Below are 72,089 nucleotides of genomic sequence, written 5' to 3' on the forward strand. Positions count from 1 at the left end.
GTTTGCATTGGCCTTGCCGCAACGAGGGGGAGCTGGCAGTGGTCGACTGGACGATGATGCGCGGCTGGCACCCGCCACTGCTGGGGCCATCTCCCCCCCCCCCCTGCCAGCTGACCGAACAGTGGACACCTGGAACAGTGAGTAATGCCCTTGTGACACTGGTGGTAAGCAGGGTGGGCAATGGCGGGGTGGTCTTTCAACGCACACCTGAACCTGGCCGTCTCCATGTGCGAGCCAGGGCGAGAAGGGGCTCCTCCTGATGGGGGCGCACAGCCCACACCATGGGACACTCTCCCCCTCACCCGCAGACACTCACGCAAGCGAGGCCACACACAGGATGGGTTGCTCGGAGCGTTGGACCGTGGTCGGTGGCCACCAGCACCCTGCATCGAGTGGCTCAGGGAAGTGACCCGCTTCCCCTAACTGACTATATATCCTTTTTGCCGAACTTGTGCTTAGCACACGCTGCCCCTTAGACAAGTAAGAATGTTCCTCTCACTTGAGAGCATGGACGGTGGCCCGTTCCGCCACTGCCCTTTTGGTATTTTAGTGGGGATAGCCCGCTGTTGGTTGTTGTTATTCATTGTTTTTCCCTGCCCTAATGTCTTCCTGAACTTTGCTGAGTGCACTACGGGGGGTGGAAACGGGAGAGCTGGGAGAACCACTGCTAGAGCCTTTGGCGGAGCCGCTGCTGATGGGAATGTGGGGGAGGACTGTGTATTGCCAAAATGTCTGCCATAAAAATATGTACATGGAACATTAGAGGTATGCACACACCCGCGCGCAGGTACCAAATTTACTCCTACTTGAAAAAGCAAAATGTGCAGGTCACGCTACTGCAGGAAACACATCTGTGTGGGGCGGAGGTGACAGCGCTGAGGCGAAGATGGAGGGGACAATTGTATGCCACTGGATACTCCTCATATGCCCGCGGGGCGCTGTTGTGGGTAAAGCCGGGAACTCCTTTTGTAATGTCAGAAGTTCACACAGACACGGAGGGGAGGTATGTCCTAGTAAAGGGTCGCATGGACGGGCAACCAATGGTCCTGGCGTCCGTTTACGCTCCAAACACGGACCAGGGCACCTTCCTGGCGCGCATATCAGAGAAATTGGCGCCCTGGCATGGCGTCCCATGGATACTGGGAGGCGACTACAACACGGTACTAGACCCAGTGATGGACCGCTCGGTCCCGCCAAGGCCAGAGGCAACATCCCAGGGGGCCACGAGGGCACTCACACAGTGGGCGGCACAATGGGACCTGAAAGATGCATGGCGTGCGCACAATCCTGATGCTAGGGTGTACTCTTATTTCTCGGGGGCACATGCGTTGCACGTCCGCCTTGACAGGTACATGGTATCAACGGAAATGTTGCCACATATCACTGACTCCCAATACCTGGGCCGGACACACTCGGACCACAACCCCCACACCCTACACATGGCTTGGGAACGCCCGCACCCACCAATCCCCACATGGCGACTGCAACCTGCCCTACTGCTAGACAGCCCCTTCAGAGACTCCCTGCAGGCCTGCGTAGCACAATACTTTACTGACAACTCAGACACAGCGTCCTCCCCGAGAGTAGAATGGGACGCATTCAAGGTGGTGGTAAGGGGACACTGCATGAGCACTCAGGGGAGCATACAGAGGAAGTTGGAGGCGGACTTACGCAGGGTGGAAGCGGACTTACTCTGCAGGGAACAGGAGGCGGTGGGAGGCGCAGGAGACCGGCTGCAGGCGGCCCGTACAGAGCATGAAACACTACTGGAACGGCTGCGACACGTCAACTTCGCGGCCCACTCGGCGCGGGTGCACCAATACAGTGACAAGCCCGGTAGGCTATTGGCCTGGTTAGTCAGGCAGGAGAACCGCACGGAGCCAGTATCCGTCATCCGCACGGCTGAGGGAGAGCTAGTGTACACCCAAAGCAAGATACATCAAGCGTTTGTGGGGCACTATCAGGCCCTATACAAATCACAACTGAGAGTCTCCGCGGCCTACATAGCAGAGTACCTGGCGGACATCCCGTTGCCTTCCCTCACAGGCTCGCAGCAGGACGCCCTGGGGGCACCATTCTCCCCGGAAGAAATGCGCGAAGCCATTTTCGCATTGTCCAACGGCAAATCACCTGGCCCGGATAGACTACCCGCCGAATTCTTTAAGGCATGTTCGGACACGTTGGTTCCGGAGCTGCTCAAATTGTACCATACTGCGATGGAGGAATCAGCACTCCCAGACTCGCTCAATGAGGCAAACCTAGTCTCACTATTGAAACCGGGCAGGGATGGCGCACTCATGGGATCCTATAGACCGTTGGCCATGCTGAATAGCGATTATAAAATCTTCACCTCCCTCCTGGCCTAGCCCTAGAGGTCCCAACTCTGGTACATGCAGATCAAAACGGCTTTATGCCGGCGCGGAGCACATCTCGTAACCTGCGCCGCCTCTTCCGGATTCAGGAAGCGGCCTTGACACATTGGCCTAGATCGGGGTGTCTGGTCCTGGACCTGGAGAAGGCCTTCGATTCGGTGGAATGGCCATACCTGTGGGCAGTGTTAGACAGATTCGAGGTGGGAGATGCCTTTGCTGACATGGTCGGACTACTCTACCAGAGACCCAGTGTCCGAGTGAGGACGGGTGGGCTGTTGTCAGAGAGGGTCAGGGTGCGCAGAGGCACCAGACAGGGCTGCCCCCTGTCGCCCCTCCTCTTCTCTTTAGCCATTGAGCCCCTGGCGGCCCTGCTGCGGGACAGAGGAGCGGAATGGGGGATCCCACTGGCTGATGGAACGCACACCGTCTCACTCTATGCAGATGACCTGCTGCTTTATGTGCGAGACCTCACTGCGGTACCAGCCGAGCTGTCGGACATCTTCCAGACCTTCGCGGAGGTCTCGGGCCTCAGGGTCAACTGGGCCAAGTCCGGAATATACTCGTTCAGCCGAGACCAGGAGGAGTGTGAGGTGCACCTTGGAGGGGCCCGGCTCGCCTGGTACCCGACCACGTTTAAATACCTTGGGCTGCACATCTACAGAGACCCACAGGACATACTGGAGGGCAACCTGGTACGCGCCATTTCCTCCCTGCGAGCCCAGATGTCCTTCTGGAAAACTCTGCCGCTGAACGTGCCCAGCCGAATAGCTCTTTCCAAAAAGATAGCGCTCCCTAGGCTACTCTATCACTTCGCAAATATCCCTACGTATGTCCCTACACGGATATTCCGCGACCTGGAATCAATGCTTCGCGGCTTGATCTGGAACGCGGGGCGACCACGAGTAGCGCTGGCTAAGCTGTACTCCCCGACTGCGGAGGGAGGATTGGCTGTCCCCAACATGGAGCTGTACTACCTGGCCGCACAGCTCCAATGGGTGACGTACTGGCTCAGCGATACGCATCTAGACGATACGGCCACTGCGGACTACCAATGGACCCACCCCCAGGTTTGCGCCCTGTTTCACCCGTTGACCAAGGGACCCCGTCCTCTACCCTTGCATATGGCCGTGGCCCGCAAATGCTTTCTCCGTAGCCTGAAACTGACACAAAATGTCAGACCGTATGCTCCTGCCCTCCCACCGTTAGGCACCCCCAGGAGGAGCGGGATGGTAATGCCGCGTAATCTGGAACACTGGATCACAGCCGGAGTAGAGACCATGGGCGACCTGTATGCTGACGGGGCCCTGCTCCCGTTTGCGGAACTATCGGAAAACACGGGACTGCCGGCTGGGCAATTCCTACTCCACGCGTCAGTTCTACGGGCATACACCGACTCCTGGGGAGACATCCAGGATGAACCACCGATGCACCACCTGATCCAATATCTACACGTGATGGGCAGAGGCTCGCACATCACGCATTGGTTAGCGCAGGCGCTTCTCATCCACACGCAAAAACCCACACAGCAGATCAGGGCTAAATGGGCAGCGCACCGAGGGAGGGATTGGACAGATAAGGAGTGGAACCTAGTCCTAGCCAGTCCTGTGAACGTCCCCCGCAATTCCCGTTTCCGTGTCATCCAGCTGTACATATTGCACCAGGCATACCTAACGCCGGATAGAATAAATAGATACTTCGCGATCGACACTGCCGTTTGTCCCAGATGTGACCTGCTGGGTGCAGATATCCTGCACATGCTTTGGCACTGCCCAACCCTGGCCACGTATTGTAGGGAGGTGATATCACTCCTAACTCACAGCACGGGCCCGGGTCTGCCTGACACGTGGGAGGCGTGCATTCTCGGACTATATAAAAGAACCAAACTAAACAAAACGCTGGCACGGTTCTGGGATCTGGGCCTCATCACGGCCAAACGGCTGCTCACTAGGCATTGGAAACGGCGGGAACCGCCTACCCCGACACACTGGTTCACATCCTTCACAAACTGGGCCAGGGCAGAAGGCACGGCACTCCACCGGGAAGAAATAGCGGGTCTGAGGCAGTTCCCGATCGCACAGCTCTGGGATGGCATCCTGGGGTCCCTGCAGGGGGAGGGCGCTGTCAGGGGGCTCACATAGAGTAAGCGACACTGGGAATGGGCCACAGAGACTACAGCTCTATTGAAGGAACCACCGCACACCGCGCCGCCCCCCCCCCAACCCAGACATGGATCACCCAGCGCGCAGACCTCAGACGCGGCTCACCACCCACACGGGCGCTCACCAGCGGTCATCGCACAGCAACACGCCCCCAGCACAGAGTCGTAGACACCACCCCCGCAAGTGCACTCCACCCCCTTCCCCATATATGTTCACATGTTTGTAGTATTGGACCCCTGCTCACCGGCGGTGGCCTCTCCAACCCCCCCGACATGGTGGATAGACGCCGCCAACGGCGCCCCAGGCGGCGGACACAGGCATAGACGCCGCCTGATACACCAACAGCTAGGCTACTCCACCTGACTGTTACATGCACCGCTAACCAGGCCGGCAACTGGCGAAGTACCACGGCCCAAAAGAGCTGTCCCACTATAAGTCTGAGAACACTTGCACACGCACACCACTGACCCCCTGATGTACCGTAGCATCATCGGCATACACCACACTGACCAGAGGTGTCCCCTACCAACACCGTGCAAATGGGACAGACTTGATGTGGCGAAGCCACGAAAGGAACATTGGGACATACCGATACGAACTGTTCTGTTTAGTTTGCTGAATTCATGGCTTAGTTCTAGAAAAACTGAAAAATAAGACGTCATTTATGGAACTATTCTTTTACTGATTTAAGGTAATGTGACCATACTGTCTGTGACCTAACATGCCAGAGGCATAAGGGGCGCACCGATACGCCCTCCTGTACAGACTTGCACCCTCACGATTTACCGTTCCTTTGCAGCCGGCCCGCAGGGTTGTAGGCTTCGCTATATGTACTGCACTTTTGAACATTAATAAACGTCTTAAAAAAAAAAAAAAAAAATAGCCACACAATCGCATTTTGATTTTGGGACTGAGAATATTGAAAGACTTGTTGAAAAGTATAAAAATGTCTTGGCCCTGGGTGATTATGAAACACCAGAAGATGTTGTTCGACAGTACAGAGACTATAAATATGTGGTGGCAGAACATGTTATGGGTGGGTTATTTACCACCTTTCAAGACATGGAGACTTTCACTGTACGCAATGCTGCTCATTATGGTGTGGTGTCTCAGATTGTTGATGTCTGCGCAACATTTCAAGCATCTAGTGCAGACTGTGAATGAGGATTCAGCCTCATGAATACTATCAAGAGCAAATTGAGGAATAGACTAGAGCAGAAGCATTTGGACATGCTGATGAGGACAAAGGCCTACCTCCTGAATGGGAGAGTTGACCTAGACCGAGTTTATCAGCACTGGAAAAATGGCAAGGATCGCCGTGAGAAGCAACCCTGTCACCCATCTAGTAACGCCACTTGACGTGTCTGAACGGCCCTCTCCCTTCTTGTGTATATGTGATATTGTATAGGATCGCAACATTTCCCCACCCAATGAACTGTGCTCCAGTTAAGAACATTTATTAAAATCTTATGATGGTACCACCATTGAAGTCTTGTGCCTTTCTAAACTTGAAGTGTACTTGCCAGTGTAACCAATTCATGTCATGGCGTGCTTATCCAATTTGCAAACTGCCCTTAAGACCCTTATTGTGGCGCTGTATGTGTGAAAATGCACTATCTTTTCACTTTTTAAAGTAAACTTTTTGAGTGCCATTTGGCGCCAGAGACACCCGCGGTTTGGTTCCTGGCGCACATAGCCATTGTTGCAGCGCACAGAGACCCTCCACTGCTGCACACAGAGGAAAAAAATTAGAGGGAACATTGGTGGTGTGGGCATGGATCTGACGGAGATCCGGAGTGGATGGTGTTCATGATTTTGATGATGTCATCGTCATTGATGTTGGTCCAGTAGAGCAGGCGGTTGGTGTGGATGGTGGTCGTGGCGGCGGAGGTCTCAGTGGTTGTCGGGGCGGTCGTGGGGTTGAAACTGTCGTGAATGTCTGTGATCTTGCGGTGGAAGAAGGTGGCCAGTGAGTCGCACAGGTCTTGCGAGGGTGGAACATTGTTGGTGTTGGAGCTGGGGTTGCAGAGTTCCTTCACAATGTTGAAGAGCTCTTTGCTGTTGTGCTCGTTGTTGTCTAGGCGGTCTTTGAAGGAGGCCCTTTTGGCGGATCTGATGAGGTGATGGTGTCTGCAGGTGGCATTCTTGTGGGCGGCGTGGCTGTCCGGTGTTTGTTCATGGAGCCAGATCTTCTCCATCTTTCAGTAGGTTTTCTTGGAGGCCCGGAGGTCTTCAGTGATCCAGCTGGCTTTCTCGTTGGTATGATTGTTGGAGGGTTTCTTGATCGGGGCGTGGGTGTTGGCACAGTGGTTGAGCCACTGTCTGAGGTTGTGGGCGGCGGTGTCGGTATGGTCGGCCGGTGGGCTCTGGGCGAGGGTGTTGGTTAGCTGGTCCTCGTGACTTTGCTCCAGCAGCGGTGAGGCATCTGTTGGGTGCAGTGGTGTGTGGTGGGTTTCTTGAAGGTGAAGTGGATGCAGCGGTGGTCGGTCCAGTGAAGTTTGGTGGTATGGTTGAAGGAGACGTGGGGGCTTGCGGAGAAGATGGGGTCAAGCGTGTGACCGGCAGAGTGGGTGTGTTTTGTGACGAGTTGTCTGAGTCCAAGGTTGCTAGGTTGTCGATCAGGGTGGTCAAGTTGGTGTCGTCATTGTTCTCGAGGTGGAAGTTCAGGTCCCCGAGGAGGATGTAGTCCGTGGAGGCGAGGGTGTGTGTGCTGACGAAGTCGGCGATGGAGTCGCTGAACTGTGGTCAGGTCCTGGCGGACTGTAGATGAGTGTTCCTCTTAGGGTGGTGTTGGGGTCAGTGTGGATCTGGAAGTGCAGGTGTTCGGCGGTGCTGAGGTTGCCGTCGGTGTTGGTCGAGACTCTGAGAGTGTTCCTGTGGACAATGGTGATTCCTCCTCCCGCTCTGTTGGTGCAGTCCTTGCGGGTGATCTTGTAGCCTTCCGGGGCGGCTATGGCTATGTCGGGTGCTGAGGCGGGGTTCAGCCAGGTCTCCGTCAGGAAGGTGACATCTGGGGAGGCTGAGTCGAGTAGGTCCCAGAGTTCAACAGTATGTTTTCGGGCGGAGCGGGTGTTGAGAAGGATGCATCTGAGGTGGTTGGGTTCTTTCCTGGTTGGAAGCATGGTGGAGCGGATACTTGTGAAGCTGCAGTTCCGGCAGATGAAAGCTCCTTGGGTGCGCTTAGGGGCAGCCAGGAAGCAGGTGTGTGATCGTCCGGTGTTGAGTGCGTGGAGGGTTCTGGCATCGTAGCGGTGTCAGGCGTTGTGGCGTTCGTGGTGTCCAGGGGTCCTGGCGCTGGGCGCGGTCCAGGCACTGACAGGCACAAACGGGCCTGCCTTAGGTGCTCCAGTGGCGCGCCAGTGGCGTGCCCGCTGATCGGGGCTGCTGCGCGGCCGCATAGCGGCTTCCATATGAAGAGATGTGGGAGGGAAGAGCAGCTAGGAGGTGGGAGCGGGCGGCGAATGGGATTGCAGGTGGGCGGACCTAGACTGTACCAAAATAGATAGAAAAATAATATGGTAGTTACCCGCCACTATATAAACTATAAAGCAAACTAGCACACTCATTGGATGGCACCATCAGTGATGTCATCAATGATGTCATTTGAGATGCAATCAGTGATGTCATATATGAGGTCATAAGCAGTGCATGACTGGGGTGCAAGCAATAGTGAATTTCAGTTTTTTTTGTTCAAAACTTTAATGTTGTCAATGATAAATGTACCTAACTATAACCTATGATTTTTTCAATGAATTTCAAAGGTTTATTCTTTTAAATATAATCCCAAATCTTTCTATCACACCTAACCATAATGTTACTTTAATCAGTGGGCTTTTCCCACAAATTTCTACTTTTTTAACGCGTAAAATAATACTCGATTACTATAAGTAAATGCAACGCCTGCCACGTGCAACACCCCCATACAACCAATCCCATGCTGTGCACAACCTTCCAATTTGCACAGATGGGAATATTGACCATAAGGCCTGGCCCCGGTGTCCCACCCCCCATTGCATTTTAATTTTAATTCCTCTACAAGAGAACAATAAAGATTACGACTAGAATGTGCATCAGGAATAGCAGATGTTCTATAAAATAAGATGAAGAAAGTGTACATCTTATGTTACACACTTAACCTGGAAATTATGTAAATGTGTTAAATTAACCAATAGGTTGGTATTGCAAAGTAGTTGCACATGCAAATGCTTAGTAATACGAGTATGTGTTGGAGTGACACACCACAATAGTGATTATTCCTTTACTATATCAATATGTCTGTGTTAACATCAAAGGATATGCCCTCAAGATTTGAAAATCCACAATACATCGATAATTAATGGTGAGCGTATCACTGCAATCATGTACTTCCTCAGTTCTGAGCTTGGGTGACAGGGCTGAAATTAATGTGGTACGGCTTGCTGAACAAAGTATTTAACCTTGAACTTCTTACTTCAAATGTCAAAATGATGGATACGCATCGTGATTATCCTCTTCTTTCTGCATTGCCTAAACTGAAGCAGAACATTAGACTTTTCCAGAACACAGTGATATGAAGTGAACAATAATCAGGAGAAGTCCGTCCACCAAGAATTGCAATTCCAACAGCCTGTTCTAGACTTGTAAAAATACGTATAATTTTCAAGCGTGTCCTAAAAGGTAAGTGGAAACCGGGGTGAAGCACAGGAGAAAGAAGGCTGGATACAGCAATCTCCAGGCGTGTCCTGAAAGGTAGGCATAAACTTGTGTGGAGCACAGGAGAATGGTTCAGTAGGCGGCCCTAAGGAAAGGTGCATCACACATGGAGATGACTAAATTCTGATCTTTCTCACTTTCACATAGCATGGGAAAAAAACTGCTTCTATGCTGCACCCAGTAATAGCGGCGTACAAAGTAGTACACACATGCTGTGTGAAGAGACGGTAGGTTCATTGTCAACTGTATGCCTCACTTTGCTAGCATGGCTTTGCAATAGTGTGATGATGCTCCCACTTGAACAGGGCAGAGTAACAGTGAGGGTTGAAGACAGGTGCTTCCCGCTCCTTTCTTTGAGCTCGCCTCAGAAGAATAACCGCTTCAGAGAATCCAACATTCTAAACTGCCAATTGGACAGTACCATTTAAAACAATGGATGGACAAGAATGAACCACAAGGAGGGAGAACATAAAGACATGTGGTATGCTAATAACAAACTAAATGATAGCATCATTATAACAGTCCTCTTCAGGTGTTTTATGTTCCTGTGGCCACCAAGATGATCAACCTATGATACTTGAAGATCTTTCTATCCTTATATTTCAAGTGGAAGGGGCTCCAACCTCCCTATGGCCTTCTCATAGGCCCAGATGGCACATTTAGAAGGTTCAGCCCACCTGGTATCCTTTCACAAGTCCAGCAGTGTTCTATGGAAGACAGAGTGAAGGTCCAGCTTTGTAAGATTCGCCAGCCTGTGTTTCGGAAGCAGCCTAAGTCCCTCCTAATACCTTTCTGATCAATGAGTAAAGGCTCTCAAGCCCTGACCTACCTACTTTAGCAGTAGTTCCTGTTTTTTTACTGCAAGAAGAGTCAAAATGCAAAGTATCAGGCAAATCCAAGATTGCAAATGGCTTCAGCCACACTAAACATGGGCTCAGGAGCTGGGGGTGAGTGGACTAAGGTAATCCTGGTGTCCTACCACACCTAACACTAAAATGAAGTTTGAAGCAGGCCTGTACTGACAAAGAACCCAAAGACAGACTTCTGATAGGACAAAATCAGGGTCATTCAGCAACTATACAGGGAATACGCAATAAATGTCCTGGTATCCTGTTTGCTCCCTTTGAAGGGTGCAGAACTTTTACATGTGCTTTAAATAGGCCTGTAATGCCAGGTATGATACTGTGGTGTCAACCAGAGAGAGGCACAGCCCCCACCTTACATATTCTGTTGAGCTCAGAGGCATCATTTTTGCCAATTCAGGTCAGCCTATTGTGTGCCCCTGGGAGAAATTTCAAACCTCTTCCCAGGCAAAACACATGCTGGTAGTGAACAGAGGTTAATGCAAATTAGCCTTCTCACACTTCAGACAGGTAAAGGATAACATTCTAAAAGTCACTTTTCCTGAATATTTATTGATTTTACCTTTGAGTTGGATTTTTTATAACTGTTAAACATTGTGGTTTGATTATTTGTAAAGCTGGTTCCATTCCTGAGAATCTGTATGTTTTTTTAATATTTTTTACAGACAGTTAGACCTGCCACATCGAAAATAGATTTTAGGGCCTTGTAACTGTAGAGACATGTTAACAATAACTTTCTACATGTGCCAATTTTAACTACTATGCTCCATACATTGTGGGCTAGAAGGCTTACAAAGGGATGACTGATTAATATTTAAAAATAAGGTTTTTAACCTGTTAAAAATGGTTAGTTTAATAGGTTGCACTGCAGGTTTTCACACTGCAGCAGTCAGGCTACAGAGGGAGGCCTGAAGCCATATTTTCCTTTGTAACAGTACCTATTGAAAAGGAGGTACTGAAGTCCACAGGTGGTATTTGACCTTTCTAGGTGTATTTTCTGCACAATATAACATGCTTATATAATTAAGTTTAATAAGCCAATCATGTATTAACCTGTGTATTCGTGTTTTAGGAGTCAAAACAAATACACTGCTCACTAGGCAGCAATTTCCCAGTGTATAGATTCTAAAAAACAGAAAAGAAAATTCAGTAAAAAAATGGGGGTGACTATGCAATAAGGGATTTTCTCGTACACACAGGAGAAAGGTTAATATGTTACTGCATATTGTAGAAACAATTTCATCAGTCTTAGCCTTTTTACTGACATTTATTCTTCAGGATCAGGAAAATGTAATCAAATGTAATTGAAATTTCTTTCATCTATGAAGGGAAATTTTCAAGGCTTTTATTGTGTGTGTGTGTATATATATATTTTTTTTTTCCGCAAAATTGAAACGCTGCACTCAGGAATTGTAAGTAATGAATGTGTGGGAAATGCACGTAACTGTAAACACTGACGAAGGACTTTAGGTCTGAAACGCGTCTGTTTTGTCCGTAGCTGATTAAAGTCTATCGCTGCATAACCCCCGTGAGTGCGTTATCATTCTTTTGGAATAAGAAACGATCAGAGCTGCCATAGTAAACGCGTGAGTACCGACCCGCAACGGCACCCGTCCGGGAGTGCTTAGGGATTGTGGCACATCGAGGAGCTTGTGTCTATTGTGTACCGGGGCACCGCGACGCGCAGTCAGAAGGGTGTTATTAAAGAGACGGAAGCAGCAACAACGGTCGAGATAACAACGACCTGCAAAATCGTAAGTCTCTTTTCACTCCTACAAAAGCATCTGTGAACTGACTGAGAGCCAAGCAGGACGAGGGGGTTATGCGAGTGACATGCGGTGAGGTTTCCCGCATCAGCATTAACTAGACGGACATTATGTGTGACGAAACGGACCGCCGGGAGGCGGCACTGGACATTTTCAAAAAAAGAGCGCCTACTGTACCAGCTACACCCGAGTCAGGGGGTGGGGGCACAAAATCTCACAGCACCCTCATGACGCTATTCAACAAACTGGAGAGGTGTAGTGAAAGGGAGATCAGGAAGTGGTGGGAGGCCACCTCGCTCCAGAACTACATGGATGTTGACAGAGTCCCTAGAGGACTAAGGATATATACGGTTCCAGCCTATGAGAGCCCAGATCCCATGTTACTAGAGCAATGGGCAGAATTAACAGCAGCATCGTGTAAAGCAATGCTGGACCATCTGGTAAAGTTTGCCTGGAGCGATCGGACAAAAGCCCTAGAGGAGATTGCCTCCTTGGAAAAGGAACTTCTAAAGGAAGCAGATTCTAACAAAGTACAACAACTGAGAGAAGACATGAAAAAGAGGTTGATGAAATACGAGCAAAAAATCCGATTAAGAAAACAGGAGAAGTTCAAGCGCGACGAGCGCGACTATGCTATGGGAAGGATACTGACATTTTCTAAGAAATTCGATGGCCCAAGAGCAGCCCTGAAAAAGAAACAAGTCGTAGTGCCAGTAGTTGAACCAGCAACATCAGAATCCAGCGTCACGGATGAGGAGCGATCTGGGGACGAGGGACTGGCAAGTACGAGTGAAATTCGAAAGACCCCTTTTCACTCCGAATTCGACCTGATTCGAACAACCTGGCTCAGAGGGGGAAAAACCAAACCCCAGAAGACGACGAAAAACCCAGAGGGGGGGCTGGCAGAGGACGAGGAAGAGGCAAAGTGACAAATTACAACACCCGGAAGAAGGGCAATCGGTGGTAGATCCTAGTTAGAATTTGACTATCATCAACCTAACGGATCAAACTCTAACCGAGGTTGAAGAAAAAACCTTACAGTTAGGTCTTACCTTCTGCCCAAAGGATAAACTGGAATTCACACAAACAGAATTGACCTCTTCAAATTAACTAGGAAAATGAAATTACATAAATTCCATAAGATGAAGCCTAATACCTTGGACCCTCGAAAATCAAGGAAAAGAACAACTGTGCAACCAACTGATGCATTAACGGTGAAAGATTTAAAAGCTGTTCAGGTACTACAAGAACTTAGAGCTGAACAAACACAAACATTGGGGAATTCGGACAATATTGAACAACAGTCACCCCCAACGAATTAAAGGGCACCTTCACAATTCAACCCTCAGATGCCCTATGATGCGATTGACACCTTCTCTGATGCTGTCACACAGGATTTAATCAAATTCAGAGCAAGTAACAACGGAAGTAAGAACTGGAAGAGCAATAACAACTTGACCAAAGAACAAGCAGTGGCTCTATCAAATATCCAGAAAAATGAGAAGATCATTGTGAAACCCACCGACAAAGGGGGGAACATTGTTCTGCTAACCAGAGACCAGTACTGCCGAGAATCGCTCAGACAGTTGGAAGATCAGGACAATTATATTGTCACTAATAAACAAGAGTATGAGCACAGCAGAAAAATGTACCATGAACTTTTGACAAAATGGCGAAATAGGTCAATGCTGGATACGGATGAGTTCCTGTTCTTACGTAACCCTGAACCCATCATTCCAACCTTTTATCAACTCCCAAAAGTTCACAAGGACCTGGTAAATCCCCCAGGGAGACCTATCGTCTCATCCAAAGGTGGACTAACAGAGAATCTATCAATTTACATTGACTCATTTTTGGCTGAGTTTGTCGTGGACCTCAGATCATATGTGAGAGATACGAAACATTTCATTGAACAGATTCAACACATCGCATGGGATTCATCTTTTTTGCTCATTACCCTAGACATCAGCAGTCTATATACATGCATACAGCACGACAAGGGGGTGGAGGCTGTTAAATACTTTTTGGACAAGAGATCTGCCAAGTATCAAGAGCATGGTATAATGTTGATTGAGATGTTGGAGTTTTGTTTACAGAATAATATTTTTCTATTTCAGAATGTATTTTTTAAGCAAACCTCGGGTACGGCGATGGGAACCTGCTTCGCCCCCAGCTACGCGAACCTTTTCATGGGCTGGTGGGAGGAGCAGGTGGCCCTGGCCGGAGAAAACTCAAAGTGGGCAAACCACAATGTGGGGTGGCGTCGTTATATAGACGACTTGTTTCTGGTGTGGAGGGGCTCCTCCATAGAAGCAAATGAGTTTATTGTTGATCTTAACAGAAACAATTTACATCTGAGATTCACGGCAGACATCAGTTCTGAGCAAGTGCACTATCTAGACCAGAGGGTGTTCGTCAGTGAGGGGAAATTGCAGACTTCCCTTTATAGGAAACCGACGGCAGGGAATAGCATACTTCATGCCAAGAGCAGTCATCCCTCCAGCCTTGTACGAAGTATACCGTACGGTGAATTACTCAGGCTAAAAAGGAATTGCTCCCGAGATACTGACTTTATGTCAGCTGCCAAGGAGAGCATACAGAGATTCTGTACGAGAGGATATAACTTGGACATGCTCAATAGAACTTTGGAGAAAGTTATCAGGATTCCAAGGCAAAAATTACTTGAATGTGATCAGAAAACAAAAAATGATGCTGATATAAAGAACAAATTCAGGATGATCACAACATACACAGATGGGGCCAACTCTTTAAGAGGTATGCTCTCAAGAAGTTGGCACATCCTTCGTACTGATCCTCTCATTACTTTCCGCAAGTCTAGGTCCATTAAGGATATGGTAGTGCACAGCCATCTAGCACCCATAAAAATTCCAATGAAGGGTACCCTCAAGGACATGGCAGGCTTTTTCCCATGTGGAAGATGCCGGGCATGTGAAAATAGTAAGAGAGTTCTCTCTTATCAAATTCCAGGCCTTTCACACCCCAAAAAAAATCAAAGAATTCATCACCTGTACCACACCCTATGTGGTATATTGTCTTGTATGTCCTTGTGGCCTCAAATATGTAGGCAGTACAATCAATAATGTGAAGATGAGAGTGCTTGAACATCAGCGAGCCATAATGAATAAGGATGTATCTTATCCTGTGGCCCGGCATTTCGCCCAGGAACATCAAAGTAACCGCGAGTTACTTCAATATTTTGGTTTGGATCATGTACCTGCTAACCCCGGAGGGGGAGACAGGTTATTATGCTTACGTAGACTTGAGTCACGATACATAATAGATATGCAGACTAAACAGCCGGGTGGGTTGAACATCGGGGAGGAACTCACAGTGCATTTGGGAAGGTGATTAGAGAGACTGATATGGTACCCTATGTGCACAATTAAGCCAAAATGAACTGATATGTGGCCGTTGTTGCTTAAAACTGTGATTAGTTAAATCTGCTTTCTTTTCTTTTCTTAGCTCAAATTGTTTTAGACTATTTTCATCTATAGTCTCTGGTCTTTGTTTTCCTACCCCTCCAGTTTGATAAGTTATTATTTTGTGACCTTTATGAAGAACTAGGTTTATCAACCAATTCGCCCAGATGAAATTGATGGTGAATATAAGGTCTAATGTGATTGTATCATCCAATTTTTAATTAAATGGTGAGATACACATATGATTGGTCTAACGTCAAAAGTTAGGTTATAAATGGGTGTTTTTTGTTAAGACAGTGCGGCTGTCCAGTCATTATATATGTCTGTGACGCGCCGATCCACGGCGAGATCACAACCTTTTCACCGACAGGGGACTAGATATCCCATCGATGGGTTTAGGCAAATCGTGCCTCTGGTACATTGCATAAGAGCCCCGTATGATTGACGGGCAGCTACACTGTCTTAAATTGGTAAAGTTTAGGTGTTAACACAATCAAATGATGCATAGATTGCTATATTGCGAATAGTGGAATTTGCCGGTGAAACGCTGATACACAGCAAGATAGACTCTTAGTAGACCGGCACTATAATTATGCTAATATGCTAACACATTACAAGTTAATGCATTATAATTGAAATGAGTGTTTTTTGTATGTAAAGAAACCACTACAAAATGGCCACCGTTTGCAATGCATTCAAATGTCCATCATCTCTGTCACTCACAGGAAATAAGGTGTACTTAAATGTGTGGGAAATACACGTAACTGTAAACACTGACGAAGGACTTTAGGTCTGAAACGCGTCTGTTTTGTCCGTAGCTGATTAAAATCTATCGCTGCATAACCCCCGTGAGTGCGTTATCGTTCTTTTGGAATAAGAAACGATCAGAGCTGCCATAAAAAAAACGCGTGAGTACCGACGCACAACGGCACCCGTCCGGGAGTGCTTCGGGATTGTGGTACATCGAGGGGCTTGTATATGTATATATATATATATATATTCAACACAATTTGTCCTGTCGCAGAGGGAGCGCTTAGCTGGTTGGTGCTGGAGTCGAAGCCAGGACAGGGCTTCGTGTTAGTATTTCACACGAAAAAATTATTTCCAGCACTCCGTTAGTTTTGAATTTTAGGGTTTATTGCAGTGCTCAAGTACAAGCCAGGCTTGTACTTGAGCACTGCAATAAACCCTAAAATTCAAAACTAACGGAGTGCTGGAAATAATTTTTTCGTGTGAAATATATATATATATATATATATATATATATATATATATATATATATATATATCCACAATAGTCAATGGTGGACCCCGAGCCACTTTCAGCTGCGGGGGCATGGCGGGGTAGCCAGCCCCTATTAATCCAGACTTTCTGGTGACAATTCTCATGCAGGGGAAAGAACACCAGTTTTGGTCTAAACCTTACCCGTGAGAAAGGAGTGAGTTTAACTCCAAAATGCGTCAGGTGTGTGTATTGCCTGAAATAAAATTGCTTTAAGCAAAACTGTGGCCGCAGCACTGGTGTTCTTTCTGCTGCATGAGAATTGTCACCATAAAGTGTGGAATATATATATAGAGAGTACATGCTTATGACTCTAGACATCACCTCCCTTTACACGAGCATTAGACTTGTTGATGGACTCGTAGCTGTTGATCATTTCCTCAAAAATAGGTGCATTTCTATGTATAGGCATAATACCATGCTATTAAGTATGATACGATGGTGTTTGTTTAATAATCTGTTCATGCTCGATGGCAAAGTATTCATGCAACAACAGGGCGTGGCCATGGGCGCATGCTTCTCCCCCAGGTATGCATTCTTGCACGTAGGCTGGTGAGAGAAGCATGTCCTTATGGAGGAACACAATGCACTGGAGGACAGACATCTAGTCCAATATGTAAATTCGGCATGAACGTGAAAACCTACATAACTGCTTTCTCTGATGCCCCTTTCAATTTGAAAGGACACTATACGTGTCGGACTGACCATGTGGTATATATCTTGCAATGTGTTTGCGGATTACGCTACGTTGGCAGGACAAAGCTGCCAGCATATCAGCGGATCTTACAACACCTTTGTGCAACCGTAAATTCTGATCCCACCTATCCAGTAGCCCGGCACGTAAAAATGGAGCATGCAAATAACCTTAATGTGCTCAAGTACTTTGTTATCGACAGCGTTCCCCTCCGTAAGAGAGGGGGTAACCGAGAAAAGCAGCTCAGACAGCTAGAGACAAAGTACATAATTGAGCTTGACACCAAGGCCCTGAAAGGGTTAAATATTTGCGAAGATCTACACCATTATCTTAGACTACCCCTACTTGCAACATCAGGGCAATACCAGATGCACTCAGTTATGTTTTCAACTGTTGTTTTCAACTGCTGTCTCCTTCCATGTTTGATGGTCAGTCTTCTCTGTCATTGAATATGATCCCTTTTTAATCTTTTTGAAGCTAGGGACTCAGACATATGGATATTAACCTCTAAATTAGGTCCCCCCTCCCACATATTACCATCAAGGCGGAGGGTATAGAGCAAATCTGAAAACTCGGTTACAGTTTTTGACTTTACCTTTTCTCTTGAATTGTATTCAGTACATCTTATAATTGTACATATTTTAGTCTTAGCACAAGTCACTTCACTTGCACTTTTTCTGTTTTTACATCATGTTGAACATGTTATTTAAGTACCTATGTTCAAATGGAAATTAAGGTTTTCAGTGGCTACACTGCTTTATATGCATGGTGCTTTTCTTTTCATTTAGATCAAAAGTGAGAATTAACGGCTTTAGCCTTAGCTGACAGGAAGTTATGTTAAGAGGACTATAACACGTAACATGTTATTATGAATTCCGTTACAATGGTTCCAACAATAGTGAGAGCATTCAAGTTAGAAATTATTCTTTGGATCGTTATTTTGACATAAGCATTTAAACGTCTTATGCATGTCCACAGGTTTTCTATTTTCATGTGGTGTGTTTGCATTTGTGCAGTTATTCAATTAAGAATTTACTGAATTGAGATATCCAGTAGACCACGCTGAATATAGTCTAACTTGTGGGCTCACACTTTGTAGATAGTTTTGTAGATAGCGACCCCTGCCCTCACCACATCTTCAACAAGGCCGACGCGGTCATCGCACCCCACCTGCGGGACATCATCAACACCTCCTTTGACACCGCCACCTTCCCCTGAGAGCTGGAAGCACGCCGAACTCAGCGCCCTACTAAAGAAACCTACAGCGGACCCCACCGAATTCAAGAATTACCGCCCCATCTCGCTCCTCCCGTTCCCAGCCAAGGTCATCGAGAAGACCGTCAACAAGCAGCTGGCCGCCTTCCTCGAGACGAATGGATCCCTCGACCCCTCACAGTCTGGCTTCAGAGCCAAACACAGCACTGAGACCGCCCTCATCGCTGCCACCGATGACATCCGAGCCCTGATGGACAACGGAGAAACAGCGGCCCTCATCCTCCTAGACCTCTCCGCGGCTTTCGACACTGTCTGCCACCGCACCCTAGTGCAGCGTCTCAGCAACGTCGGAATCCAGGAGAAGGCACTGGAATGGATCATCTCCTTCCTCGACAGAAGAACACAGAGAGTCCGCCTACCACCGTACAAGTCAGAGGCCACCGAAGTCATCTGCGGCGTCCCTCAAGGATCCTCGCTGAGCCCCACCCTCTTCATTATACATGAGCCCCCTCGCAGCCATCGCACGCCAACACAACCTCAACATCATCTCCTACGCTGACGACACCCAGCTGATCCTCTCCCTGACCAACGACCCCGCCGCCGCCAGAGCCAACCTTCACGAAGGGATGAAAGACGTAGCCGAGTGGATGACGACCAGCCGCCTGAAACTGAACTCAGACAAGACGGAAGTCCTCATCCTGGGTTCCTCGCCCTCCGCCTGGGACGACTCCTGGTGGCCCCCCACCCTGGGCAGCGCACCCAAACCGACAGACCACGCACGCAACCTGGGCTTCATCTTGGACTCCTCCCTCACCATGACCAGACAAGTCAACGCCGTCTCCTCGTCATGCTTCAACATCCTGCGCATGCTACGGAAGATCTTCCGGTGGATCCCCACCGAGACAAGGAAGACGGTCACCCAGGCCCTCGTCACCAGCCGACTGGACTACGGCAACACCCTCTACGCCGGAACCACCGCCAAGCTCCAGAAGAGACTCCAGCGGATCCAGAACGCCTCAGCCAGACTCATCTTCGACATCCCACGACACAGCCACATCTCCGGACATCTGAGAGACCAGCATTGGCTCCCCATCAGCAAAAGAATCACCTTCCGCCTCCTCACCCACGCACACAAAGCCCTACACGATCAAGGACCTAGCTACCTCAACAACCGCATCAACTTCCACGTTCCCAAACGACACCTCCGATCAGCCAGCCACGCCCTCGCCACCGTCCCCCGCATCCGGAGAACGACAACAGGAGGAAGGTCCTTCTCCTACCTGGCCGCCAAGACCTGGAACTCCCTACCGACCGACCTGCGCCTGACCCAAGACCATCTCTCCTTCAGGAAGAAGCTCAAGACCTGGCTATTCGAGCAGTAGCAGCACTCCCCCCCCCCCCCTAGCGCCTTGAGACCCTCCGGGTAAGTAGTGCGCTATATAAATGTCTGTGATTGATTGATTGATTAGATACTGTAAATATTGTAAATATTGTAAAATTCTGTGAATATTGTCCTCAATCAAGTGAGCATGAATCCAAGACACACGGCTCCGTTTATCCATGTCTATGTTTTCCCTGCAGCTCTGTTGATGATAATTGATGATCCTCAGATAAACAATATCAGTTCATATGTCATCTAATTACACCATAGCCATGCATAGTTCAATTAATTTTTCTGTTCTGAACTATTTCATTTGGCAACAAACATCATGCATCTGAATGTAAGTTCGACTTTTGTAGTCTTTACCTGTAACAAGTATTTTTTCACTGTTCATCGTGATGGTAGTTCTTTTAATCACGTGAACTTGTCACTTGTGTATTTAAATTCACTTTTCAAGCAACACAGGTATGTGAGCAAGGCCACCCTGCTGGCCGTAACGCGTCATTTTGTCCGCATGAATTGCGTTTATATGGATTAATAGAAGTCACTGTTGCCAGCAGTGAACGAAGCAATTGAAGAGTCCGTTTTTCTCTTTTTGTGGGTTCAAGCCACCGGAGCGATATATATATATATATATATATATATATACACATACATACATACAAACATACATACATACATATACATATACATACAAACATACATACATACATATACATATACATATACATATACATATACAGGCTTGCTGAAATAAAACACGAAGGTTTAAGCACTGAAATCTGGGTCCGTTCTTTCGTCAGCGTTGAATGTTGGGCTGAGGCAGCTGCCTTGGCTGGTGACGAATTTTCGTACATACATATACATATACATAGACACACATAGTTTGGAAAGCACTTGAGCAACTGCGTAAGGCTCAACCTGTTCTTTGAATCACTGGTACGGGCAGCATCCGCCTGCAAGCAAAAATAAATGCAAATCACTTTTTTGCCTGACGCGTTTTGTTTATTCACTTCTTCAAAGGCAATACCATGATGAACACTCCCCCATCGCTTTTAACGTCTATTTAACATCTGCCACGCCCAGATGGGGTGTCCGAATGGAACTGTGGTGATTTCTGGGAAATGGAGTGTCCAAAATTAATCCTCAGATGGAAGCCCATTTCTTGTAAGCCCTGGGCGAGCCCCCACAAGCGTCACTGTCCTCAATCCAGCGCAGTTGCCCCATGATCAGGTAGGTAAATACCAAGCCTCATGGCCCCCAATGTTCGCAGGTTAGTACCCTTCCAAAGGCCGTGCAGCTGCCAAAACATCAAGCTCCTGGTTGACACACACAGTTTGGAAAGCATTCGAGCAGCTGCTTAAGGCTCAACCTGTTCCTTGAATCACTGGTACAGTCAGCTTCCGCCTACAAGCAAGAAATAAATGCAAGTCACTTTTTTGCCTGACGCCTTTCATCTATTTACTTCTTCAAAGGCGATACCATGATGAACACTCCCCCATCGCTTTTAAAGTCTATTTAACATCTGCCACGCAGAAGTCCGAGGTTAGAGCTGCTGTTGATGTGGAAGGCCTGCGATCTGGAGGGGGAAGAGCTGGGACTATTTGTTGACAGAGGCGTGGGAAGCACATCCCCTAGAAGCCTGGGTGCACCTTGATGCTGACGCTGGGCATAATCCGCACCACCACAACAGGCAAGGAGAACTGACTGCTGCTGTGGGGACTGATACCATAAGGAGAGCGCAGGGATGGAGAGTTTGCAGCCGTCCGCTGGGACTCTCTGATGTTGACCTGGCGGATGTTACTCAAGCATTCCATCCACCACTTTGTTTTTCATGTGGTGTGTGATGGGTATGCCCAAGCGTGGGTCCTGTGCTCAATTTGCCACTGCAACCAATCAATACCAGGCTGATAATTTTTAATATTGGCGAAACTGGTTCTTGGTTGCCTATTTACCAGTTCGGGGAAGACCTGACCTGACAGTTCATGCTCGACTGTTCCCATTGGTGCAGGCTAAAGACTGATTTGCATATGGCTGGGTCCAAACTGAGGTTGCTAGGTGGGCAAAAAACAACAAGTTGGGATGTGGCCAGTGAGCAATTGCTAGTTGCTGAGAATAAATCAAGTATTCCATCCACCACTTTGTTTTTGATGCCTTTTGTGTGACGGGTATGCCCAGAAGTGAGTCCTGTGGCACTGTGGCACTTGAACCAATATACCTGGCCGGGGATTTTTGATTAAAACAAAACCAACCCTAGGCTGCTTTTTTTGCGGTTATGGGAAGATCTGGCCTGGGAGTTCATGCTCGAATTTTCCTATTGGAGCAGGACCAAGTCTGATTTACATATGGCTGCCTGCAAACCGAGCTGGCATGGTGGGCGAATAATTATAGATTGGGTTACAGCCCGAGTGGCTGAGATAAATTCAAGTATTCCATCCACCAGTCAGTCACACAGCTGTATTCGATCTTTTTCGAACGGATCACAAAAGAACAAGTTATCTAAAAATTCCATCCACCAATTTGTTTTTGATGTTTATAACTGCACAACAGCTGTGTGGCATTGAATGTGATTTGCGTTGTTTAGCTTAGTTCTGCCCATCCAGTTACCCCATTGATACTCCTTCAAGACAGAATGGAGGACTGAGGCAACCATGAGGTCTAGTTTGTGGCAACTAGTGATGCACAGGAGGTCAGGAACAAGGGGGGCTCACTACAGTAACTTGTAGGCAGTGATCCTTCTGAGAGCAAAGCGTTTGGAAGGACATGATGCTGCAAATGGCCATGTCCCATATAATTGTGTATTTTCTCCAACTGTCACATATTCTACAATGTACTGCATAATTTACCCATTTCAACAAAAATGTTTCTAGAACAAACGGATCGACAGGTTTATAAACATGCAACATTTGGTACTGTCCAGTTGTAGACCTTTTTGCATTGCTTAGCTAGTCACCTTTCTGGTGATTGCCGTTTTCAGATATCAGACTCATAATATCGAAGTGAAACATTTAGCCAGGCAGTAATAATATGTGTTACATCGACGAAATTGGGAAATAAGATTGCCACAGAAGTTGCTGCATGATACCACATAATTTGCCTTTTGTTCCTGCATACCTTAGTAAGACCTGCCACGTTATTTGGTCCTCCATTGCCACATGATTCCATGCCTAATCTCTATTCATTAATAGTCGCTGATGGATGGAACTTCTAATCCTTTTCAGCCCAAAGTAATCCTCGGCTCCAGGAACAATACAATTATGCACCCCCGCACCCCCTGGCCCCCACCCCGTCCCCCGAAAGGCCCTGAAAGATCTTAGGTAATGACTCTATGCAGGTCTCTCCGTTTCTCCTCTGCTGGGGCAGACTCCAGCACCTCCTTTTCCACATAAATGAGGCTTTCCTTGCCTCGAGGCAGCCAGGCAGCTGTCTCACAGGAGTCTGGACCCAGCCTGGCAGCAGAGCTACCAATCATAAATTCTAGCCAAAGAGCACAGCAGTCTTCCCAGCCACACTGGTGTACGGTACACCATCGGTTGATGAAAACGCCTGGCACTTTCTCAGAGCAGCGTTTATTCCCAGAGCTGCCCAGTCAGCTCTGGTGCACATAGTTCAATCTTTGAGACTCCTCCGATCAATCCATGCATGCCTCCTGCGTGTTTAATGCACGATTGTGGCATGCCAGGGAGAGGTCAACAAGAGCCACTTTCTGTGCTGGTATGCCCAGTTCAGCTACTTTTGTTTATTTGACCTGGACAGGCCAGGCAGATTCATTGTGCAGCAAATATAGGGTACATTCCCTAGCAGGGCAACACACGACATATTACAAAGAAGAGGCTGTGATACCCCTCAACCCATATGTGTATATATGTGTGTGTGTGTGTGTGTGTGTGTGTGTGTGTATAGATAGATAGATAGATAGATAGATAGATAGATAGATAGATAGATAGATAGATAGATAGATAGATAGATAGATAGATAGATAGATAGATAGATAGATATTATATACACACACACACACCTAGGGAGAGGAATGTTCCAGCGCAGGCCCTCATGGGTTATTCTGCTCCCAGCACCCTGCAGCCATCCCCCACACAGATGAAGTGAAAGCCTTGTTATAGGAGGCTGGAAAAACATTTCAAACAGAAGATGCCAGTAGGTATCTGCCCACTGTAGAAGACAGGGAAAAAGGCCTGTCCCTTCCACTTTGAATCCACGCTGCCACCGCTGCCAGTACCACAAAGCCTGGTGAAAGGTTAGCGGGCGCTGTGTCTCCAAGTGGGGGCCCCTCGTGACTTCAAGGCCACACTGTGGTGTCTCAGTTCTCAGTCCATATAAATCGGGGGGTGGGGGGGGGGGGGGGGTTTCAGTGAACAATTGTGGTTGTCATGTTTATTAAGGTAAAAAACACAAACAGACACTGCAAGAAAGTGGCATAGGACAACGAAGCAAGCTCTCCAGATCCCTACACGGGCATTTCTGTCCAAGCACTGGCATTGTCCAGTTAGAGAAATCTGAATTGTATCACAAGAGAAAGAGGTGGATGGGTGTGCGGATGAATGGATGGATTTGTATGAGTGAGTGGGTGAATTTATGGGTGGATGGGTGGGTGGATGGATAGTGGATGGGTGGGTGGTGGATGTGTAGCCCTGCTGTATTACATTTTTATATTTAATGCTCAACATTACTCGGCAAAATGTCCATATTACGTTCTCCGGTAAGTTCTATATGTCTGAACAGCACAACAATGTAACGTTGTTAACTTTAACACATGTTGACGCTCCAATGAGCCATGGACTGTAAAACCTTATCTTTAAAATGTATAACTTTCATTTCCTCTACTCTGGCTAATAAACTTATGCATTCGTTAACTTACCTCTCTATCGAAGTGTTTTCATTCCTTGATAGCTAACTTAACCTCTCTATCGAGGTGTTTAAATCCCTAGATAATTCACACTTTATCGGTTGCCAGGTGAAACATTACTAAATAATATTGTGAACATTTGGCGCCTTAAATAAATGTGAATGAAAGGTCGTGCAAAAATACAGAATGAAAGTGCATCATTTTCATTTATTGAGCCGATAATCCTTGTTCTTCACACCCCCGTCTGTTGCTGATGTTGATGTGAAACCCATAAGCTCACAGTACAAATTGCTGCCAATGTCCGTAGTAGTTAAATGGTTATACAAAGGAAGCGTTTCGGATAATTACAACGAATTTTGCCTAAAGTTCATTAATTCACATTGGATACTTTTGAAGTACATCAATCGCTAATTTTGCTTAGAATCGGTCAGCGTGACACCGGCATGTTTTAATTCTAAACTGAGATATTATAAAGTGATAAGCATTTTTAAAACACCCACTTGCGCTGACGAGCCGCGTATTACATGATCGGGGGTATAATGGACGCTGCCATATTAATTTCGGGACCAAAAACAGTCCATGGGAAACGAAGGTATAGCTACGAAATATATAACAGTTCAAGAAAAAGAGGAAACGTGCCTGACTCGGAAGTAAAACTGCAGGGTGAAAGGAGTGTTCGTTCTACTTCAGTGAGCCTTTCATCCTGAGTGGGTCGTCAGCAGAACCTCATATTCGTATCGTATATTAGGTTTCCAGACCCGGGAGCTCTCTTCGATGTCTCATCCCAGGAAGTTAAAAACTGGGCCTTTTCTAGCGCAGCGAGGCCCTTACGCAGCACTTTTGTATGTGGCGCTGACATCGACAATGCATAAGCGTGCTGCAACCTGAACGGATCACCTCAAAAGGAAAAAAGTATCAACGGGATAGTTAGACAGGTGCACTGGTACGATGAGATAATGTATCGCCCGACGGGTCATTGGGGTGAAATGTCGAGGGCAACCTGTCAATCACGGATTATGGCCTCGATGGGCCTGCACAGCCTATCAGCATTCCGATGTCGATGAAATTAGTTACACTCACAATATGGGCGCGCTTAGTGACTGGTGCGTACTGCATAAGTGGTCAGTTAGTATTATCAATACGCGTCTCTCATTTCACAATAGGTGAACGGTTGAGCGTTTGTGTGGCACGAAGTATACATAGAAACTTTGTGTGTAAGGGTGGTCACTGGGAGCTCCTACCCTCGGTGTTCTAAAGTCAACACCAAAATAAAATGTTTTTTTGCCATTTATATAGCGTGAACTCAGCCCGAAGGTATTGGGGCGCTTTACAAGATCACAAGTTGCAATTACATCCGGTCACAATCATCTTTTATGCACCGGGAGGATGAGTGGTGTGCATAGAATCACAGGGTGTGCCGAGACTGGAACCTTGATCTGCCGATTTTTACATTTTCATCTGGTGTGTGTGTGTCACACACATTCGTAGGTGCGTGTTGAGAGCGTATTTCAGTTTATGTGAGCAATTTTTTAAATAGGATGCTCCTTATAACTTAAGCAGTTTTTGGACGCAGTAAATCAAATTTCTAATAGCATTCTGCAAATGATACGTCTGTGCCAGAAGTTTGGCGAAAATTGATCAAGATTTAAAATAGGTTTTATAACTTATTTTGTTTGCATATTTAATATGCTTTATCAACGAATATATAAAAAATGTGATATTTGTCACGCGCCTAGAAAAAAATTGAGCTTTGCGGAACTTTAAAAATTATGCAAAATAATTCACTTGGATGAAGAAGAAAGAAAGTGTGACGACCATATCCACAGTTACAAAGTCGCACCTCCGAACAGATAACGGACGCAATAGTCGCAAACCTACTCCCTCTGTGTATCCAGATGTTATGTCGAAATAATGGCACGTGCGGCGGTATCGCGAATGCACAGATCTGCACCCAAAGGAACGTACATTCACTCTCACAAATGTGTATTCGGACACATACATGTTTATTAATGCTTTATTTATGATTAACGTGCCATTATGTCGACATAACATATGCATTTGAGGGTGTAAAATGTAATCACTTTTGCTTAGAGTACCTTCGGCGAACGAATGCACCCTTAAAATGCCACCAGTCTATAAAACACATCAAATAATTCCATTTATTGAAGATAACGTTGTTTATATTAACGCTACCAGCTTGTAGCTCGCTGTATTCGATCCTAACTGTGTTGAATGCAGACACCTGTGGAAGCAACAACACCCACATACAACCGTCCGATACGACACAGATGGCGCGTGTGGGCCGTGTATGTATGTGTGTGTGGAAGAGCGTTTTTTTGTATAGTGTATTCCACCAATGTACGTGTGGCTGTGTTAGTATGAGTGTTTATTTGTGTATGCCAACAATGTACGTGTGGCTGTGTTAGTATGAGTGTTTATTTGTGTATGCCAACAATGTACGTGTGGATGTGTTAGTATGAGTGTTTATTTGTGCATGGCGTGTCCCATGTTAACGTGGCTGCGTCAGTGTGTGTGTGTGTCTTGGAATGGAGGTGTGTCCATGTGTGCGTTTGTGTATATTACTCTGTGAATCCATGCATTTCTTCGTGCTTGTGGTGTGCGCCCGGTGGTCGTCCATGTTTGTTTATTGTTATGTGCCTGTGTCAGTACATGCGGGTGCTCACTTGTCTATGTGAGTGCGATGTACTTCCGCTTAAAGCTTGGTGTTTATGGGCGTGCGTGCTTGTGTATTTGTATATGTGTGTTTGACGGTGTGCATGTCTCAGCGTGTGTACGTCTTTGTGTATTATGTATGCTTCCATTATTGTTCGTCGAAGTATGTCCCTGCATGTCTCTTGTTCTAGTCGACGCATTGTTGTGTTGCAGGAAGACACAAGTCCCTGGTTCCTGTCACAACGCACACTGCTGGAAAAGCTGCATAAACACGTCAATATGTAAGGGTGGGTGGGGGTTGCCTTTACAATTAATCTCAGCGCTTCTTCACACTGCCCTACGAGAGGAAGCGTGGCCCAGTCTGAGCTTTGAAAACATCTGCCTCTTGTCTCCGAGTCTCCCCTGACTCGTTTTATGGGACTGTCAGGAACGTGTAACCCGGCGCGCTGCCCCTGCTTGAAAGAGAACATGCCTTAGAGGCGAGTGTGTGAGGGCAGGAGCTGCGTGCTGGGGTGCAGGGGACACGGGTCCGTGTATGAAGGGTAGCGTCCTCGCGCAGAGGCCTGGCTGGATGGGGATGGTGCGCGAAGGCCCATCTTGCGGAGGGAGTGGAAGCACGAGCCCTCCTTGCTGAGGGCCCAGTGGTCAGGGGCCCTCCTCCTTCTGGGGGACGGTAAGGGGGCAGAAGGGATGGGGAGGGGGTGGGGGGCTGGATGAGGCAGAAGCACTCCTTTTGGAAGAGGATGTGCATGACTTCAAGCGGGATGAAACAAACTTGGGGTCTCCCATAGGAGCGTGGCCAATGTAATTAAGGGCGTGGCTTAAAACGCTAACGGTAAAAATCTGTGCTGAGCACAGTGTGCCGCCCAACTGGTATTTTGCTGCTTTTGTCCATTCGTCCAGATGTATATATAATACAACAAGTAACATTACACCTACAAATTAGCAATATCGTTGACTTCGTTGCATATACTTTTAATAAATGGCTCAGTTCTTGTAGGCGAGATTGTGGCTTAAAGGCTAGAGCTGCCGGCTTTTAAGCCTAAGAAAACAGGTTCGAGCCTAACATCCAGTGATTCAAATAATAAACACCTCCTTATAACTGGTGCTCATGTTTGTGATGTATAAAACTGAATAACTAGTGACTTTGAAGTTACATTAAAAGCAGTGACGGGTGCTACTATTGCAGAGTAAACTCTTTTTCCACAACCCCCAAGGGTTAAAATGGAGAGTCCTATAGGGACCTGCTTCGTCATCTGCTTTTAAGAACTTCCGGTGCTGAGCACCGACAAGACCCGGCCCATTTAAAGCCCTGCATGGACCAGCTTGTCAGCTGCAAACGGCCCTCGTGCCTTCTACCTCATCCTGCCGCTCGCTGTCTCGTGCCCCCGCCTGCTGCTGGCGGCATTGCCTGGCACTCCTGACTTGTGCATTACAGGCCAGAAAGTATGTTCCTTATTACATCGGCTGGCACCACCGGCACCCATGCCCAAAGACACTATGCGGTCCACACCTCGCCTAACACGTTGCGTGTCACCCCGGGGGTGGGGCTCACACCCCTCTCATTTCATCTGCTCACTCTTGCCTATCTGCGGCTGTGTATTCTACAGAAATGTATGCAAAGTAAAGCCGTTTATGAATGCATCATAACGCCGCTGAACATGCCTGGCAGGTGAACGCCAGCAGACTTTCATCTCCAAAAGTGGGTTCTGTGGGTAAACAAACCACCCCCTGCAGCCCTTTTCTGATGTTCTCCGCCGCTCTCTCATCGCGTCTTCCCTTGGCTTCTTCTCTCTGTTGAGTCCATTTTTGGTAAAAAGATCCCGACCCGTCGATGCGACATACACTGGCGAGCCTGCCTGCAGGCACGTTAAAATACACAAGGTGTGACGGGAAGTCAAGTGCGAGGGACCTTTTGCTGTACTGGGACATATGAAAGTGAGTTGATGGAAAGCAAGTAGATGTATCTGTAGCTCTTGCAAGGGTTCGTACCTTACAGTGAAGGGAAGAATAGGCTCTGAAATCTGATAAGTCGTCAGAAGTATACGCCGGATGTGGTATTCCTTGTGCTGGAGGCAAGAGCCCTCCTTGTGGTGGCGGGTGGTGGTTGGAAGCGAGGGAGGGCAGAGTGCTGGAGGCCTCAGTGTTGGATAGTGGGCTGGGGCAGACTCCTCTTGCAGAAGGGCCTGTGCGCAGGGGAGTGGGCCCAGATCACCTTGGTTGGGGGCTGAGGGCAGAGATTCCCAAGCGCTCCAGGACCACGTTGCCTCAGACGGCCAATGGCCTTGCACTTGGCAGGCTGCACACACATTCCTCCCACTCCCCTCTCCCTCCCTCTGGCTGGAGGTTAGTTTTTATAACCGCACCGCGGTGACCTAACCTGCTTGAGGGAATGCCTGGCTCTGCCATGCCTGGCCGGGGGTGGAGGAGAGAGCCGTGCGCAGGCCCCTGAGAGGGACATGGACGGGCTCCGAGCGGAGGGCACCTCTTCCAGCGGCCAGGCCCGGGGCTTCCTCGCCTCCCCCAACGTCTTCGGGCCCACCGCTGGCCGAGCAACATCTGGCTTCGCCTTCTCGGGACCGGAGAGATCGTCCGGAGCTGCCCGCTCGGACTCCGGCAAGGATGGGGCCGGCGCGCCCTCCCTGGGCTATGGCTACCACTTTGGGAACGGATACTACAGCTGCCGCATGTCGCACGGGGTGGGGGTCCAGCAAAGCGCCCTGAAGCCCTCGCCTCATGGCGCCTTCCCGGTGGAGAAGTACATGGACGTGCCCACCTTGGGCAGCGGGGCGAGCGCGCAGGGCAGCGAGGGGCCCTCGCGGGCCAAGGAAGTCTCCTACTTCCCAGGGTACCCCGGGCCCTACCAGCACATGCCCGGGTACATCGACGTGGTGTCCGGCTTCGGGCCGGGCGAGCCCAGGCACGAGGCATACATCTCCATGGACGGCTACCAGTCGTGGACTCTGGCGAACGGCTGGAGCGGCGGCGTGTACTGCGCCAAGGAGCAGCCGCAGGGCGCGCACTTCTGGAAGTCATCCTTCGCAGGTGAGGGCTTTTATCCTTCTCATTGGCAGGACTGGGGCAGCTGCATCTGTCTGAAAGATAGCCTGGGGCACTTTTGCCAAATCCCACACGGCCTTTTCCTGGTCAGGTCTGAAATGGCAGATTTTGGAAATGCTTTGCGGATTTCTGCATTTACCCACCGGATACACTTAACTCGACCCAAGTAATTTCACCGTTAAAAATGTGCCCAAGAGTCAGGAATGGTTTGCGAATTTTGTTGAAAATTCACCAGTGCATTTCCAAAGTCGTTCCTAAAACAGTCCCAGCAATGCTCAGTACAGCTCATGTTAAGAAACTGAACATGCAAGGCAGATGAGTGGGTTCACGTGGAGGCAGAATACATGGTATGTGCGTGCGTGATGTGGGGTGTATCTGTGTATATAGTATGTGTGTGTGGTGTGTGTATGCAATGTGCGTGGTGGGTGCATGGTGTGTACCTGGGATATGTGTGTGCGCAGTGTGTGTGTGTGTGTGTGTGCATGGTATGTGTGTGGGGGTTGTCTGTGTACATAGTATGTGTGTATGTAATGGGCGTGTGTGCGTGGTGTATGCATGGTGAGTACCTGGGATGTGTGTGTGCGCAGTGTGTGTGTGTTTGTGCATGGTATGTGTGGGGGGTGGTGTTTGTATATGGTATGTGTGTGTGGTGTGAACATAGCTCGTGTGTACATGCTGTGTGTGTCTGCATGGTATGTGTGGGGTTTGTGTTTGTATATGGTCTGTGTGTTTCGCGTATGTGAACATAGCTCACGTGTACATGCTGTGTGTGTGCATGGTATGGGTGAGGTTTGTGTTTGTATATGGTATCTGTGTTTCGCGTGTGTGATCATGGCTGTGTGTGTACATGATGTGTGTGGACTTGCCATGTGTTTTATGTCTGTCTGTCAAGGGGGATGTTTTAGTAATGAAAGTTATGGGCCACCAAAACGTCCACGGGAACACACATGCGCGCGCACTCGGCGTATTTAATTTCAACTCTCAGAATGATTCCCGTAATCACATCGCGTCCGGAGAGCTTTGCTCCAGGCTGAGAGTTTCTGAAACCCATGTGAAGTTTGACAAGTGCACACCACGACACTGCGCTTGACATGCAAACAGCGCCTCGGTTAATATGTGCTTGGAGAAGCCTCCCCGCACACAGACCCAATTACACCGAAGCTCTGGCACATGTCGTCAGACGCCACGGAGGTAACAACAGGGGTTGCGCCGCGATTCCTGAATTTCATCAAGTATAAATTATGTGCCCTACAACTCGCTTAAGTGCCGGCGATTTATGTGCAGGGAGGCATGCCTTTGATCTCCCATCTGCCCTCCCAGGCGCCTTTCTATTCTCGCCCGTACTACACGCTCCGGACAAATTCAAACATTGAAACTTTGCGGCCTCCACAAATATTACAAGACTTTTCTAGAACTCAATTGCTTTTACTTTGGGCTTTTGTTCCGGGGCAATATGTATCAGCGGATCTGGTGTAAGCGATGTCAGTCTGACATGTTCTGGAAATTTATGTGAATGCGATTCTCTTAGAAAAGCCGAAGTTCTTTCGCATCTGTTGCATGGCAATCAATACATATTTTATGTACATTTTATTGCGTAACTGCAGTTATTTAGACACCAGATATTAGTGAAAGAACAAAGTATGTATCTTATTAGAATAAGGGCAATTTATTGTTCTTAGTGGAGACTGAAACAGCAAACCACGTATTTCTGTTTAGGCAAGTTTTTTTTACATTATATGACTGTGAGCGAAACAAAAACAAGCATATGTACATCGAACGTTCTTAAATAAAACACTCAAATAAACATGTTTACGTAAATGAGTATTTCCTGCTTTTAGTTATCGCTGAAATAAAGTCAGTACAATGTGTCTATTTTTTTTGCAGTAGCATTAACAATAGTACAAGCTAGTGTTCCCTAAAATAATATTTTAAAAAAATGCAGTTTAATTAAAAGCAGACGATGGCTGTCCATGAAAAGGTAATCCTCAGGGTTTCTTCCAATTTGTGAAGTTTAGTATCGAGCCTCGTTTTATCTGAAAGTATAAACTATATTTTTACTGAAATCCGTGCATTTTATTAGGTGTTTCTAGTGAACAACTGAAGGATATATTTTGCTGGGTTGCTTCAAACAGTGCACCCTGTGAAATGGTCGTCAGTGAAACAGTACATTATTAGCTTTGTTCTGGTTTGTGCAGTTCACTTTTCGGTGACAGTTGTCAGTGGTACAATAAACTCTATTTGGTTGCAATGGGTGCAGTTTATCGTTACTATCAGGGTATTTCGACTGTATATTGGTGCTGAGAGACAGTAAGAGTGTGTAAAACACAACTCAAGAATCCTAACCAAGAAACAGGACAGGTCTTCCTACCTCTCTGTGGACACTGAAAAGGCCCTGCCTGACACATGTAGCTGCTGGAATTCTGGTCTTACATTTTGGTTGGCAATGAAACATATAAACAATTCGTGCACGTAATTGTTATATATTAGTTGTTCATGAAAACAAAACAAGTAAATATTTTGCTTAAATTCGTGCAGTTTATTAGTAGGCGAAGACGTCAGTCAACTAAGAAATGACATTTTGGTGCGAATAGTGCGGTTTATGATGAGGTGTTGGGTGCCAGTGAAAGGATATAATATTAATTTTGTTGGCCTGAGTGCAGTTTATACGGAGGAGGGAGCTGCCACTGCAGTATTAAACTATATTTTAGGTTATTATATTATATTGCTCAGTTTGGAAACTATGTTCATATTTCATTTACAAATATTTCAGTGGGTGCTCAGTTGAGGTGTTACTAGTGAAACAGTCAATTGACGTTTGTATACATTTTGTGCAGTTTACGATGAGGTGTGTGTTTTCAAACAAAAAGCTACACATTGTGCTACAGTTAGTGTTGTTAGATGGTTGTTACTGAAGCAATAACATGTATTTTATACATTAGTGCAGTTCATTAGGAGGTCTATATGTTTTCTTGCAGTTGATGACAAGGCGATGGGATAATATGCTACATATTTCACGACAGTTAGTGTATTATACGATGAAGTAGTGGTTATCAGCAAATTAATGAACTATATTTTATTTATAATTAGTGCCGCTTACTTCGAGATTTTGGTTGTTAGTGAAGCAACATGTCGGAATTAGAGCAGTCTCCGTTAAAGGTTTTGGTTATAAGTGAAACCAAAAGCTTTACATTATGTTGGTATTGGTGATGTTGATGACGAGGTGTTGTTTGTCAGTGAAACAATAAACTAAATATCTGGATACACGAGCGCAGATCATTAATAGGTGCCAATGATCAGCGAAACAATTAACTATTTCACATGAATTTGTGCAGTTCAGCATTATGCATTTGTTGACACAACCAAGCGTCTAGTAACCACGCACAGCGCCCGCAGACTGGCTTACGTCCACGCGTGACCTTTGACCGCCGACGCTTACGACCGGAAGTCACAGGTTTGTCTAGAGCGCTAACCTTCTCCTCCTCTTGTCTTTGCCGCAGGGGACGTGGCTCTGGGGCCGCCGCCGGACCTGTGCGTGTACCGGCGCGGGCGTAAGAAGAGGGTGCCCTACACCAAGCTGCAGCTGAAGGAGCTGGAGGGCGAGTACGCGCTCAGCAAGTTCATCAACAAGGACAAGCGGCGCCGCATCTCGGCCACCACCAGCCTGTCCGAGCGCCAGGTCACCATCTGGTTCCAGAACAGGCGCGTGAAAGACAAAAAGATCGTCTCCAAGCTGAAGGAGAGCCTGTCCTAGCGCCCGACGCTCGAAGACCCCGAGAGGAGCCCGCGCGGCTCCCCCCCCCCCCCCCCCCCCCACACACACACTTGAATTTTAAAAGCCTTTTGACTACAATGGTTGTCCTCTCTCCGCTTCCCCAGAGTTTGATTTTTGTTTACTTTCGGAAGCCAGTATACGAAAGACTATTTCAACAGCTACATTTTTGCCTGTTCTTGACATTTTTTTTCTGAGAACGCCAAAGCATTTTCTGAAGAAAGCATCACTTGTTGCTCGCCCCAGGTGCGTGAGCCCTGGTCACTACTGTTACCACTGAGAAATGTGCATATGGAGATGAAATCTTGAGCGCGGTGACAGCTCCCTGCGTCTGTTTCAAGCAGGACGTCGCTGTTTCACAGATGCAGAGCACACTGTGGGCTGGGGAGCCTGACACCTTGAGATTCAGCGTGCTGAGAGTTCCTAAAACAGCACGGTTAAAGTCTCAGAATGCATATTTACTGCTCCTGGCATTAAAAAAAAGAATGTGTTTATGGGACCAATATCTATCTGTTATAGCCAGATGCTAATGCTGTCGACGTACCTCCGCCTAGGGCCTTCCCAAGGAATTATGGGTCACTTTTGTCAGCAACGCCTATAACGGACGGACGTCTGTCGCCAGGAAAGTGCCTTCCTTTTTTTTTAATATATCTTATGCAGACTATCATCGTCCAGTGCCAGCATAAAGGTGTTTGCCCAACTCCAGCTCAGCTCAGCTGGAAGCTGCAGTGCAGAGTCTAAGCGGATGTGTAATAAAGAAAAAGCATCCACTATTCGATTATGCTTAGGCACCCTCAAATCTTTAGCAGAACTGCTCGTGCTAGGACAGCCATAGTTGAATGGAGATGGCCCTGTTTAGCAGAACTTGCAACAGCCTTAATCATGTCATATACATATTTATTACACCATATTTTTCTAGTACATTTCCATTTCAATGTATGCCATGTGATGAACACGAAATCAGAAAATTCATTAAACAGTCGAGTTTTGTAGTTTCTGACTGTTTTAATCGCTCAAGTATCTTAAATCTTGGGTGGTTTTATACCTTGTTTACATATACCGTTTACATAAATGTCCACTCAAATCGATTTTACTCATGATTATCCTTAAATAAACATGCCTTTTTAAAAAAATATCTATTTCTGGAATTCAACGTTCGACATTTGCGTTTCATTATTTTTGTTGATTATTTTTCAATTACGGAATATATGCATGTGATGATGCACGTTTCTACAGCCTTGTACGCTATGCACGGATATTAATATATATATAATTATATTTATAAATCTTTTGTGTTAGTGAATTGGTATTTTGATGCAAGGAATGCATTGCATTATTATGATACATTTGTTTTAATGTAGTCAACATCATTAAGCTATAATTGAACATATCCACAGTTTCTCACATATGCACACAAACATATCTATCTAACTATCTATCTGTCTATCTATTCGTCTACTCACTGAAAAAAACAAAGGTTACAGTGATGTTATAGTTTGGAATTAGCATTTTAAAAACGTTAGAAATTCACTGAATAAAACAAAGGTTACAGGGATGTTATAGTTATGTTCTGAATTTACATGCACACAACCATGGACATTCAGCTGTTGTAGTTAGTTATTTCAAGTAACTATAACTTGTGCCCTAATGTAACTATAAATTGTGCTCTCGACATGTACAGTTTTCTTATCAATAATTTTATTGTAAATGTTGCAGTAATAATATCAATGATGCCATAGAAGATGTCATCATTGGCGTAATATGTGGGGTAATTAGCTGTGCATGGCAAGGGTGAGAGCTATAGCTACCTTAGGCCACAAGTTATAGTTACTTGAAATAACTCTAACTATAACAGATTAATTTTTATGGTTTTGTGCGTGTAAATGCATAACCTAGCTGTAACCGTAGCTTTTTTCAGTAAATTTCCATGTCTTTTTAGCATAGCAGGGGTTGGCCGCAGGGCCAGGCCTGTGGGCAGTCCCTGCATCCAATCCCCGATGTGCTGCCAAGCCATCGCATGCATCTAGTCCCACGCCATGCACAGCCTTTGGCAGTGCACGGTGGTGGATTGGCCGCAGTGCCTGGCTGCAGCCAACCCCTCTTGCTGCTAACCCCGTGTGAAGGTTGGTTGCGCGACTGTGTAATTTTTTTTTTATTCAGCTTTGGATATGCAGATCCATAGCAGATTTACACTGGGGTTCACACTGAGCCCTACGGTGGATCCGTGGATTCACCCCCAAAAAACTTAAGGCAATTTTGTGCTCACGATGGATCCCAGGGGTTCCTCAGGGACCCTTCCAACTGTCCTACGGGGTCAGAATACCTATCCTGACCCCTTATCCCTTATCTAACTTTTCACTTTTAATTCCCTCCTCCACACCATGAGGATAAACAAAATGGTGGCCGCAACATTTCTCTTAGGTTGTGGCCCAACCAATCAGGGCCTTGCTTTGGCGCATCAGAGCAATAGGGAAAAAAATACAAAAGGAGGAAAGAAAAAGGAAGAGAAAGATAGGAAAACAGTGAAAACAGGGAAAAGCATGGATGAAAAAGAACCGGCAAGACAGAAATGCAGAGGGAAGAAGTGTTTGGTGGTGGAAAAAAAGGCATCAGATAGAATTAAGGTATTTTGCACCCCAACCTTCAATAGCACTGGTATGGGTTTCTGGGCAAAATTACGAGCATGGGCACTTATTATTTTACAAATTAGGCTCTGTCTGTGTCTCAAGCCTATAACTCAGGTTCAGAGCCGTAACAAGTGGTATAGCGTTCAGCAGCATGATATAAGGCTTTAGTCAACAGATTGCTAAATAGTGCAATTACCTTTGAAAAGCAGTGGCTTGAAATCCAGCATCATAGGGCATGATTCGTAAAAGCCATCTACTCATAAAGGTTATAGTCATGTGCAGAAATGGTTTGATTTACGAGTGCGACATATTCACCAAGTTGTGCACTTATATGCTACTACAAATCAATGCAACTTGATGTAAAATGACTCTCTGTAATAATATAGATAGCAAATCCGAGTGAAGGAGTGAGCAGTTGCTCTCTTGGCCTGAAATGCTCAGGGAAATTTGAAGAAAACATTGACTTTGTGGGGGATATGCACAGTTTTTTTAGCCTCATTCTTTTTATGGAAATGGACTGATATTCTCTCCTGTCAAGGCAGGAGAATATCCTCTTGTGGTGTGGGATCCAGACGATGTAGCCTTACGCCTAGAGCCGTCGACCTTGAAGCTGGGGAACCGGGTTCAAGTCTCGACATCAACGCTCAACATCCTGTGATTCTGGGAAAATCACTTAATCTCCTCATGCTTAACAAAAAAAATGAAGTTGTCCATCTGTAATGAAACTGGTGCTCATGTAAAGTGCTATGATATCTGATATCTTCGGGTCTAGTTTGCGCTATATAAAACTCTATATAAAAAAAATGGTGTGGGTTTCGCTTTCATCTCTCTCTGGACAATAGAGGGTGGAGAATAAAAAAGAAAAAAACACTGCATACATAGAAAGGCATTTCTCCAATGTACACAATGTAAACTACACACCCTGAATGCCATTAGAATGGAATTTGAAACTGACAAAAGCTTTTTAGGAGTACTCCTGGACAAATACGACTGTAGCCGGTTTCCAAGCCCACACTGAAAATCTGTATGAATTCCAGCAAGTGGTAATTCGGCGCCCACGCAAGGCCGTAAACATGCCAATGCGGATTTATAAGTTGTGGTGAAAGTCAGGCCCAAAGTACCTTATGCAAAGTACATTGTAGAAATATGTTTACCTCCAAATGTCAGAAGAAAATTGTGGATTCCTTTACTATGTCCTCCACGTCAGACAGTGGCAACCCGTAATTGATGGGGTCCCCTGCAGAATGTGGAGAGGGCCCTGAGTCTCCCATACCTCACAGATATTCATCATCCTTGGATGGAATGGGGCTCCTCTGAAGGATATAGGGGCCCTTGAAAGGTTGCCCTCCTCTCCCTCCCTCCACACCACAGGAGATGCAGGGACCTGTGTTATGCCCCTGACGTCAGAGACATACACATTGAACAAAAGAGTTAGCAGGCAATCTGTTTGACTGGAAGAATACACAGTAGTGTACACCCTTCTTTCTCGCTACATTCCACTGCCCATATTTCTGTAGAGAGAGCTATAATCAAGGACTAAGATGGCAGCAGAATTCTCTAGGAATCTTCGTCTACCTACAGCAGGCACCTATTGACATATTGATTACTGATGTTGAGTCTGGCAATGCACATGAATGCTCTATAGACAACACGGTTATCTAAAATGAAGTGACAGTTTATATACTTAGTGCCTCATTTATGAGGTTTTGCAGTAGGGCAGCGCTGCAGGACTTCCTCCAGCGCTGCCCTACGGCAAAAGAAAAGGGAAGGAATGCACCGTATCTATCAGATACAGCGCATTCTTGTCCTGTCCCTCCGTGTCAGCGCAAAATGGGCTTGGGCGCCATTGTTGATGAGATGATTATTTATGTGAAGGGAGGGAAACCTTACTGCACAAAAACAATCACAAGAGGCTTATTCCTCTTTCTTTATGTACTGCAGAATGAGGAAAAATAAAGATATTTCTCCTTGTTGTGCTTCCCTTACGCCTCTCATGGAGAGGCGTACGTTTTTGGCACTGCCTCAGAGTTACGATTTCTTGTAAATCTGGGGCAGTGTCAAAAAGCCATGGATGCTGCTAAGAACGCCCACAGCAACACCCATTGCACACCTCTTTACCACAGAAAACGTCGTTAAAGGGAACAATATTTTCAAGGCAGCATTAAGCCAAAAAAAAGTGTATTAGTGCTTCTGGTAAACATGTAGCAGGCTCCTGTGCCACTGGAGCGTCACAAAAAGTGATGTTCCAGCGGCGCAAGGGGCATCATAAATGAGGCCCTTTAAGGTGCAAGAGGTGAAGCCCACACATTAGATCATGTGCGTAAGTGCTAATATTTGTTTTTCCACAGGAATCTTCATTGATAGAGATGCCATCGACGCTGTGCCAGGTGAGGTATAAGAGTTTTTCCTTGACTTCAAAAAGGCCACATGGGAAAATTGTTGCTACCAAGTGTAACAAGGTGGGCAATACAATTGCTTGGATAATTACACATGTCGAAATGTAGGTGTTTGAGATTTTGGATTGTAACCATAACGTCTATTAATTGAAGTTTGTGAAGCAATTTTTAAATATTTTCCTGTCCGATTCAAGATTTATTAATAGTCAATAAAAATTTATACATTAACCCTCCATCCCCGCTCCGATCTGGTTGCTATTAAACTGAGTTCTCAAAAACAGTGAAGTTTGTCTTCAAATGCTGGGCAATTGCTTAAATAGTAATTCAAAATTTCTAAATCCATATCGCATAAACAACAAGACCGATGCATAATATTGTTGCATCTGTCTCTTCCTAACAGCATCGCTTACCCAGGCGCTGGGAACGCCAATAGGTCTCAGGTCGGGCTATTGGCTTTTTTTGGTATATACATAAAACTAAACTATTTAAGAAAACCTGTCCAAGATGGCCGCTGATGTACACAAATGCTTTTTGTTTCATGAGCACGTGTGCAATGTGACGCATATGAATGCATGAGTCATTATGTGTTCACACATGCGCCTAGTGTGGTGTGCACTTATGCATCTTAGCACATGCACGCGTGCATCGATACATGAGGTGACCATTTTTAATTTACTCGTCTAATATCGTGGATGGTCATGATGGGCTGGTAAAATGGAAATTAAACAAAGTGAAAAAAAGTGCAGCCCAGTAGCACTTAGCACTTTACAGTTCCAGGCTCTCATAAACAAACAAAAAAAACAATTATTTACAATGGAGAGCAAAATAGAGAGCAGGCAGGAAGGGGGACTGAACACCAAGGAGCATCAGGGAGTGGAGCAGGAAGTGGAACTGAGCATCAAGGCCATCAGGCAGAGACATTTTAAGGCATGGGCAAAAACAGCAATTGCCAGGGCCCCTACTGTCCAAGGGCCCCATGGTAATGTGAACTTTCTCTCTATTTGACTATCTGTGTATTCTATTCCCTGTGTAAACCTCTCTAACTCTCTTCTAACAGCTTACCTCTATCTCTGATTTTGTCTCTATCCCCAATGTCATCTTAAGGATCTTTAGGGTCCCAAGCAGGATGCATTCCACTTTTTTGGTGTGACCCTCTTAAACTTTAACACATAAATTAGTATTGCTTGGCATCACAAGGGCTTGAGGTAACAAGAAATTGGTTATAAAATAAAAATGTGTTCCTTACAGGGGCTTGCAAACTATTTTTTGCCAGCGCTCCCCAAAGTCCTTAAGAAGGCACTAACATCAGGGAGAGAGTGAGGAGAGAAGAGGAGAAAGAATGCATGCAAGGGGTAAGGTAAGGGAACAAGAGAGGGAGGCAACACACAAACTCCCATGTAGTGCTTAATGCAAAATAAAAACAAAGAGTTCCCTCAGATCAGCAGTGGAAGAATGAAACTCATCCAAATAGAACTAAATGAGACTGTAATGCTCCTGGCTGAGACAATCACAAGAAAAGGATGGAAAACCAATCAATTAAGTCAAGAGCAGCCAGCCCAACCCACACAACCCAGTCATGAGCAAGGGGATGCCCAAGCATTTGTTGTATATTGGAAAGGATAGTTCTGCTAACATACTGTCCATAACTGAGACCCGGAAAGGAGTATGATGCGTATGAAACCTCAGCAACTCCTGCTTAATCCCAGGCCTAAGAAAACAGGTTATATGAGGATTAGAAATTATGTAGCCCAAGCCCGAAATTACTTGAAAAGTGTGTTGACTCATTGAGCCTTTTCCTTATCAACCAATAATTGTACAACATTATTTTTTCACCTACTATTCTCATCCACACATACTTGTACAATTTAATCTCCTAATAATCTTGAATTATATTTATTTTAAATGTATCCCAATAAATAGTATGTATGTGTGATTTATGTTCAATTAACTAATACCTTATTGGATTTTATGTGTGAGTTAGCCAGCAGGCTGAGCCATGTGGAGGTCTAAAAAGTATTTCATGTATAAACGCAATCTGCCTCTTTGGCTATGGCTGCCTGACCAAATTCTTAGCGGATTACAGCTTGAGGTGCACTCAGAAACAAAAACTGATCCCAGCATGTTCATTTCAGTCAGGTTCAAACGCTTGTTATAGGTACCCATGGAAGTCGCCATGCCATAAAAGAATAATGAATCAATTTTGGCTAGGTAAACTGAAATTAAACTAAAATATGTGCAGTCTCGCCACCCAAACCACAAAATTTGCTAATGCTACCTGCTTGTCTCTGACACTCTAATTTTAGATTCTGAAAATGTAGCTTCCAAGATAAATTCGGTACAAATGTTCAAGCAAATTATTCCTACATTTTTGATTGTCTGCTCAACTTCACTCCCTGTAAAATCCCATTAGAAATGTATTAGTGCGACTAAAATAACTTATCTTCAGTTGAGAAAGGTTTACTATTTGATGATGGCTGGTATTATATCTATCTAATTCACGCAGCAACTAGGGAAGTCCAAATGGACTGGTGTGGAGGAGAATAAGATCATCTGTATACATAAGCATTCTAACTTGTCTACCACCCTTATCTCTGTAGGAAAGCGCCACGCTTTTTCCAACTGATCTGAAGATACGGCATATATACATTATAAAGTGTTGGCTCAAGATTGCAATCCAGTGCTAAGACTGTTCTCAATAATCGGTAATTCTGTTCTTAAAAATTCAGTAGCACACCATAATCACTGAGCTCTGCTTTCACTCATTCACGAGTGAAACCCTTGAATTAGCAATATTTTCTGATCAGTAATGCAAGCAGCTGTTCATCTAGACTTCGAGGCCGAGGATTACCATTGGCTGTAGTGATCATTAATTGGCAAAATAACCCCGCAACATCTTCCTCAAGTAACTTCTCATGTAATGTGGGAATGTAGGTAAATGCAAGAGATTGCAAATAAAATCACCAGCTAAAAGGTTGAGGTCATTATAGAATCCTCTAATAGTACCTGAAAACCTTCTAAAAGTAACCAACTTTTACATTTTTGTTTACTTATAAATTCTTTATTGACCATGTGAAAAGCAAAATTACAACACAGAATTAATTTAAATAGATAGGCCATACCCTCATTTTAAATTACGTGTAGACATTTTAATGATGTTCCCTATCCATAGAGCATAACATTATATTATTCACAGCTCTACTGAACAGCACATTTATTGCAATATCTTAAAATGTATTGGCACAAATAATGTAATTGGTACAATATTATAACTATAAAAAATTAGGAACAAAAATGCACGGCAAAAGTAGAAAAAATGATGCAAACACCTTGCAATAGCCTCATTGAAAACAGATATAACATGTATCTTCTCACTCAAGTGGCATATTCCATAAGAATTAGTCTAGGCAAAGCCAATGTGAGATTATGTAATTGTAGGCAGCACAACAGGATACAGGAACTTTCTTCATGGTCTCCTACCAAGGGGCAGGAGTAGTCTGCAAAATACCCTGTTTCACATCAAGCTGTCTCTCCAAATCACATGTTCATATACGACAAGGACACAGTCATTTTTTGTGAGCACGGAGAGATTAAGGGATTTGGCCAGAATCACAGGGTGTTGAGTCGATCGAGACTAGAACCTGGTTCTCCAGTTACAAATTCGGCAGCTCTGGCATTAGGCAACATGTTCTCCAAACCAGAGGACAAGCTAAAAAAGTATGGCTCTTGTTTTTCAATTGTTTTGCTGAATTTTACAGATGAGGACTATAGTTGATCTTGTTATTCCTAAATTCTTTTTCTCAGGTCATTTTTTAAAGAACCATATTTAAACCTATTTGTCTGTTTTTAGTAGAAACGTTTTCTGCTATTTTCAATTCTAACTAGAGTCCCTTTATGTTGTAAATGTATTCACTCACAAATGACTTCAGTGGCTTTTCTCATGATATTACCTGCCACCTTCTCATTGGCGTTATGGGAGCTGTCACAAAAGACTCAATATCATTTATTTGTTTGGATATGTGTTGTTATTTGATGGACAAATTATGGTTTTTATGGAGGGTGAGTTATGATTTTTGTAGTTTGCTACAATTTGCTAATTTTGGTGGTATCAGTTTTATTTCATACCCATAACTCCCATTTGATGGTATTTATTTAAGGGAATTACTGAGATTGTTTAAACATGCATTATGGAGTACTGAGCAGAAAAAAAACATAAGTTACCCTTAAAGTTTTTTGCAGGGAATGTTTGTATTTGTTTTGATTATATGCTACACCCACCGTCTATAACAGCTATGTGCAGATGGGACTGGTCTCAGAGAATCATTTGTGACCAAGGTTACAAAATCCCACTGTGTATGACACATTTGAATGGGAATTGTATCTATCTATTGAAGCAGCTTAATTTTGGCTCAATCCTTACGTTGATTTGTGCAGATGACACTTCCTATATTTTGTGCGGTCTAACATTTTTATACAGAATGGAGTTTCAATCCTATCACTGAAATGCTCCATAATAGAAACAGAATACAATAATTTAATGGGTGCATACTAATGTTGAAGCTTTCTCGTGAACATACAGTTCTTGTTCATAGCTATACGAATGTTTTAAAAACATAGTTTTATGTAATCATGATTTTATTCCAAATAATATTTATTATATGTTCTAATTATGAATGTGCGTGCACCTATATTCAAATGTCAAGTGCCCTTCAACTTCTGTGCTAACTTAGCATTATTAGAGGCCTGAAGTTTCTCAGTTTCAATGTTTTTACTTTCATGTGAGAATTTGTTTGCTTGCATGTTTTCTCCCCTGCAGGTGCAGAGACAAGGCTTCATTAGGTAGTGAAAAGGCATTGTTTATTTGTAGCGATAGTAAGGTATAGGAGGAAACTTTTGGCAAGAAAAAGACACTCTAACGAAGTTGGAGATGAGTTCTCATGGTGTAGAAGGATGCTCAAGGTCGATCGAATGTATCCAATTGAAGCTTTGGGAGAAAAGCTGAATGCTGCCAGTTCCCACCAAGGAAGATGGAAATGTACTGGAGATGATGACAGTGGTTACCTTGAATACTTTATGTGTTAATAGGTGTTGTATTGTAAGTTAGAGGCCAGAGACCCCAGAACTCTTTTGCTATTCCTCTCACTGCGTAGCTTCATGCTATGCATTCTGTAGACTGGAGTACTTTACGCAAGACTCCATAATGCTGACGTCTGTTCCTTGCCTACTCTAGATTAGTCAGTATTTCCTATTTTAGTATAGAGTATGACAAGTTAGATTTCTTTAGATCTACTAATGGCTAGGCAGGAGTATTGAATCTTGCAGTTTAATCTTCAGATTCTCTTCCTCATCTTTTAAATAGCGGCCACTGTGTTTTTGGTGTGCTTTTTATTGTTTAGGCTGAATGTCATCAGGAGATTCGGATTTATTCTTGGGATACCATATTTTTATAATATGCTTCTGAGACCCCCCTACATCAGTTTGTTTCTGAGTTTGTAATAAAACCCTTCAACTTCATGTAATATTCCTGGTTTTATTGCATGACTACCCTTGTTTGTGTTTATGATAATTGAAAGTGATGCTAACTCCCGTCTACCTCTCTAGCAATTAATAAAAGGTCCACCGACCAAAGAGAAGAGAAATCAATGGCTCAGAGCTTTCTGAATATCTACATCTATGTATACCTATATGAAACTATATGTCAACTATTTAACTTGGGCTGTGTCCAGACATCCACAAGTGGATAATTTATTGTGAAGAGAAACTTTGTTTTTTCTACAGTTTTTTACAACAGGCTTTTAACTTTAAATGCCAGTCTATTTTGAAATGTGCCTCTGTAATTTAACAAAGCTCACCCCATAGGGGTGAGCAGCACTATGATCTCCCGCTCCCCATAATTGTGCGATATTTTTTTTTGCCACCATTAGCCCCAGTGTGACCCAGATCTCGTCTTTACTGGTGAGGTCGGTGGGTTCCCAGACATTCAATAGGCATCTCCTAGCTTCTGGCTGTATAGTGACCAGAGCGCCTCACTCATGCATTCATGTATCTTCAACCAGTAGGACTGTATAAGTACATATTCCCATAATATATGCATGAATGATCCCAACAGGGCACATTTTCGCTTACAATTGCCCTCATCTACTTTTCCCATTTTGACAAGAGTAGGACCAGAGATATATATCCTATGTAGGACCTTCAACGGAACTAGACGCAGCCTAGAAGAGATCGCCACCTTTCGCGGGGACACGATTCCCTCTTGCAAGTCCTCATCATCTAGGTCAAGCCCATCCCCCCCCAGCACAGCCTTAAAAGTGTCAGCGCTCTGAGGTGTTAATAATCAACTTCTTGTAAGTCAAGGATATCGCTCTGTCCGGCATATAGCCATCGAGTAACCTGTACTCTAGTGGCGAAAAGTCCGGAAGTGAGGGACCTCTGGCCAGATTCGATAGGAGTGCGTGTCTCATTTGTAGATATGAAAAATATTCTGTGTCAGCTAGTTCGTGGCTCTGGTATAGTACAGAGAAAGAGACCACCTCTCCCCCCTCCCAGAGCTCCCCAATTTTCGAGATCCCAATTAGGTCCCACTTATCAAATCCCTTTGTGGTGCCCAGGGTGCCCAGTTGTTCCGTATCCCATAGAGGGGTGGCCAACGTGAACTTCCTATCCCATTCCAAACTTTTGTTAGCGGTGTGCCAGATCTGCACTGCGTGCTTAGTAGGGCCTGTTAATGGGAATCTGTGTGGTCTGGAGTACAAGGCCCTGCTGTAAGCACCCCCTGTTAACAACTATTTATCCATTCAATAAGCAGGATCATCATATTGGCGGTAGGTGCAGTGGTTAATCTCCACCACATGTGCGGCCCAATAGTATCTTTTAATGTCAGGGAATGCAATGCCCACATTATACCAACCCAGGCTTACTTTCTGTATGTCAATACAGGGTCTCCCACCCCAAAGTAGGCCTCGCTGCAGGCTCTCTACCTCCCGGAAGTATTTCGCTGGGATAGGGTCTGGGGCATTTTGTAATGCATAGAGGAAACGTGGCAGTGACATCATTTTTAAAAAGAGCTGTCCTCCCTAGGAGTGAGAGTGGAAGCATCCTCCAGATTGCTGCCTCTCGCCTAAGTCTCTGCAGTGGGGGAAGCAGGTTGTGCTCGTACCTGATTTTGGGTTCCGCCGCAATAAAGATTCCCAGATACCGGTATCCCGTCCCCACCATCTGTAGAGGGCAGTCCCGGGGCGGGGAGGAGTGGGGGGTCTCCTTTGAGAACATACATCAGGGATTTACTCCAATTGATCTTATACCCGGAATACCTGCCAAAGATTGTGAAGATGTTGAGAGCTATGTGGAGGGATTTTTTTGGGGAGGCTAGGTAAAGGAGGATATCATCCGTATAGAGGGAGATGTGGTCTTCCCACCCCTTTGCCCATCTGAATCCTCTTATTTCTGGGTTCCAATGGATCCACGCTGCCAATGGTTCCAAGGCAAAGGCAAAAAAGAGGGGCAACAGCGGACATCGCTGGCGGGTCCCACGTCCCAGTTTGAAGACCTCTGATTTCTTGTTATTGACCACAACTTGGGCTAGTGGCTCTGTGTAGAGGAGCCAGACCCATCCTATGAAGTCAGGCCCAAATCCCAGTTTACTTAACACTGCAAAGAGATATTGCCACTCTAGCATATCAAATGCCATTGTTGCATTGAGAGAGACCAGTATCGCTGCCTCCTGAAACGTATCTAATCTGCCCAATACTCCATGCAGCGTCTTAGATTCAACGCAGTGTTGCGATGGGGCATGAAGCCGAGTGGTCAGGGTGCACTAATTTGCAAATCACTCGGGCCAGGTGATTCGCCAGTACTTTGGCTAAGATTTTGGGCTCCCATTGAGCAGTGAGATGGGCCTATATGAGGAGCATTTGGACTTCGGTTTACCCTCCTTACATATGGGTACCAATGTGGCCACTCGTTGGTCCGGCGGTAGCAGCCCCACTTCCCAACTTTCCATGAACATGGCCCATAGATGCGGGCGATCAGATCTGGTTGTAGATTGTACAGTTCGATCGGTAGGCCGTTAGGACCCATGGCCTTGCCAGAGCAAAGATCTCTGATCGCAGTTGCCAATTCATCGTCTGTAAGGGCGCTGTCCAATGTGCCCCTTCCTTCCTCCGATAGACTTGGCAGCTGAATATCTCTGAGGAGCTCCGTGGAGTCCTCCAAGGGTGGAACTTGAACAGTATACTGAGCTATAGTAGTCAGCAAATTCATGCCTGATAGCTTGTGGATCTGTAACTTTCAGCCCCCTGTCGTCTATCAGCTCTGGAACTAGCCTGTTCGCCATTTCCTTCTTGTCTAGCCAGGCAAGCAGTTTCCCCACTTTATCTCCTAGTTCATATATTCTATGTGCTTTGTCCCTCCCCTTCTTTTTGGCCATGTCAGTGGTGATATTTTTATAATCATCTCGTTTGAGTTGCAGGGTATGGAGGGCCTCTTGTGTAATTTCCTCCTCATTTGCCTTATCCAGTCGGAGAATTTCGTTTTCTACTTGTATCAGGTCTTTCAGCTTTTCCTTTCGTGTCCCGGCAATCAGGGAAAGTGCTTGCCCCCTCACAACTGTTTTAAATGCTTCCCAAATAGTTTGGGGGGAGCGGACAAAGCCTATGTTATCTAGGAAATATTTATCAATATTCTGTTTGAGTGCCCTACGGACCAAAGGGTTATGAAAGTACCTGGGGCTGATAGGTGCAACTCTCCCTCAGGGCCAGATGAGCCCAGATAGGAGAATGGTCTAATATGCCTCTAGCCATGGGTCTAGTTTCTTGAATCTTAGTGATTTGGGTTGCTGGGATCAAGAGGTAATCGATATGGGAGAGACTTTTGTGAGCGCCAGAATAGAAGGTGTGTTGGATGGTGTCTGGGTGGTACGTTCACCACACGTCAACGAGACCCATGGCATCTAAAAAGTCCAGGAACCATCTGAAGGAGGAACTTGTGTCTCGCGGTGGGTGTCGGTCAAGGAGGCCCGATACCACTGAGTTAAAATCCCCCCCACTACAAGGCGGCCCTCTAGGAGTGATAGCAACAGGGAGCACAAGTCTTTGAGTGTGGGACTCTGAAGACCAGGCGGGGCATATACAGTCACTAGATTAAGAGTTAACCCTTCCCATTGCCCCGAGATCGCTGCATATCTGCCCATGTCATCCACTCGCGTTTGATGTATGGAGAGCAGGAAGGAGCTTTTTATCATAATGCCCACCCCTCTGGAGCCAGTAGTGAACCCAGAATGCGCCACGAGTCTATAGCCCCATCTAGTTAATGCTTTACAGGAATTGCCGACCAAGTGTGACTCCAGTAGGAGCATGACTTCAGGGGAATGTCGTTTGATTTGATGTTGGACTATGCAGCGTTTCAATTTATCCCCCAGACCATGTACATTCCAACTCTGGAGCCTAAAATTCCTGTCTCGATTTGTGCCCATCATAAGTATAGGTTGGGTGTTTATTTTCTCTTGTTTGCAGTAAAGTTCAGTCGACATAATGAAAACAAACAACAACCCCTCTGCTCCTACCCAACTACCACCCACCCTACTCCTCTCCGCTCTGGGCCTTAAACTACCCATTGAAAAAACTTTACAGAGTACCTGTCACCCAAACAAGTAAATACCCGTAGTTCAAATTAGGGGTAAGAGGCTTCACCGGTGTGTTCCCTCCCTGTATCGAGAAAGCTTTCGAGACTCCCAGTGTTGGGCCTTGGGCGACACATTTTTAATAACCTGCCACAGGTAAATGCACCAGCAGGAGTACAAGAAGGATGGAATGTCTACAAGGAAATATGTAGTTTGAAGGTGCACACCTTTTTATAATTCTCAAGCAACCAATTTTTGACTAGCTCCATTTAAAGGTGCTATGGTACTGCTTCCGCTGTCAATACGGATGCCTAACTAGATCAGGAAAAAACAGCAGGAAAACCTACCGGTACCATGCACCCTTCAATGGCTTTATGTACCTAAACCCCTATGTTTTGAAAAAATATTGAATAACCTCAGTTGGTGTTATCTGTAATTTTTATGTTCTGTTGTAAATTCACAAAAACGTAGTGCAGACATCTATAGGCTTTAAACAATTCACATTTTTGTTTCATGACGATATACAATGATCATTCTGAATAGGAAATCACAAATTCAATTCTAATACAATATGAGGAAAACATTTTCTCAATAATCATATTCTTCATCCAAATTTAATATGGAGCCCGATGCATTTCGGGACAGTGGAGTCCCTTCTTCAGGGGAAAAACCTACAATAAATGTTAATAATTACTTATAGTGTATATTGAAAAGGTGGAGAATATACACTCAACAGGTAGATGTAAGTACCTACAGGTAAATAACAGATGTAAGTAACAGGTAGATGTAAGGTAGATGTAAGTAGAAAAGTAATGGAGGAGAGTATAGGTAAAGATAACCCTTTGAGAGGAGATGGTGGATGCACCTATGTGGTGTTAATGTGAGTTCTTAGTGACCTTGAATTTTTTTTACAAAACAATTCAAATTGAAGTGCGAGCAAAAGGTTAATCAGGGTGCCATCTGTATATAGCCAATGTGTCAAATACATGAAACTTGCCCCAAAAAGACCTCTGAGTTAAATAGGTGTTTAAGAAATAGCTATATTAAATAATCTCACCATGGATGAGAAAGTAGTTATGTTCTTACTAAGATGATACAAGGACTGCGCTGTAAATAATAAAAAATGAAACCTGGTCACAGAGATATTGTAGAAACGTGCAAAGGAACCGAAGTGTCACTCCTGAGTAATTATCCCAATATGGCTTACCTATAGAACCACGAAGATGCCAGAGACGGTGGGCACAAGTTCCAGAAATACCATGAAAATAAGTACTGTGGATGTTGAGACTGTTTCATGTTCACAGGACTTTTCAAAAGTGGTTTTAACTATTTCTTCTGAAACATTTCTCAAGCTGAAGTGAAATAACACTGGTGTACGGCCATAGTGGCACAAGTGCCTATAGATATGATGGCAGACTCTGGTGCTCCAATGGCCATTATTTCGGAAGTTTTCTCAAAGGAGAAATGGGGTACAAAATCCCTGGAGAAAACTGATATTTACCATAAAGCCTTTGGTGACATTGACATGTTAGGGTACTTCATAGATACCCTGTCTTGTTTAGGGAGGCAAGTCACCACAAATATTTATTTTGCAATTAAAAGCAGGAACATCATAGTATGGCAGGATTTGGTCAGACTTGGGATCATGTTAATTCCTGGTGCAGAAAACCCCATTGTGTTAGCTGACCATTCTAACTCATTTATTGAACGTTTTAATGATGTGAATGTGGATAATGACTTTAGCAACTTTCAAAATATTTTTTCTGATAAAATAGGAAACATTTCCAAGTTTGAGCATCTAATCAAGCTCAAAGTAGGTGCCATACCTGTGGTACTGAAAGTCAGGAGGGTTCTCAAAAAACTCCTTGATAAACTATGCAGTGAAGGAATTATTCAACCAACTGACTCATCAGAATGGGTCAGTCTGGTTGTTATCTTGAAGAAAAAGACAGGTCAGATTTGTCTATGTGTTGACTAACGCACACTCAACAAAAACATTATCATCGACTGCCACATGTTACCCAGAGTACAGGATCTTTTAGCCAATCTAGAGGGTGGGGGACAGTTGTTTTTCATTGCTCGACCTCATATCTGCCTATCATTTTACACCACTTGCTGTTGAAAGCCAGGACCTTACCCTGTTTATTACATCTTTTGGAACAATTAAGTTCGTGCCTCTGCCTTTCGGTCTAGCCTCAGCCGCAAGTGCATTTCAAAAGTTTATGGATAGTTTGTTGGAAGGCATCCAGGGTGTGAAGGCGTTCCAAGACAATGTACTTGTTTTTGCTGAGTGTGCCAGAGAACACAATAAAATTTTGTAAGGGTACTTCGTTTTTGAGAACATAGGCATCACCCTCAGAAAGGAAAAGTGTGCATTTGGTTAATCAGCTGGATTATCTTGGTCACTGCAACTCTGATCAGGGCATTAAACTGAAACTGTCTTGTGTTTGTGCCATTCAAGACTCAACAGCACCATGCAACAAAGAGATACCACAAATTTTTAGGTTTGTGCGCATATTACTCACGATTTACACATGGTTATGCTTTGGTAGTACGAACTCTGTGGGATCTTTTGAGAAAAGATCAAGCTATTGAATGGTCTAATGCAGTAGCGGCCGGCATTGCTCGCAGGTGGGAGGGCGGGCAAGAGGGGTCGCAGGAGCAGGGTTTCATCGGGGTTTCTCGGGGAAATAAAATAAAATTATAATTAAAATAAACTTACCTTTCCGCTGGGTCCCACGTCTTCTCGGCTCCTGCTCTCCTGTCTCCGACAGGGACAGGAAGCAGGCAGCCAGGCTCCCTCCCCTAAGCCAATCACAATGCTGCAAGCAGTATCGTGATTGGTCGGGACGCCGCCCAGCCAGGATCTAATGGGGTGGCTATGTTCTCCATGCAGGCTAAAATTTAGCCTGCATGGAGAAGAGCAGAGTGCGCATGACTGGTTTGGGTGGCCCGAGAAGGGCTGACCTAACAGTGTATGTGTACTCAGGAGTGGGCAAGCCACTCCTCCCCTGCACTGCTCAAAGAGAAGAGCATCCCAGCCCACCCGCATTGTGCAAAGCAAACATAAACTGGTAATAACTTTTAGGTATTACCATTTTATGTTTTGGCTTTCTCGTGCTGTAGGAAAGCAGTGGGGCAACACTCCTTCACCATATTGGAGGAGTCAACCCTGATCTAATGCATCAAATGAAGCCTTCTGTAAGATCAATGATCTCATTATTCCGGCACCCATTTTATCGGTATTCTCAGCTGGGAAACCATGTTTTCTGACGGTCAATGCCAGTCAGTCGAGAAGAGGTGCTATTCTGTCACAATGTGTGGATAAGAAGGAACACACAATTGCATTTGCCTCACGGTTATTACGTTCGGCTGAGCTTACATACAGCACAATTGAAAAGGAAGTTCTAGCATGTGCATGGGTGATTGAAAAGTTTGAGACATTTTTATAGGGCACTCAATTTCAAGTTTTCACAGACCACAAACCCCTTATATATCTACTTAATGGTAACGGTATTGTTAAGGAATCTACCAGGTTAGTTTGTATATTATTGAAGTTACAAGAATACAACTTTGCGATAAACTATTTACCCAGTGGTAAAAATGTCAGAGCTGACTGCCTCTCCAGGATGTCTATTTGTGATGATAATTTGAATTAATCTGAAGAGGAGGAGGAGTGTGTTGTCACCCTCATTGGAGACTTTGCAGAAAAGCAAGATTAAGGGGGTCATTATGATGGTGGTTTTTCCGCATCCTCGGGGCCGGCGGAAGCCACCCGCCGCAATGTTAAAAATAGAGGATGTGACTGCAAGAGTGGCGGTCACATCCTAATTGCACAGGAGGGCACTCCGCATGCCATGCGGAGGTTCCCTCCTGCTCTGGGGTCGCGGACGGACGCAAGTCCGTCCGCGATCCTAATGAGGCCCATTTGTAAAGAGGTGTGCTTAGACGCTCTCAAAGACAACCTTATTCTTAAACAAGTTATTAAACATGTCAAGTCCGGGTGGCCTCAGCAAAGGAATCTAGACACAGGGCCCAAAATATATGTACATGCTTCAGATGAATTATCTGTAATTGAGGGATTTTTGCTACGTCATGAGTTGTTGGTACAGCCAACAAAGAGTTGTTGTTTCATGATTAGGGTCACTAAGGAATTACAGCTACCATCCGAAAATTGAAGCAATATTATTGGTGGCACAGACCTGATGCACAAGTGAATAGAAGGGTGTCAGGTTGTAGCACATGCTTGGTTTCCAATAAAAATTGGAACACTTCTGAATCTAATTTACACATGGTTCCCCTAACTAATGCACCTTGGCATAAAGTTGCATTTGATTTCGCTGGCCTCTTTGAACGACTTCCAAGCAATAAGAAATATTTGACATTCCTTGTGGACTATTTTTCCAAATTAATTTATTTCAGTTCTGTATTGACACCTTACACCACATTTGTTATTACCTTCCTTAACCAACGTTTTGAGGTTGAGGGGCCACTAAATCATCTTGTGACTAATAATGGTACTCAGTTCAAGTCTCATCAAATGACACAATTTATTAAGAATTTTGGCATTAAACATTTGCAAGTGACTATGTACTCTCCAACCTCTAATGGCTTGGTAGAATGTATCAAAATCTTGAATGACGGTGTAGAGACTGCTTTATATTCTGGTCTGCAGTTTGAGAAAATTCTTAGAGAGAAAGTTGGGAGTTATCACACTACAACGCACAGTACAACTGGTGTATCTTCATTCAAACTGTTAGGTAACAGACAACCCAGGTGCAGATTGTACCCCATGTGGGTCGAAGAGTTTTTCTCAGGACACTATAGTAAAAGCTAATTCTGGGCACATGTGGAACAAAGTGTCTAAGAAACAGGAAGCAGTTACTTAATATTTTGATGATAAAAATATTTCCAAGGAAGTTGAATACTTAGTTGTAGACTGGGTTCTCATTAAAAAACCTAATAAGGTAAGGTAAGGAGAGTCAAAATGTACACTACCCACCAAGGTGGTCAAAGTATGCAAAGGTGCTATTCTTTTGGAAGGGAGAGGGGGGTAGAGCAGGAGGAGTCTCGTAAAAGTCACTCAGGACCAAGCTTAAATAATTACAGCTGTAAAAAATAAAGGTATTATTTTTACTGAGAGTGGTGTGGGAAGTTCCTACTGAGATGTTCCTCAGGAGGAAAGTGCTCCCCAGTCTGCTCTTGGTGCCTTCTCTGATATTGGAGGTGCTAGTTCTTCCAGTGATGTACCTTTTGGGTTTGATGATAGCTAATCTCATATGTCTCTCAATTATGAAAGTGATCTTTCTATTTCAAGTTTGAAAAGTTTATATACTTCTAATAGAGAGTCAAGGCCTTCAATTAAAAGGGCTGTCTTCATAGATGTTCGAAATGTTTCATTTCCTTTAAAATTCAAAGACTATTATTTGATGTCATTCTTTACCCTTTTTCTTTTCTGTATATTCTTTTATAATTTTTTTTCTATTTTATGTGTTTCATCTTTAAGTGTTTGAAAAGGGAAGGATGATGTTGCGTTGTACAAGTTGTCTTTTTTCATACCAAGGACCAGAGGCGCAACTAGAGGCGAATTTCAGGGGGGGGGTCTAAGAAAAAAATTCGGGGGGCTTAACCTTTAATCAGTAGGCAGAGTGGAGCTGCAGGGGCTCTTAGAAGGGGGTGAAACAACTGCAAGGCCTAATTAACATTCAATGGTCTTTTAAAGACCTGTGAAACGTTCGGGTGCGGCTCTGTGTGTACCCGGGATCTGTCTCATCCCGGGCTGTCACACACGACGGGGGGGGGCTGAAGCCCGGTGAGTTCAATGGGTGTTGCGCGCCTGCCAAGGACAACTTGTTATTGTCCTGTGTTTCTGCACGGGACACCGAATGTATTTGTTCAAAAGTATTCTATGCTCCGCTTCTCCTATCCTGGGTGTTCTGCTCAGACCAGTTACCGTTTCAGCAGTAGCATCGAGGCCTGCGGAGGTGTGGTCATGGGCTCTTCACTCGGAACTGCATTCATCAATATACAAACCTGCATCTGTGGCAGTCATTTTTCTCAACGCAACAATCCCCATTCCCCCTGCTCTTGTAACTCCTTGGTCAAAGACAGCGGATACCTGGAATTGGCTTGGGTCTCATTTCCTGTTCCCCACCGCAAAGTTGCGGAGTGGGGAACAGGACACCGAAGGGCAAGTGTGTGATGTTGTGGCAGCTATTTAGGCCTTACCCTACTAGGCTTCCTCCTTTTACTTGGCCCTTGCGATGAGGGGGGGAGGGGGCAGCAGCCGCCTAACGGAGTACTTCATTGTAGACTGTGACTGCTCCCAGACTCAATTTAGTAATTTGGACACCATAGTACGGCCTTGGCATCAACTGTTGCAGATCATCCAATCAAAGGCGCAGCTGGCCAGCATTAGTGCCATCACATATCCCCTCTTCCCTCTTTTTTGCCAAGATTAGTGCCCTTGGACCCAACAGAGTAATTGTTTCACTGATTTTCATTTTGTGGCCCCAAGTTATGGCTCATTAAGAGAATTTAACTGCAGACTGAGAGGTCCTCAGTTCATATCCTAGTGTCTCCTGCAGCATTTTGTATTTTAATGCCCATAATGCAATACCTCCTCTCTTGAGGTCCCAACCCTTCCTGGGATGTGTATCCTGACCTGTGGGCACTATGGTGGTTGGTTGTGTGAGCCTCCTAATTAACTGGAGAGAGGGCCAGCTACACTGTGGTGTTAAGAGGGCACTTTCCCTAAGGAGCTGTTTAGGGAATATCTGTACCTGTGCTGTTTGATGTAGATTCTCTTGTTTTTTAATGCAATCATATTTACCTTTGCCTTGATCTCTTTGATTCATTGATCAACTCACTGATGGGGCATGATGCCTGTGTGTAATGATCATTTGGGGAAATGTAAAGGATGGCACCCTGAGCTAGCACAATTGCTTAAACTGGCACTGGCTCAATTGGTGAATGAGTTTGGATCCACCAGATATACATCTGCTTCAGAGCCAGAGCCGTAGATCAAGGTAGTTAGCATTCTAGGCAGGGACCTTCTCAGTAATTAGCTCTCACTTGGATGCCAGAGGCCATGTAGTCTCTTTCCGGTAGATTTCTTCTCCTAGTGAAGTCTCATGCTTGCAGCAGGTCCCCAGTGAAGGCCCATCAGCACTTGCGGCTGTCCCCATTACTACCCCAGAGTAGGTGATTCCGAAGAGGTCCTCTTACCTTAGGTGAGATTAGACAGTCTTTGATGGACCTCGCCTTGGTCCCATAAGAAAGGCCTGTGGATCTGAGTCAGTCAGTGGGAGAGGAGCCTCCAATCTCTAACGACAGTCAGGGAACAGTTGCACCCTCATTGTCCCAGCCAGACTCATCACTCCCAGACAGCAATGAGAATTCTCCAGACAACACTTCAGCGTTGTTAACCTCAGTCACTCAATTACACTCCTGGTTAGCAACCAGTGCAGATAAATTCACTCCTAGCTCTTCCATAACTTATAGGCCCCAGCAAACCCGGTCTTATCCACTATTAAGATCTGAAGAAACAAGCCAAGGGCATTGCAGCCGATCATGTGAAAGAGAAAGAAGAGTCCCAGAGAAAAGGTGAAGAGAACAAGGCTTCTGGACATATGGGCCCTCCAACACAGCTACTCCAGTAAAAACGAGTAGATAGTGACCGCCAAGGGTGGGGTTGCTGCTGTAAAAGGCATTGGTGGGCAGGAGACCATATTATCTAAGCTGTGTAAGCAGACTTTGCATGTTCCAGTGGAGGTCAAAGAGATTATTTGGAAGGGTGACTTTGTGAATGTGCTTTTACTTATATGTGTGAAAAGAAGGGAATAGGAAGGAAGGGAGAAAGATGGGAAAGAGTCCTCTAAGGACAGGAGACCTAAGGTTGATGAGAACATTGCTAATTGGCTATCTTGTTTTAATGTTTACATGACTTATTCTTGAGAAGAACCCGGAATTAGCAATGTCCATGATTTTTTATTCAAACAAGATTCTTAAGGCTCATCGTATTTACTGGGGTATTGCCTGGCTGAACTATGACAGCGATTTCAGGTGAGCCAAAGTAAAAGATCCTGAAATTGTGTGGAATCGGACTGGCAGGAACGTATGGCTAAAGAATCTCAATAAGACCCACATCACAACCTTTTCATTTGTAACATTCCACTGGGGGAAAAAAGGAGCCTGCAAGTCTTTCAACAGGAAAGTGTACAATTGCCTAGCAGGGTCATGAAAATTTAAACAAGTCTGTTGCTTTTGTGGCCTTGCTTACCCAGTTAAATCCTCATACTAGCCAGGTTTTGAGCACCCTAGTTCAAGTGTATAAGCAGTTGCCCTAGCTGAACAATTACTCTAATAGACTTGAAGCACAACTGTTGTATTTAGATTTTTCCTATGGATTCAGAATCCCAGCCCCGGAAATCCCAGCTCCGGATTTTGTACCCATTACCCACTTTGACAACGAAATGTCAGTGTGCACTCATGCAAAGGTGGTAGCAGAGAAGCTCCATAAGTAGAGCTCACTTGAAAGAATCACAGACCCCTTTCCAACCCCATCCTTTTATGCATTTGTATGCTCACCAGTTGGAGTAGGTCCCAAGAAGTTACCGGGCCGGTACAGACTGATTCTTAACCTCTCAGTCCCAAAATGAGCATCAGTCAATGATGCAATAGACCCTCAAGCTTGTTCAGTGAGGTATTCCTCTGCCGACAAATCCTTGGTAAGGTTAAGAAGGTTAGGTTCAGGGGCCCTGTTGGCAAAAACTGCAGTTGAATCTGCATTTAGACTTCTCCTAATGCACCCAGATGATTATCACCTGCTAGATTTTTGTTAGAAATGGGGTTTCTAGTTGGCAGAGGTATGCACCCTGTCCAATTAGGGACCCACACTCTAATCATGGTAAGTGTAGTATCAATCAGGTGACTTGTAAAGTGTGACTACTCACCTGTAAGCATCTCAAAGTGCTGGGGGGGAGGGGGGGCTGCTGATCCGCCAAAGGCAATGTGGCACAGTCGAACAGCCAGGTCTTGAGGTCCTTCCTAAATTGAGGCAGTGACAGTGATTGCCTGAGATGGAGAAGCAGGGTGTTCCAGGTCTTAGCTGTGAGGTGGGAGAAGGACCTTCCTCCAGCCATCGTCTTGCAGATACGCGGGACAGTGGCCAAGGCCAGATGGACCGAGCAGAAACCTCTGGCAGGTGAGTGGAATGAGAGGCGGTATTTAAGGTATGCAGGTCCCACACCATGTAGGGCATTGAAGGCATTTGCGAGGAGCTTGAAGGTGAATCTTTTGTTGACTGGGACTCAGTGGTGGTCTTTCAGGTGGCAGGTGATGTGGCTGCAGCAGGGGGATATTGAGGAAGAGTCTGGCGGAGGCATTCTGAATGTTCTGCAGTTTCTTGAGGAGTTTTTGGGTGATGTCAGCATAGAGTGCATTGCCGTAGTCGAGTCTGCTGCTGATGAATGCATGGGTGACTGTCTTTCTAAACTTAGTGGGTTCCACTTGAAGATCTTTCGGAGCAGGCGTAGCGTGTGGAAGCAGGATGATGAGACAACGTTGATCTGGCGGTTCATAGTGAGCGTGGAGTCCTGGATGATTCCAAGGTTTCGTGCTTGGTCTGTGGGTGTGGGGGATCCAAGATCTGGGGGCCACAGGAGTTGTCCCAGGTGGAGGGGGTGGAGCCCAGGATGAGGACTTCGGTCTTCTCGGAGTTGAGCTTGAGGCAGCTGTCCTTCATCCAGGTAGCAACAGCCTTCATCCCATTGTGGAAGTTGTTCTTGGCGACTTGGCGACTGTGGGTTTGTTGGTGAGGGAAAGGATCAGCTGGGCCTCGTCAGCATAGGAGGCGATGTGGAGGCAATGTTGAGGCTGTGGTTCCTGACGATGGCTGTGAGCAGGGCCACATAGATGTTGAAGGGAGTGGGGCTCAGGGAGGAGCCTTGAGGCTCTCAGCAGCTGATCTCTGGCGGTTCAGAGTGGAACGGAGGTAGTCTGACTCTCTGTGTTCGACCTGAGCGTATCCATTCCAGGGCTTTGTTCCAGATGCTGGCATTGTGGAGTCTTGTGCATAGGGTGCAGTGGGAGACTGTGTCAAAGGCAGCCGAGAGGTCCAGGAGGATGAGGGCTGCAGTTTTACCTCAGTCGAGTAGGGTGCGGATGTCATCTGTGGCGGCGAGGATGGCTGTTTCAGTGCTGTGGTTGCTTTGGGAGCCCGATTGGGAGAGTTCCAGGATGTGGTTCGCTTCAACGAAATCGGAAAGTTGGGCATTTATGGCCTTCTCAATGACCTTGGCTGGGAAGGGGAGCAGGAAGATGGGTCTGAAGTTCTTGAGGTATGTTGGATTGGCAGAGGGTTTCTTCAGCAAGGGGTTGATCTCTGCATGTTTCCAGTCTTCTGGGAAGGTGACAGGGTCAATGGATGGTACGTCCGAGTACTAGGGCGATGGAGGTGCTGGCTCTGTTGAAGTTGTGGTGAGGGCAGGGGTCTGAGGGTGCTCCGGAGTGGATGCTCTTCATGATCTTGAAGGTGTCGTCAGCAGTGAGTGGAGTCTAACAGAGCAGGTTTTGCTGGGGTCCGGTGTTGTTAGGTGCAGTGGTTGCAGGTGTGGTGGAAAGGTCTTGGTATCGAGGCTGTTGGAGCTGTCGTAGATCTTAATCTTGTGATGGAAGAAGGTGCTGAGGTTGCTGCAGAGGTCTTGGGAGGGTGGGATGCTGCCTCTGGGCTGGGTTTGGCAAATTCTTTTACCACAGCAAAAAGCTCTTTGCTATGGAGTGCTTTGGAATTGATCCTTTTTCATAGGGCTGCCTTCTATGTTGTTCTGATGAGGTGGTGGTGTGCGGTGACAGTGGTTTTGAAGGCTGTGTGGTGTTCTTGGGTCTTGCTGCTCCTCCATCTCTTCTTGAGCTGTCGACGGGTGCATCTGGACTTATGGAGAGTGAGTGAGAATCAGCTGGCTTTTTTGGAGTGTCGCTTGTCTGGGGCTTTCTTGAGGGGAGCCAGTGTGTCGGCGCAGTTGGAGATCCATCGATGGAGGTTGCGTGCTGAGGTATTAGCGTCTGCGGATGTCAGTGGTGGGGTTTTGCTGAGGGCGGTGGTGAGCTGTTCTGTGACATTATTCCAGCTTCTATGCACCCAACCATCCAGTGCTCTGTACAAGGAATCAACACATTCTACCTATGTCTGAGAATCAAGTTTATTCTTGCCCTAAACATCTTCCTGTATTTTCTGGGGTCAAGTCATATCTCATGATGAGGGCCTTCTTCATGGTGGGGTACCTTGTTCTGTCCTCATCTCCTAAGGCCAATAAGGTGTCCCTCCCCTAAACTAAAAATTGTTTCCATAAACCTGCGCCCCAATCCCTCTCAGGAATCTTGTGCATCTGCAAAGCAACCTCATAACCCTGAAACCAATATTCTATGTCATCTCACACGTTATAATGAGACACCAGACTTTTGGGTATGTGCACCTTCCCCTCTGAGTAAACCCAAGAATGCTGACACAAAATGTGCTGGATTCAGCCCTCTTTACTTTTAAATTCAACTCCTTCAAGATCAGCTCCTGAGCTAAAAGCATCTTCTTTTTACCAAATCCATTTTGAATTTGGCAAGTTCCAACCAGAGCTTCCTTTCTTCTTGCCTGTCCTCCAACTGTGCTGAGGACAGGCCTCTTGAAATACTGCTGCCAGCTGTAGAGGGAGCCTTCCACCATTCAGGCTGGCCCCTGGCCCCACAGGCAATGTCCTCGAGCCATTCCTGATGCAAGCTTGATTTCTCCTCCTCCAAAACAACATAATTCTCATCCTTTGGGTGCACAGCTGCATTCCTGGCTGCTATATAGGCCCTCATCGCCGTTTGCAGCCCCTCCTTTCTAGTGAGGCCTTTAAAAGAACACTTATACTCCCTGCAGACAACTTTGAACTGGGACACTGTGTAGATTTCCAACTTCTCCTGCTCAAACTCCACCACTGCAGGTACAGAGTCCCACAGGTTCTTACTCGTTGTGAGTGGCAGAGACAGCATAAGCAGCACAGAGAAGCGGAGTGGAGGAGTGGGTCATGTGTGAGACGACTAGCCTGCTCCAGGGGCAGGGAGCAGGTCACTGCCAGTCCAACCATTCTGCGGCTAGGAGTTATTTATCCTCGGGAATCGGCCCCCATGTTTCACCACCTTAAACAACAGAAGTAGCAGGAACCAGCAGGGGCCCGGGAAGGGAAAGGGGTGAGCACAGCTACCATTAGTTGTCGGCAGCAGCAAGAGTGAGCCCTCAACTGCATCTCAGAGGCGGCCCAACCAGGTTTGGGTGAGGCCTGGATGGCACCCAATAAGCCCCGCTCGCCCCCCCTTCGGTGTCTTTCTATACTGTACCCTCCATGAGGCTTCTAACAGGCATCTTACACCATCATCCCCAGTAAGGGACCAACGGGAAGGTGACAGGAGCCAGGGGCGGACTGGAGACTTACCTCATCAACCTTGTCAATTTAACGCTACGCCTACGCCTGCGCCTGTGCCTGCGTGCTGGTATCCTCTTCCCCCTCGGGATTTGGACTTGGATCTGGTACCCTTTTTCCTTCCGGTGGCCTGGCACATTTAGTGCGGAGGGGCAGGGTATGGCACAGCAAGGGTAAGGGCCGCAGCATGGGGGCCAGAGGGGACTGCCTAGTACATCTTACAATTCCACCCCCCTGCTGGCCTGTCTCACCTCTGGTCTGTTTTAGCAATCCTTCCACCTACTGGCCTCCGCCAAGCCCCTTGAGAACTCCCCCACACAACACCCCTCCTCACAGGACCACTGCCCCCCCCCCCTCTTTTGAGGTCGGTTATAGGTGTTGCAATGTCAACATTAAAACAGAACCCTAAGCCCACAGCTGCGGACATGCTCACCAACAAGGCAGCTAAGGTGGGTGCACCCGACCAGCCCAAGGACCAGCCCAAGATTGGAAAATCGTACAATCTCCTCTGTTGGGTAAGGCCCAGGACTCCGCCTCTGTAGCGAGAAGCCTAGTGTGGACAAACTTGGATGCGGAGAACAAGGACGACAAGACTTCCAAGGGTTTTGAACCTTTCGTGGTCGCACTTATACACAAGGATGACGAAGAGGAGGCCTCCAAGGGCTCCGAGCCTTTCAAAGTCACAACAACCGCTATAGCCATAACTGTAAAAGAGGAACGCCCAATGACTTTCACCACAACAGGTGAGAATGAAACAGGACCAGCCCCCCGACTAACGGGAATGAAGCCACCCCTTCGGTCTACTACATCTATACCGCCTAGGAGGTGGAAGAAAAGATCCCAGTCCTCCCACAATATGGGAGCCTGCCCAGCTCTACTCGAGGCTTATACATCAAACTGTGTAGCAAGCCAGGAAGAGGGTCCTGTCATAGTCACAGCCAGGGGGTTACTGGACGACACCGGTAGCCTGCATAATAGCCTAACAATTTCGTCTGACACCCTCGACACCCCACAAAAAGACACAGTCACCGCTGCACTGTTACAGGGAGCAACAACTCACATGAGAAAGGATGGACCATGCATCACCATAGGATCATTCCCTGAGTCTGAGCCTGAGACAAGTGACTCTCTAGATAGATCACCATCGCTCCTGCCATTTGAACTTTAATGTGCACAGGACAATCTGTTAAGGTCATTCAGCACCTCCCTCTCCACCGCCATTAACGTGTTAACATGCAATTGGAGAAGCTCGAACTACAAATGGACACCCTTCAAGTTATGGCAACAAAAAATGGCAGAGATGGCCAAGAAAATCGATAAGATTGTTGCAATCAGTGATAACCCAACCCTTCCAACTCCTTCCCCTGAATGTCTGTGCCCAGATTCAATTGACCAACTGGCATCGCTCCCGACGGTACTTTCCTCGCTAGTGGAGGAACTAAAACTCAGCATTAGAACACGCTCAGACCCCGCTAGCCTGGAAAAGAGCACAAAGGACCTCATTGTAGTATCCAGCGACGAAGACCCGGAATCAATCCAATTACACCAATTGCAAACAAGCACAGTAACTCGGCCCTCCCCCCTCATACACAGAGGGAATGATGGGAGGGAGTAATCACACAGGGGATCTCGCCTCCAACAACACAGGGCCCACAAGCCATCTGGAAGTATCTAAGTCTGCCCGCCAATAACACAGAGGGAAAAGAAACATCTCAAAAACCAAAACAAACATGCTAAAAGATTACGATCAAGAAACTTCCAGCAAGATTTAACAGCCTTAGAACAAAACATTGTAGCAGTAAATCGGACAATTGAACCAGAAAACAAGCAATACGTTTACCCCTATTCTGCAAGAATCCCCACATTAAATTAAACCTCCATCAGTACTCGCCCCAGTGACCATGCACACAACTAACCTACCCCCAAATACGGAGACCGCCACAGGGGGTGTTTCTAGGCAGATGGGGAGTAACACGCTCGGGGAGATAGCAACAGCTGTTCTTGACTCAACACTGAATCAGCCCTGCTCACCAGTCCCCACCACCCTAACTGTAAACGATGATGGGAAGGCCAGTGGGGTGGGCACTGACTTAGCAGGAGGCCTTCTGACCGGGAACATTGCCACCACCTGGCCCCGAAATCGGGCTCCAAGCTCCACCAGAACCCAGAGTGATTTCCGACATGGAAGAAATGCAACAAAAAGCCTGCGCAACCTCAATTGGCAATCAACATCACACCTTCGCCATTCCCACGCTACCCCACTAGAACAGAACTTACAAGATTACACCAGAGGACTGAATTCGGGCTCCCAGGCCTCCCGCAAGTTTCTAAGCCCACGTCAAACCCCACAGGCAAAATTCCCACAATTTAAAGGCCCCTCCATAATGGCTGTGTCTCTGGATCCAACATGATATCACCAGGGGAAGGTTACTCAGCCAAAACGAGCATGACCCCATTGTACATTTCGAAGGGTAACTTCGATTCTCTCAAAAGAACAAATATTTTGAAATTCCTTCAACATACACAGACATTGTCCCATAGCACAAGAAGGTTCATTGTCAGGGTGCAATTCGTCCCCATGCCCCCACAATCAGGGAAGGAACAAACCATTGTAACTTGTGCCAACCCGGACATTGCAGATAGTGTTCTAATTGAAAAAGAACAATTCGCAGAATGAGGAATCAATATGTGGAGGCTGGAACAGGAGAGGTATCCATTCATTCTACAGGCACCCATAAAGAATGCACCCATAAAGAATGCACCCACGGTTAGCATACTGAAGGGGATCCGCCATGGGGAAGGCACCCTTTTACAAGCAAATATGAACATCCAGTGCAGGATTGATGGTTCGTGTGGGGGGAGACAGGCCACTTCCATTCTCAAAACCCTCTCCCGCTTTTGCGCCCCCCCTCCCCAAAGACAAAACTCAGGCACTCACCAAGTAAGGTGCATTGGTCATCAAAATCCCCCAAGCAACTGCTCTGACCAGCATAGATGCTCATCAGCTAGTGTCCAACCATTAAGTATTATGACTTGGAACATCGCAGGGATGACCAAGGCTCTGTAAAGTCCAGTGGCGGTCACATTCCTTGAAGGAGACAATTTAATCTGTGCCCAAGATACATGGGCAGCCGCATCCATCTCACTAGAAGGCTAAGCAGAATATTTCAAACCCGCAACCAAAGGAAACGTATTTGGAGGTATCTGGGGGTATCTCCATATATATTAAGCATGCCCTGAAACTACACTTTACAGAGATAAAGAACCCCTCTGACATGTTCCTAGCTGGCACTCTGAAAGGCCCCAACACGCTTGATGGCCCACTACCAATACTGTTAATTAATGTATACCACAATCCCCATGTGCAGGGTTCTAAGGACAAGCTTACTCGACTGATCATGCAGATAGAAACCCTGCTCACATAATTTGCATCCATGGAACCTATCATTCTTGGGCACTTTAATACGCACAAAAGAGGGGAGAATTCATCTGACGGTAACCCCTCTGGGAGCACTGGGAGATTCAATGCCCTTATTTGGGCATGTATTTTGGCAACAACTCACTCTTTATCTATAAAGTCCAAGCCAGGGGTAATTCACGTACCGACCCACCTACAACAATCAGATCACTATAGATTACATTCTATTAAGTGACAGTCTACAAAATCATATGCTAAATTATGGAGTGCTCCCATGGAGCGAAAGTAATCATGCCTCCTTAATGCTGCAGTTGACTATCACAGCGGAACCCCATCATACTCTCTGCTGCATTGGAGTGTCCAAGGGTGAAGAACAGCACAGGCTCCTTAGAAGAATTAAATGGGGGCAGACGCCAATCTAGGAAATCGGCATGGATCAGATGGCAGACCGGCCCAAACAATTGGGGCCTCATAATGGAATGGGACAAACTTGCATTCGAACTAGCTTTGTTGCTCCGGGGTGCACCACTTACAGAACTACAGCAAACCCAAAATACACTCTAGGTCAAGTTCCAGCGATCAAGCAGTGCGCCAAACAAATAAACCCCAAACTTAGGGAGTACCAACAAACTGGGTCAGAATCTGCCAAAAAAGCAACTTAAATTACCTGCAGAAAACCACTTCCAACATGTTTGGAAGGCAAAATGCGAACTCACAGAGGCAAAATGGCTGAAGATCTTTGAGCTGTTTTCACAGTGCAAGTCCCAAGAATTCTGGCAATATCTAAACAATCTAATCCATGGGACCTCCAATAGAGAGAACCCACTCGATGGGGGCACCTGGGTAGCTCATGTGAAAACTTTGTACACCAACAATTTGAATGCATCTCATCCAAATTTTTCTACAACACCAGGGGAGGGAATTGGCAACATCACAGCAGAGCTCACCGTACCCCGGACCGATCTAATTCTGCCAAGGAAGAGAGCAGTCCGCACCACCCTAAAAAAGATACAGCATAACGGAGCACCCGGCCCCAACGGTCTGCCTGACTCCCTCTTCAGGGAGGACATGGACTTTTGGTCTGACAACCTGGCACAGCTAAATGCAGAATGTAGACCTTTAGAAGATGTCTCAGACTCACTGCTGCAACCAATATACAAAAAAGGGCTAAACACCGATCCAAGGAACTACCAGATGATCACCCTGTTGGACAACGAGGGCAAGGCCTATGCAACTACACTTTTGGTGGAACCAGTTGATTGGGTTTGCACTGAAGGTCTAGTCCCCTTCTACCAGACCGGATTCAGACAAGGGGGCTCTACCATAGATAACAATACTGCCCTGTCATATTGAGTCCAATAAGTGGTGGCCCATCGCTCCCTGCCGCTCTTTGCCTGCTTTATTGAATACTCAGTGGCCTTCGATGGGGTAGACCGTACCATCCTCTGGCAGAAATTGGTATGCTGGAACATAAGCCTGTCTTTATTACAAGCAATTAGATAGCTGTATTTGCAAACCTGGGTAAGGGTCAAACTTTCCAGGGAGTCTGCCACATAAAAAAATCGCTACAGATTGGGGGCTAAAGCAGGGATGCGTCCTGGCACCGAAGCTTTTTAATTTGTACACCGCAAACATGAGCCAAGCTTTGCACGGAGCTAATTTAGCAACCCCTAGGATCGGCCACACAAAGATCCAGCTGATGCAATATGCAGACGACCTGGTTCTTTTGGACTATACCAAAATTGGTCTTTAAAAAGCACTTACAGTCCTCTCCGAATATAATTCCCAAAACAAGCTGGTCGCTAACCCAAGTAAGCCCAAAATACTGATTTTTGAGTCATTACCTGAAAAAACGGGCAAATTGGAGGTTGGGTCCATTGATCTTGGACTGTGTACAAATTTACAACTAACTTGGGGCCTGGTTTAGTGAAACGGGTCGCCCACGGGCCCACCTCCACATACTGCAGGAGAAAGGAAAGATGGTCACCTATGCCCTTTGTAAACTATATGCCAGCTTAGATAGTCCAACAACTACGGCCATTCAAAGAGTATTGAGGGCCAAATTACTACCGTCCCTCAACTAAGCGCAACAGGCAATTCCAGGTATGTTTACGCAGGACTTGGAAAAAATAAACTGTACAGCTTTACCTGTCCTCCTGGGTTTAAATTTCTACACACCCCTAGGGCTAATGGTAGAGGAGGGGGGTTGGTGTGATTTTTACGGAAGCCTGTAATATTAAGACTTGTTCTAGACCGGATCGAAGGAACGGAACTCCTAGGACTATCAATTCAGACTCAGTCCGGGGACATTGTTACCGGGATAGTCTGTTATCGTCCACCGGGTGCGTTTAGCCTTCAGCATCAACAGGCGCTCTTGGCCACCTTAACCAACATTGCACTTTCGCATCACAAACTGTTCTTTCTGGGTGATTTCAATCTTTGGCAGAACGGCACCCTCGACTCGGGTCTCCGCAATCTACTTAACACCTGCGAAAGCCTTGGACTTTCCCAGTTGGTCACGGGAGCTACCCACAGGGGCGGACACCTTTTAGACCTATTGTTCGCAGGTCCCCAGCTAGTAGTAATGGGAGAAACCCTACCCATGGATTGGACAGACCACTCACTCATTAAATTCTTTTTAGACCTTAAGGGTGACTTTTCCAAAGCTCCTGGGCTGACCAAAAAAATCAAGTGCAGAGACTGGAAAGTCCTCACTCATTTGCACTCTTTAGGGGAAGTGTTCCAACTAGACCAATTCTTTGACGAGAATAAACAGGTAGACGACAATTACTCCTCTTTCTGTACAAGGATTACCACTATCCTGGATGTCCATGCCCCTCAAAAAATTCGCAACTGTAAGGGCACCAAGTCCGCGCCCTGGTTCAATGATAGCTTAAAAGATCTGAAGCAGAGCTGTAAACAGGCAGAGAGAATGTGGAGACGAAATTACACTGTAACTGCTAAGGAACTCTGGAAAAATAAAGTTCGAGAATATAAGAACTTGATTAAAAAATCAAAAGCTGATTATTACTCCTCCATGATCTGCAACTCCCCCAACAGCTCTAGAAACATCTTTAACATACTGAATAGTCTCACCAACCCGGAATGTGTCAAAAACACCATTGTCCCGTCTCAAGATCTCTGTGAGAATCTTGCTGCTTTCTTTAAAGATAAAATTGAACTTATTATTAAGGACCTAGATGCTTCCCCTGACTCTATCCCTCCTCCCGATCTTAGTCTGAGACCCCCAGCGAACCAGCCAGTGGTGCCACCCTTGGCCTTAAATGACCTTCTACTTGAGTTTCCATCTATCACATATGAGGCCTTTTGTAAACTTGCCAGAAAAATCTCCTCTGGGTCGCCTTTAGACCCTGTTCCACATAAAATATGGAAGGAATTTGAGTTGGAACTTCTTCCTCCCCTTCACTTAATTTGCAACCAATCACTTGCTACCGGTACTGTTCCTACTCAGTGGAAGATGGCACTAGTATCCCCTTTGTTGAAAAAGCCCTCTCTTCATCCAGACTGCTCTAAAAACTACAGTCCCATATCTCTGTTGCCCTTCCCAGCCAAAATTGTCGAAAGCTGGGTTAGTAATACCCTCTCTACCCATCTGGAACGTAATCATCTTCTTGACGTGGATCAATTTGGTTTCCGGCCCACCCACAGAACCGAGACCGCCTTAATCACCACAATGGACGAGCTTCAGAGGCGTGCAGACAGAAGGTAGGCAGCGTTTCATATCCTGCTTGATATGTCTGCCGCCTTTGACACCGTGAACCATGGCATTTTGCTGAAGCGGTTGTTTGAGGCGGGAATAAGAGGCTCGGCTGCACAGTGGTTCCACTCGTTCCTGCAGGACAGACAGCAAGCGGTGTCCATTCCCCCTTTTCAGTCGGTGTTCACTTTGGTCTCACATGGGGTCCCCCAGGGCTCTGCAATTAGCACAATTCTTTTTAATCTGTACCTAAGACCGTTGATAACGCTAATTAAAAGCTACAACATAAAAATTATCTACTACGCCGACGACACGCAGTTGATTCTCTCCCTGGAGGGAGAAGACTCCACCTCTATTGAGACTTTTCACAACTGTTTGAGGGACACCTCTCGCTGGCTAAAAAACAACTCCCTCCAGTTCAACGCAGGGAAAACGGAATTACTTTTTAGCACTGGCATTAAGACTCCTCGGCCTTTTCCAGACAACTTCTGGCCACCTGAATCTGGGACCACAGTTCGTCCAGTAGCCACAGTTCGCAACCTTGGGGTTGTACTGAATCAGGGACTCGGTATGGAGACGCACATTCAAAAAACTACTGCTTGTTGCTTCGCCATTCTCCGTTCCCTAAGGAAGGTACTGCCTCTTCTCCCCATTCAGGCACGTGCCCAAGTGGTACGTTGTACCATCCTTAATCGATTAGACTATTGTAACGCCCTGCTGCTGGAATCCGCTGGGTTCCTGCTTGATAGACTCCAAAGAGTCAGTAAGTAAGTACATTTCTTTATTGTTCGGTTAATTAAAACCATTACAATGTAAGGTATGGTACAGCATTTAAAACAGAATTCTTAAAATATTATCAAGGAAATAAATGGGAAAAGGAAAGGAGTTAAAAGAAAAGTTTACGTTATAAAAGCCGGTCATAGCAGGATTTGGTGTGATACAGATTTTATCTATCAACAGTGATCTTAATGTTCGATGGGGGTCCGGCAAGCAGCAGCTTGCCTTGTTTTCTCCGCGAAGCTGTCCAGGAATTTTACTAGTCTACAGATCAGTTGGGCGTCCGCTGAGCATAAGGCTTGGACTATCGCGGACCAGCAGGTGCGGACTCCTAGCTCGTTAAGTTTGTCCTTGAGCCAGTGCCGCCGTCCGTAGTACATAGCTGGGCAGGTGCAGATTATGTGTGTAAAGTCTTGGTTACCTGCACCGCAGAGATCGCATTCAGTTGTTACTTGTGGTCTCCATCTAGGTTGGTCTACTCGTGTGGGTAAAATGCCCAGCCTTAAATGGAGAAATTTACGTTTAAGGTTCAACGAGAATGCCGTGTCTAGATAAGGGGCTGGCGCTGGCTTTGTGTACGATTTAATAGTCATCCAGGCGTGGGACCGGGTACTGAAAATTATTTTGTCGTTGAGGAACGAGTGCTTCTTGGCAGTCCTTTTGACTACCTGGTTAAATAAAGGGGCTGGGAGTTTTGTTTCCCACAATGCTCCGAGCTCAGTTTCCTCCAGTGAGAGCTTTAAATATTTTGAGTACTCAGAGTTCGGACTTGTCTGGATCGCTCCCCAAAGTGCATCATTCATTTTATTCTCCTTGTTCCTCCAGACGTAGTACCAAAATTTAATGGCCTCATATTTTTTCAGTAAGACTTGGGATTGTAGACCAAATTCAAGTCTGACTTGTGCTGGGGAAAAATTATTCGGTAAGAAGAAGACCCGCTTGTAGACTTTAGTTTGTATTTTCTCCAGGAGGGTGGCGCTTTTCCCATGGTGCAAAATGCTCCCGTACGCTATTGTAGGCAGTAATTTGGCTTTCATTACAATTAGCAGGGGGGAGACAAGAGGGCCCTTTAGCTCAGCTGCCAAGTTGGTGAAGGCATGTAATAATGCTGCCCCCTTTCTTTCCATGGCTTTGAAGTGCACCAGGAAATTTAAATGCTTGTCTAGGTGTTCCGCCAGATATTTATAGTCATTGACTGATTCCAGCTGGTCGTTGTTTATTTGAAAAATTGGCGGATTTTTGCGTCGGCGTGATATGAGCATTGTCTTTGTTTTCTTAATGTTTATGGTTAACAGGTTCCTTTTTGTGTAGGCGGACAAGTCGTCTAACAGACGTTGGAGGCCGATTCTTGTCTGGCTCAGGAGTACCACGTCGTCCGCATACGATAAGTGCGTTAGGCGAAGGGTGCCTAACTTGGGAGGATGTGCGTTAACCTTGTCCAGACTTTCTGCCAGGTCGCTCATAAATAAATTAAATAGGTGTGGGGCCAAGATGCATCCTTGCTTTAGTCCGTCAACAGTGTAGATCTTCCTGGTCAGACGTCGTCCATTGTCGACTTTTACCTGCATCCAGGTTTCAGTGTAAAGGTTAATAATGGGCGAGAGAATTGAGTCCGGTAGGCCCTGGTGCTTTAATTTCACCCAATCGATTCAGAAAAGGGGGTGGTGATGAACAGAGTGTCTGAATTGAGCAGACCACTCTTACCCAGTCCAAGGATCAGGGCTTGATCCATCACCGTTATTTATCTCACTGCCCCATCCCAGCTCAGAACCTGGCTATATGCAAATCAGTCTGTCCCTGGCCCAGTGCATCATGGGAACAGGGCAGACTAAACTACCAAGCCAATTCTTCACCAGAAAGGAAACAAGCTACCGGGGACCGGTTTCCGGCATTTCAGCCGTCTTCGGCCCGGCTTGCTTGAATCCTGATGGAGCAGTGAGAAAGGGACTCATGTCTGAGTATACCCTGCCACACCTATAGTGGCCAAAATCGATTCAGAAAAGGGGGTGGTGATGAACAGAGTGTCTGAATTGAGCAGACCACTCTTACCCAGTCCAAGGATCAGGGCTTGATCCATCACCGTTATTTATCTCACTGCCCCATCCCAGCTCAGAACCTGGCTATATGCAAATCAGTCTGTCCCTGGCCCAGTGCATCATGGGAACAGGGCAGACTAAACTACCAAGCCAATTCTTCACCAGAAAGGAAACAAGCTACCGGGGACCGGTTTCTGGCATTTCAGCCGTCTTCGGCCCGGCTTGCTTGAATCCTGATGGAGCAGTGAGAAAGGGACTCATGTCTGAGTATACCCTGCCACACCTATAGTGGCCAAAATCGATTCAGAAAAGGGGGTGGTGATGAACAGAGTGTCTGAATTGAGCAGACCACTCTTACCCAGTCCAAGGATCAGGACTTGATCCATCACCGTTATTTATCTCACTGCCCCATCCCAGCTCAGAACCTGGCTATATGCAAATCAGTCTGTCCCTGGCCCAGTGCATCATGGGAACAGGGCAGACTAAACTACCAAGCCAATTCTTCACCAGAAAGGAAACAAGCTACCGGGGACCGGTTTCTGGCATTTCAGCCGTCTTCGGCCCGGCTTGCTTGAATCCTGATGGAGCAGTGAGAAAGGGACTCATGTCTGAGTATACCCTGCCACACCTATAGTGGCCAAAATCGATTCAGAAAAGGGGGTGGTGATGAACAGAGTGTCTGAATTGAGCAGACCACTCTTACCCAGTCCAAGGATCAGGGCTTGATCCATCACCGTTATTTATCTCACTGCCCCATCCCAGCTCAGAACCTGGCTATTTGCAAATCAGTCTGTCCCTGGCCCAGTGCATCATGGGAAC

At 46.1% G+C, this 72,089-nt stretch overlaps 1 protein-coding gene across 1 annotated transcript; it reads left to right on the top strand.

Moving 5' to 3' along the window:
• The first annotated feature begins 29,725 nt into the window (after nucleotides 1-29,725).
• Nucleotides 29,726-35,337, top strand: HOXD13 (homeobox D13). Its single transcript, XM_086958698.1, has 2 exons — nucleotides 29,726-30,443; nucleotides 33,956-35,337. Exons 1-2 carry the CDS (start codon nucleotides 29,858-29,860, stop codon nucleotides 34,207-34,209), a joined length of 840 nt encoding a protein of 279 aa, XP_086814824.1. The 5' UTR covers nucleotides 29,726-29,857; the 3' UTR covers nucleotides 34,210-35,337.
• The last annotated feature ends 36,752 nt before the right edge of the window (nucleotides 35,338-72,089 follow it).

Source organism: Lissotriton vulgaris, chromosome 2_1 (genome assembly GCF_964263255.1).
Source record: "Lissotriton vulgaris chromosome 2_1, aLisVul1.2, whole genome shotgun sequence".
NCBI lineage: Eukaryota > Metazoa > Chordata > Amphibia > Caudata > Salamandridae > Lissotriton > Lissotriton vulgaris.

Bases quoted from the DNA above. Each gene is read 5' to 3' on its own strand.
- HOXD13 (XM_086958698.1), top strand. From the start codon at position 29,858: ATGGACGGGCTCCGAGCGGAGGGCACCTCTTCCAGCGGCCAGGCCCGG. The intron at 30,444-33,955 runs GTGAGGGCTTTT...TCTTTGCCGCAG, and splicing joins CTGGAAGTCATCCTTCGCAG to GGGACGTGGCTCTGGGGCCG.